Source organism: Aythya ferina, assembly GCF_964211825.1.
Source record: "Aythya ferina genome assembly, contig: HAP1_SCAFFOLD_37, whole genome shotgun sequence".
Lineage (NCBI taxonomy): Eukaryota > Metazoa > Chordata > Aves > Anseriformes > Anatidae > Aythya > Aythya ferina.
This window is the reverse complement of record NW_028181461.1, coordinates 137,856-207,785: the sequence shown is the minus strand read 5'-3', so window position 1 is coordinate 207,785 and position 69,930 is coordinate 137,856. Positions and strand designations below refer to the sequence as shown.

Below are 69,930 nucleotides of genomic sequence, written 5' to 3'. Positions count from 1 at the left end.
GGCTGTGCCAGGGGGAACAATGGCAAGGCCGGAGGATAAGGCAATGGCCCAGCTGAAGTGCATCTACACCAATGCACGCAGCATGGGTAACAAACAGGAGGAGCTGGAAGCCATCGTGCGGCAGGCAGGCTACGACTTGGTTGCCATCACGGAGACGTGGTGGGACCAGTCTCATGACTGGAGTGCTGCAATGCCTGGCTATAAGCTCTATAGAAGGGACAGGCAGCATAGAAGGGGTGGTGGTGTGGCTCTCTATATTAGAGAGTCTTTCGAGGTTGTAGAACTCGAGGTTGGGAATGACAAGGTCGAGTCCCTTTGGGTTAGGATCGGCAGGGACAACAAGGCTAGTGTCCTGGTCGGGGTCTGCTATAGACCGCCGAACCAGGATGAGGAGACGGATGAGGAATTCTACAGGCAGCTGACAGAGGTTGCAAAATCATCAGCTCTTGTACTCGTGGGGGACTTCAACTTCCCTGACATATCCTGGAAGCACAACACAGCCCTGAGAAAGCAGTCTAGGAGGTTTCTGGAGAGCGTGGAAGATAGCTTCCTGACGCAGCTGGTTAGTGAGCCTACCAGGGGTGGTGCCCCGCTAGACCTTCTCTTCACAAACAGAGAAGGACTGGTGGAGGACGTGATCGTCAGGAGCTGTCTCGGGCAGAGTGACCACGCAATGGTGGAGTTCACTATTCTTGGCGAGGCCAGGAAGGGGACCAGTAAAACCGCTGTATTGGACTTTCGGAGGGCTGACTTTGAACTGCTCAGGACACTGGTTGGTGGAGTCCCTTGGGAGGCGGTTCTGAAGGGCAGAGGGGTCCAGGAAGGCTGGGCGCTCTTCAAGAGGGAAGTCTTAATGGCGCAGGAACAGTCTGTTCCCACGTGCCCAAAGACGAGCTGGCGGGGAAGAAGACCGGCCTGGCTGAACAGAGAATTGTGGCTTGATCTTAGGAGGAAAAAGAGGGTTTATAAGCTTTGGAAAAGTGGGCAGGCCACTAAGGAGGACTTTAAAGAAGTAGCGAGGCTGTGCAGGGACAAAATTAGGAAGGCCAAAGCTCATCTGGAGCTCAATCTGGCTACTGCCGTTAAAGATAACAAAAAACTTTTCTATAAATACATCAACACAAAAAGGAGGACTAAGGAGAATCTCCATCCTTTACTGGATGCGGGGGGAAACTTAGTTACAAGAGATGAGGAAAAGGCGGAGGTGCTCAATGCCTTCTTCGCCTCAGTCTTTAGCGGCAATACAGGATGTTCTCTGGATACTCAGTACCCTGAGCTGGTGGAAGGGGATGGGGAGCAGGATGTGGCCCTCATTATCCATGAAGAACTGGTTGGTGACCTGCTACGGCACTTAGATGTGCACAAGTCGATGGGGCCAGATGGGATCCACCCAAGGGTACTGAGGGAACTGGCAGAGGAGCTGGCCAAGCCACTGTCCATCATTTATCAACAGTCCTGGCTATCGGGGGAGGTCCCAATCGACTGGCGGCTAGCAAACGTGACGCCCATCTACAAGAAGGGCCGGAGGGCAGACCCAGGAAACTACAGGCCTGTCAGTTTGACCTCAGTGCCAGGAAAGCTCATGGAGCAGATCCTCCTGAGAGTCATCATGCAGCACTTGAAGGGGAAGCAGGCGATCAGGCCCAGTCAGCATGGCTTTATGAAAGGCAGGTCATGCCTGACGAACCTGATCTCCTTCTATGACAGAGTGACGCGCTGGGTGGATGAGGGAAAGGCTGTGGATGTGGTCTACCTTGACTTCAGCAAGGCTTTTGACACCGTCTCCCACAGCATTCTCCTCAAGAAACTGGCTGCTCTTGGCTTGGACTGGCGCACGCTTCGTTGGGTTAGAAACTGGCTGGATAGCCGGGCCCAAAGAGTCGTGGTGAATGGAGCCAAGTCCAGTTGGAGGCCAGTCACTAGTGGCGTCCCCCAGGGCTCGGTGCTGGGGCCGGTCCTCTTTAATATCTTCATCGATGATCTGGACGAGGGCATCGAGTGCACCCTCAGTAAGTTCGCAGATGACACCAAGTTAGGTGCGTGTGTCGATCTGCTTGAGGGTAGGAAGGTTCTGCAGGAGGATCTGGATAGGCTGCACCGATGGGCTGAGGTCAACTGCATGAAGTTTAACAAGGCCAAGTGCCGGGTCCTGCACCTGGGGCGCAATAACCCCAAGCAGAGCTACAGGCTGGGAGAGGAATGGTTGGAAAGCTGCCAGGCAGAGAAGGACCTGGGAGTGATGGTGGATAGTCGGCTGAATATGAGCCAGCAGTGTGCTCAGGTGGCCAAGAAGGCCAACGGCATCCTGGCTTGTATTAGGAACAGCGTGACCAGCAGGGCTAGGGAGGTGATCGTCCCCCTGTACTCAGCTCTGGTGAGGCCGCACCTCGAGTACTGTGTTCAGTTTTGGGCCCCTCGCTACAAGAAGGACATCGAGGTGCTTGAGCGGGTGCAGAGAAGGGCGACGAAGCTGGTGAGGGGCCTGGAGAACAAGTCCTACGAGGAGCGGCTGAGGGAGCTGGGCTTGTTCAGCCTGGAGAAGAGGAGGCTCAGGGGCGACCTTATCGCTCTCTATAGGTACCTCAAGGGAGGCTGTAGCGAGGTGGGGGTTGGCCTGTTCTCCCACGTGCCTGGTGACAGGACGAGGGGGAATGGGTTTAAGTTGAGCCAGGGGAGTTTTAGGCTAGATGTTAGGAAGAACTTCTTCACTGAAAGGGTTGTGAGGCACTGGAACAGGCTGCCCAGGGAAGTGGTGGAGTCACCATCCCTGGAAGTCTTCAAAAGACGTTTAGATGTAGAGCTTAGGGATATGGTTTAGTGGAGGGCTGTTAGCGTTAGGTTGGAGGTTGGACTCGATGACCTTGAGGTCTCTTCCAACCTAGAAAATTCTGTGATTCTGTGATTCTGTGATATTCAGGTGGAGAACATTGCTCTGTGGAATTGCTCTCAATGGCTCTACGGCCAGTGACAAGTGGTGCCCCTCAGGGGTCCGTCTTGGGACCAGTACAGTTTAGTATTTTTATCAGTGACATAGATAGTGGGATCAAGTGCACTCTCAGCAAGTTTGCAGATGATACCAAGCTGAGTGTTGTAGTTGATACAACAGAAGGAAGGGATGCCATCCAAAACGACCTAGACAAGCTTGGGAAGTGGGCCCAATGTTAACATAATGAGGTTCAACAAGTCCAAGTGCAAGGTGCTGCACCTGGGTCAGGGCGATCCCATACATGGGTACAGATGGGGAGAACTCATTGAGAGAAGCCCTGCAGGGAAGGACTTGGGGGTTCTGGTGGACAGAAGGTATGACATAAGCCAGCAGTGTGCACTTGCAGCCCAGAAGGCCAACTGCACCCCGGGCTGCATCAGCAGAGGAGTAGCCAGCAGGTCAAGGGAGGTGATTGTGCCCCTCTGGTTGCCTTTGTAAGGCCTCATTTGGAGTGCAGGGTCCCCAGCACAAGAAGGATGTTTATCTATTAGAGTGTGTCCAGAGGTCCACAAAGTTGATCAGAGGGCTGCAGCACATCTCCTGTGAAGAAAGGCTGAGAGAGCTGGGGCTGTTCAGCCTGGAGAATAGAAGGGTCTGGAGTGACTTCATTGAAACATTTCAGTGCTTAAACGGGGGCTTATTAAAAAAATTAAAAAAAAAATAAAAAAATAAAAAAATGGAAAACAACTTTTTGCTCAGGCCATTAATGATAAAACAAAAGGAAACTGTGAGATATGTTCATCTGATTCGCGTCAATAGAGAGCAGTTCTGTCTGTCTCTGGGTCCTGCACTGGCAATTTAATTCTTCCACAGAAGTGGTTTCTTCCCTTTCCTCCCCGTGTCCAGTCTCCCCGTCATTATAGTCAAATTATCAAATCTTCAGAAATATTCCTCAAATCCATGAGCCTATTTGCTTTTGTTACTGATTCCGAACTCTGATTCCTAACAGTTACAGCTTTTTTGCCTCCTTTGTGATTGATTTAGCACTGCTATAGATGTGACTGGAGTGTCTCTGTGAATGGCCTGTGAGGAATGTTTTAACAATTCGTGAAGTGTCAATAGAGAGCTATTTGTATTTGTGTGTTCTTTCTTTGAAGTCTCTGATGTCTGGGGTTTTCAGAACAACTGCTAACAACTAGTAACTGTTATGGCTTCTGAATGGGACACTATGCAAGCCCCTGGTATCTGGCCAGGAGATTAAGGAGAAGAAAGAAGCTGAAGGACAGCTAGAAGACAAAACTTGCAGGGAACACTGTGTAAGCTTTTGACATGCTGCCAAGGAGTACAAAGGGGAAGGACAAGAAAAAAAACTGAGAGGAAGACTACGAGCCTTCAGCATGAAAGACCCCCGGAGACCCCCAGGGGGACCACCAGAGACTGATACGCATGCTCCAGTAGGAGGGTTTGGATTCCAGAAACTAATTATAATAACCCATTTTTTTTTTTAGTAGTAATGAATATGTATCAGCCTAGGAGCATAAAAATCAGCTACTTGATGTAACTGGTGTGCGTCTAGGTGGAGCAGAGACTCCTGACACACCCAGCACTGTTTGCTTACCTCTATTCTTTTAATAAATTGTAAACTTTGATTATAATCCTATTTTGGGACTGAGCAATTTATAACAGAAACAGTTTTAAACTAGGCCCCTCACTCTGCAGAGCATCACCAGCTCTGGGCCCTGCAGGGAGCACAGGGAGGGGACAGGAGTGGCATGTGAGGCCAGCATGAACACACTCCCCTAGGGAAAGCCTCTTTGAAGGCAAGGACAAGCTACAGGGAGCAATAAACGAGCAAGGAAACATTTCTTCTGGATGCATCAGCTGAAGGCAGGCTGCTCTGTCACTGGGACAGCAGCAGCCCGAAGAGCTCCAGGTGCAGGAGTCCTGTGCTGGGGAGAGGGGCTGGCACAGAAGGGATTCAGTCAGTCAGGGATAAGGATCTCTTGATAAGGATCTCCAAGCACTTGAGCTTGGAGCTGCTGTGCCCTTCAGAGGGTCTGTGGCTGTGCTTGAGCACTCAGAGCTCTGCAGCACCCCACGGCGGGCACTTCAGTGGCGCCAGCCCAGAGTGTGCTGCTGGTCTGGTTGGAGACAGGGGAGGGGCTGGGCAGGGTTTGGAAAAGCTGGGGAGGGGCTGGGCTGGGCTGGAAGTTGCCTGGCAGAGGAAAACTCAGATGTTGTCTGAGTTGTGTGGCCATGCCAGGTGAGGACTCACAGCAGGGGATTTGTGGTGCAGAGCCAGGGCTTGTGGACAGGAGTAACATGCAAGTACAGGAGGCAGGTGGCCAGTCTGGGCCATTGGTGGAATGATTAGCATGTGAAGATGGCCCAGCACACTCATTATCCCCAGACTCTGAGGATGGCTGTTCCTAGTACTGGCTGCTCACTCTGATTTATGGCTGAGGTTTGCTGCCAGCCCACCCCCATCCTCACCTTAAGCTCCCTGCCTGTGTTGGGGAAATGACAAGCTCTCTCCAACCTCTTCCCTGGTCCAGACCCCTTCAGACCTCAGAACAGGGATGTCTGTGGAACCCCCTGTGGGACATGGTCAGGGCATGGCAGGCACCAGGCGCATGGGGAAGGGGAAAGCCAAGGGCTGTAGTGGGAATCATTCTGGGGGACCACTGCCCACCCTGAATATACCCTTCCCTGTGCTGTGCCTGAACAATGGGACCATGTGTGGGGTAGAAGGGACAGGCTGGTGTAGGGACAGAGCCCAGACAGGGACCGTGAAGCCTCTGTTTCAGGAGGTGACTGCAAGGAAGGGCATAAAAAATGAATTAATGGATGATTCTTTTGTTATGCAGTTATGACTGGGGGAAAGGCAGTGTTCACCTGGAACTTGTAGCTGCGAGAAAAGTCAAGAGTAAAAATTCAAGTTTTAGTGACAGCATTAGAGCTCAAGGCTGGACAAGACAAAAGCAGGGCTGCTGCTGAAAGGAGGAGTGTGACTGCAGAACAGCAGACCCTGATGGGGCTGGAGGCACTCAGTGCCTTCTTTGCCTTAGTTTTCACTTCTCACTCCACAGGTCTTCAATCCTCTGTGCTTCAGAAGAGGGATCAAGGAAGAGAAGAGCAGGAATGGACAGGAATTTCATGAAATCCCACAGGACAAATGCCAGTTTCTGCCAGCTGGGGGCTGCCTGGTGGGGAGCAGCCCAGTGGGAAAGGTCTTGGTGGGCAGGGGGCTGTGCAGGGGACTGCACTGAGCCCTGGCTGCAAGGGAGGCCAGCAGCATCCTGGGTTGTGTGAGCAGGTCCCTGGCCATGAGATGGAGGCAGGGCATAATCCAGAATACTGCATCCAGATTTTAAATCCCAAACCCAGGGAAGATGTCACCATCTGGAGTGGGTTTGGGAAGGGCTGCCAGGATGGTTGGGGCCCAGAGCATTTCACCTGTGAGGAGAGGCTGGGAGAGCTGGGCTTGTCCAGCCTAGGGCAGGGAAGGCTGAAGGGGATCTCCTGCCAGAACCTATGAGGAGCTCATTGAAAGGGAGAGAAGCCACTGAAGTGTAAGAGACTGGGCTACCTATTATCTGACATTAGTGGAGGAAATGTAGTGAAGCCTCAGGCCATAGCAGGAGCTCCGCCTCACCTGAAGATGGCATGTGGCATGTAGTGGTGACTGAGCAGCATTGTGTGGGGCTCTGGGTGGCACCGATGGGGGACGGGGGATGTGCTGACCATGGAGGTACCAGATGGGAGCCTGCCCTGGGACATAACATCAGCCATCCTACCCTGCAACAGAGAACCACCAATCTGAAGGAACATAACATGTATGTGTTAACTGATTGGACTCTAGCAGAGGAAATTAAGCTTTTGTGGGTAGGAGAACCCAGGGAAAGCTTTGAGCACAGTCCCTCCTTGGAAGCACCCAGCTCAAGCTGATATATGGCTACCATTAAATTCTTGCTCTGTTAAATAAAAGTCAACTCTGAATGAATTTTGGATGCCTGGGAAGACCCATTCTTGCTAGGGGAAACAACGGGATCCCCTAACAATCCAAACCAATGAAGAGAGGTCAAGACCTCAGTGTGACTTGCTCTGTGCAGAGACTGAGGGGTGTCACGGGTAGTCCTGAGCAGAAAAAGTTGTGGTGGTACCAGGCCTTTTGCAAGACTCCTATCCATCTTTTTCTTTCAAGCTCTAGGTCTGTAGGTGTCAATTGATGTCAATTAGTATCAATTAAAATGAAACAAGAAAATGAAAGATTAAAATCTAAGAAAATATGTCCACACACTTTTCAGCTTCTACAATTCTTTCGGGGTTTGTTTTCTTTTGGTTTAATACAGTAGTCATTGAGGAGAGTCTGTGTCTATTAGCATTTTGTTTGTTCATTTGTTTCTTTCTCCCAGAACTGGGGTTCTCTGTAGGAGACAATTGTCTTCAGCTACAGGATCACAGACACCTAGGGAACTCCAGGCCTGCCAGCCTGACTTCGGTGCCAGGAAAGGTGAGGGAAGAGGCCATCTTGAAGGCAATCACGCAGCATGTGCAGGACAACCAGGGGATCAGGTCCAGTCAACATGGGCTCATGAAAGGCATGAACCTGCCTGACCCAACCTCATTTCCTTCTATGAACAAGTGACCCACCTGGTGGATGAGGGATAGGCTGTTGACATAGTTTACCTACACTTCAGTAAGGCCTTTAACACAGTCTCCCACAACATTCTCCTGGAGAAGCTGGCAGCCCCTGGTTGATGACACCAAGTTGGAGAGAAGTGTTGATCTGTCAGAGGGTATGAAGGCCCCTCAGAGTGACCTGGACAGGATGGATCAATGGGCAGAGGCCAATGGGATGAGGTTCAACTTGGCTAAGTGCATCCTCATACAACGCTACAGGCTTGTGGCAGAGTGTCTGGAAAGCTGTGCAAAGGAAAAAGATCTGGGAGTGCTGATTGATGCTCACCTGACCATGAGCCAGCTGTCTGCCCAGGTGGCCAAGAAGGCCAATGGCATCCTGCTTTGTGTCAGGAATAGTGCAGCCAGCAGGACCAGGGAGGTGATCATGCCCCTGTACTCTGCTCTGATGAGGCTGCACCTTGAGTACTGTGTTCAGTTTGGGGCCCCTCACTACAAGAAGGACATTGAGGCCCTGAAACATATCCAGAGAAGGGCTACAAAGCTGGTGAAGGGTCTGGAACACAATTCTAATGAGGAGAGGAGGCTCAGAAGAGGAGGCTCATGGGAGACCTGAGCTCTCTCCAGCTACCAAAAGGAAGTTATGGGGAGCTGGGGGTCAGCCTCTTCTCACAGATAACTACTGATAGGATTAGAGGGAATGGCCTCAGGTTGCTCCAGGGAGGTTTAGTTTGGAAATTAGAAGACATTTCTTCTCAGAAAGAGTAGTCAGGCATTGGAATGGGTTGCCCATGGAAGCGGTGTTGTCACCGTCCCTGGGGATTTTTAAGGAGAGTTTGGACCTGGCGTTTAGAGACATGATTTAGTGGGTGACATTGGTAGTAGGGGCATGGTTGGACCAGATGACCTTGGAGGTCTCTCCCACCCTAATGATTCTATGATTCTATTCTGCCCAGTTGCTGTATGAGCTTCAGAGAGTTAGAAACTTGCCCCATCTCCCAGAACTCTCATGAACTCCCTTACAGTATTTATCTTTCTATGTGGGAAAAGAATTTGCAGGTGGCTTTGTGCTGTTTCACACATCCCTGAATTAGAGATAATGAGGAAACAAGCAGTAGAAACAAAAACTTGAGCAAGGTCGAGATAAAGTAATTTGGCTACAGTGTTATAGAAGAGCTTGGCAGTGGCCAATTGCTGGCTGGCTCAAGGCACGTTGCTGAGGGTCTCTAACCAATTGTATGACAAATTTGGGCACGTGGACAGCGCACAGGGCTACAGGAAAAGTATATGTAGTAGTGAAAGAATGGCAATAAATGTCTCCTGTTCAAGAGTCATCAGGAGTCCTTGTCTTTCATCCCTTCATTTCTATGGTTTGTTTTTCTAAGACTTTTGTGCAGATAGCCCTAATGGAAAGTAGATCTCCTTAGATGCAGCATGGTCATGGCAGGCATTTTTTCTGCACTATGGGCCTGTGTCTTCTGCACTATGGTCCACCAACTCAAAGAGCATATACCTTCCTCCCTCTACGTGTATGAACCAGTACCTCAGCTGTTAGGAGTAAGCATGCCTCTGCACAAGAAAGGGGATATGGTCGGTCCACACAACATACCACTCTGTGGTTTTACCCATGTGACCATGGAGGGGACATGAGAAAATGGGATGGGAAATCTACTTCAACACTAGAGGCATGGGTATGTAAGTTACAAGGAAAAACAATTGTAAAAGGGGAGGGCAGGGGAGGGGGATCCTTCCAGGAAAATTGCTGCTCCAATTTCCATGAATACTCTGACCAGGACTAGAGGTGCTCTGCCTTGTTGTTCACATGGAGGAACAACTGAGTTTATTGGATTGTGTGGGTTCGATGGCCTAACACATCAGACCCACAGAAGTATAAGGCTCTTGTGGACACCAGCGCACAGTGTACTGTGATGACATCCAGCTATAAAGGAGCAGAACTCATTTTTATTTCTGGAGTGATAGGCAAATCCTGACAGTTAACTGTATTGGAGGCTGAAGCAGAGCTACATTAAGATGATGACATTAAACAGCTGTTTGCCTTGCCCAGTCTTTTGGAGGACCTTTCTGTTGTAGGGTTGCTGAGTGTCAAAGAGCAGCAGATGTTGATCACTACCCTAGTGGTGCACAGGGAGCAATATTGCACTAACTGGGACTCCCTGATTCACATTCATGAACTGGTTTATTGACTGGAGAGACAAGAAGTGATCAGCAAGACTTGCTCACACTTTATTAGTCACATATGGCTAGTGTGAATTCTTGACAAAAAGTGGAGAATAACAGTGGACTATCGTGGCCTGAATGAAATCATGCCACTACTGAGTGCTGCAGTGCTGGACATGGTAGAACTCCAATATGAACTAGAATCAAAGCCAGACAAGAGTTATGCCACAACTGATATCACTAATGTGTTTTTCTCAATCCCTTTAGCAGCAGAGTGCAGTTCACAATGACACAGGAAACAGGTGAATGCAGACAGGCACACTCAGCATTCACACAACCACAAACAGCACCAGCAGCATTATCCTGATTGCCACTCTGGCAGAGCAAGATGGAGGCCCATTAGTGGGAAATGCAAAGTGCTTGTGTGCACAAATGCATGTGCATGTGCATGTGTGCAAGGTAGATCCCTCCAGCAGCTGGGATCAGATACTCAGCTTGCCCAGGACAAGTTCCTGGCTCCCAGTCTGCCCAGATGAAGACAGTTGGACATATGAGCCCCCGTGGGCGCAGCCCCACTGTAGCTGCTGGCACACACCACCCCAATCTAACACACACTCACAAAGAAACAGGCACACACACATTAAGTCCACACACTCACATCTCTCCTTTTGCTGACTACAATGACACATGGGCCCTCTGATGCCCTGGTTCTAGTCCAGCTGCTGCACTTACCCCTATGTATGATCATTAGGTGACCTACAGCCCTTGGCAACAATCCCATTACTCCAAATGGTGATGCAAAGAGCTGTTGCCGGTGATGCATCTGAATGGGTTTCCACCTGGACACTGGGTTGACAGCCCTCCCAAGGCAGTCCTGGAAGGAGCTGGGACAAGATCTTGGTTCCACAGGAGCCTGTGACTTGGGTTCCCACCTGCCATTGTGCTTTGTGCTCTTCAGGGCTCATGGAGATGGGCTTTTGTTGAGCTGAGGGCTCTCCTGTGACGGGCCTGGAAGCAGCCAGGGCAGGGCATGAACTGAATTATTCATCCTGCCATCATTTCCTTGGGCCTTTGTTTTGTGTCCAGATGTGCTTCTTATCACACAGCCTACAATCCAGCAAGAACATAAACCCCTGGAAGCATCTGCATGTGGAGGTCACATATGTATGATGGTGGTATTACATAAGATATGACAGCAGAAAACTCAAATGGCTCTTCAGAAATGCGTCACGATTAGGGGAAAAGCTGTACTGTTGCACGGGCCATGGCTTCCTTTAGAGCCAGCATCACGGCCTTGTTTCTAAGACTGTAGATGAATGGGTTTAAGAATGGGTACAGGACAGTGTTCAGCAAAGCTACAATGCTGTTGGTCTCCAAAGAAACGTGATCTGAGGTGGGTGCGTAGAGAGCAATGCAGCTTCCATAGGCAATGGCCTATGAGGATGAAGCCTGTGAGGATGAATTCAGGAATGACAGTTCCATTGCCTATTCTCATGCGCAATTTCCATTCATCCTGCTGAGGTAGGAACATGGCAAAACCAAGTACAATAATTTCAGTACTGTAAATTAAGGCTAAAATTCATTATGGTCCCACCAGATCAATGGAAACGGATCTGTCACACAATCTCATCTGACCTTATTCTGCACTGAAATGCAGTTGTTTCCAAACAGTTGGTCTTTTCTCTTGCTATCAAATGTCCTCACCTAAATGCCTTACGTTTCTGAGAGGTGGAAAAATCTTGTCATTTTCAAAAGTTTAAGGACGGTCCTTAAAGTCCTTAACCAAAACAAAGCATTCTACCAGCTACTAGGAAGAAAATTAACTCCGTCCTAACTGAAACCAGGGCAGTCTGGAACAGGTTTCCAAGAGAAGCTGTGAATGTTTCATCATCAGAAATGTTGAAAATCAGGTTAACAGGGACATTCAGTAACCTGATGTAGTGAGAGATTTCCCTGATCATTGCAGGGGGACTGGAGTACATGATTTAGAGTCTTGTTCCAACCCAAATCAATCCAAGACTTTATCGGTCTTTGATTCAATGATTCAATGACTCTATAATGTTATGATCTGTATATAATGTTATGTATTCTCACTCTGACTCTAGGCAACTCCTGATCTATGTTTTTATACAACCTTTCATGTCTACTGCCGAAATACAATGCTGATAAGTATATCCCTTGTGGGAGGTGAGTCTCATTAGAAAAAAAATAGAGCTAGCATACAACTGAGCAGTGTGTTTCATTGATTATTAAGCTTTCTCATATTTATTTTAGTTTGTTCACAGTTAAGAATCATTCTTCTCTACCTGTGTGCAGGTTTTCTAAGGAAAGCAGGAGGGGTTGGGACAAAGGAACTACAAGCTGCAACTGCAGACTTCAGTGGAGAAGTCTGATGTCACGAGAAGTGATGCAAGTCCTAGGGGATCAATGAGAGAAATGGTGCAAGGTGGGAAGGTGAGGAGCAAGGTTGTCCTACAGGATCAGACTTTCACCTATCCAGACTTCCTTCAGAGAAACTCAGGTCTTTCTGTGTTCTAGTAAGTCCCAAGGGGTAGTTGCTGCCAGGTCCGTGAACTTCATCTCCTGAGAGGATACTGATGAAATCTCAGAAAACCAAAGTCAGAAGCCAAACCCCAAAGATCTTCAAAGCACTGACTGGTCCTGCTGAGGGCCAATACTGACAAAGTCCCAAGGACTCCTTAGAGCAGGTAGTTGAAGGCCATGATTACAGATAGGCCAAGGCCCTGTGCAGGTGGCTCTGAGGCTGAGAAACTACTGTTTGTTTGTGTTTTTTTTCATCAAGCAGAAAGGCCAAGATTTTCCGCCAGCACTGAACATAGGGAGCTCCTGTCCTCACATGGGGCTCCAGGCTGTTCCTCAGGCAGTGGGATGTGGGACATGCAGTGCCAAGTGAAAGACACTGGTGTGACACCTCCTGACCTCCATCAAGAGGTGCAAAGTGGAGGTAAGGTCCCATTGCTAAGAGGACAAAATGTCTCCTCCTAGGTATTGGTGGCAGGGAGACCTGAAAGAGCCAAGGGAACAAAGGCCTTGGTTTTCATGGATAAATCTAGCTTTGCCAGTGCCTTTGGCCATTTCCACCGCTGGCTGTCCTATGATGTCCCACACCTGTTCCCATTTCCCTTCAGGATGCAAGCACCTATCTTGCTTTCCTACCTTACACTAAGCTTGGCATTTCCATAGATTCATTGATATCTCTACCCTCCCTAGTTTTTCTCTCACATGTTGTTTCCAACTATCAAGAAAAGCTCCACCATCTTTTAAACGACCCTTCATAAAGGCATGCTAAATTGTCCTTCTTGTTTCCTGTCATTTGACTAAAGGGAAGGAACTTCACCTTGATCTTCCAGGCCACGTGTCTGCTGCTGGCCTTTCAACTCTTCAGACAGACACAACCAAGACACATGCTTGCTGCTCTCTTTTGCAGCCATGTACTCAGGCAGAAGAGACTTAACAATCCACAGCCAAGCCCAATTCTGCATGGGCCTTTCAGGTACTTGGGCAGAGGGCATAACGCAAACACCATGCCAGCCAGGTGCCTTCTGCTGGCCTGTGACAGACACTGGGAGGAGATGTGAGCCTAAAAGCCCATCTGCCAGCCTGGAGGCAAGGGTTGACCTGGCAGCTACTCCAGAAAGATGGGACCTCCCAGTGCCTTGCCCAGCCATCCTCCTGCTGCTGGCCTCTCAGCTCCAGAGGCAGAAGTGAGCTCACAGTCTCCACCAAAGCCAATTGCTTCTTCCTGGATTCAGAGTTTCTTAAGCACAATAAACACCTTATAAGAACATACAAACATGGTACCTTCCTTGGCTCCCAACCTGCACCAGATAAAAGTAAAGTTGTTTTCATGCTACAAGACTATGCATCTCTTAATGGCCTTTCGGCTTCTCTGTCAGAGTTTAAGAAGCATTTGGACTGTGCGCCTAGTCACATGGTCTGAATTTTTGGGTTGACCTATGTGGTGCCAGGAATTGGACTCGATGATCCTTGTGGGTCCCTTCCAACTCGGGATATTCTATGATTCTATGATTCTAAAAGAGTGTTCTGCAACTTCCATTTGGTACTAGAGCAGGAATAACCTCAAAATAAATAATCATGCTATCTTCATGTCAGTGCATTATGAGTTCCTTCTGCCCAGCTAAAATGACAAATGCATACAGCAGCCATGTGCCTGAAGATGGCCTGTCAGGTCCTCATGCACAAGTGCCCTGACACCCACCTTCACAGCCATGGGCCTCCTGTTGCCTCCTGAGATCCTGAGGCACAGCTGACCTCAGCAGAGCATCCCCACCCATCTCCTCCTTGAGCCGTATGTCCTCATAACTTGAACCTCTCTCACTTCAGAATCTTTCCCTTTTGTTAGCCAAGCCCCTCTGTTCTCCCCCAAATCTCCAACCTTTATTCACCCAGCCTTCCCCTGACCTCCCCATATCTGTCACCCTGTTGGAGGCAGCTTCTGAAGGCCTTTAGGACCTCAGAGGCTTAGCCTCCCTGCTGTTGGCCAGCCAGCTGGTGGGACAGAAGTGACCTCACAGCCAGCATCCACAGAGCCACAAGGAGGTGTTGTGCTCAGGAGGCCTCTTCCCAGCCCACCCAGGAGCACTGGGTGCAGGGTGTGTAGGTCACGTCAACGATGGCCCCCCGTGGTCATGCGGCTCAGTACAAAGCAGACGTGCAGTCAGAGGGGCGTCAGGGGGATAGGAGCCTAGCCTTTGACTGTGAGGCTGAAGGAGCAGCCCCTGCCTGGCACAATCAGGGTGCAGGAGTCTGGGAGGCACCGCAGGGCCATGCCTGGGCATGGGGCCAGGAGGAAACCACCGTCTTCCTTCCCAGGGCGCCATGTCACGTGGGCTGCGGTTTGTGCACCTGCAGTGGCAGGCAGGCTCCAGCTCACCAGAGGCCGTGGGGAATAACGGCCCCTGGGTGACACGCTGAGAGCCAGGGAGACGCCTGAGGCTCTGGGCTGCAGCTCTGCTGCCAGGGCAGGCCCTGGACCAGCTCTGGCTGCTGCCGGGACCCCACAGGAGGTTCCCTGGGGAGGGACGGGACAGCCAACGCTCCCGGCATGGGGCTCTGGCCCTGCCCAAGGGCCTTTCCCAGCTGCTGCTGCCAGCACAGCGGGGGCTGTAGCAGGGGCAGGGGCTGGTCCCTTCCCAGACTGATACAATCCTGCTGCAGGACCAGACCCATGTATACCATTGTGCAAAGATGGCCAGGATATTGCACCTTGGGCACTTGGATGCACCCAGCATAGGAGATGCTCCGTGCTTGTGATCCTCACAGTGTGCTGCAAGGGGTGTCAGAGCCATCTGCCCCCACACCCAGCCCTACCCCACGATGACTTCCCACCGCAGTGACGTGAGACCCGCAGCAGAGCCGTCCCTCATATATGGTCATGAAGAGCGCTGGAGAAGTTCATTGGAGAGCTGGGTTGCGTCGGAGAGGAGATAGGTGTTGATAACGTCTAAAAAGGTGCCTGCTGCTTCGATTGGCTCCTCTTGCAGCTGGGACTGCATCTGCACAGATATAGTGCCCTCCCATCATCTCCATTGCCTCGTGGGTCCCCAGGAACTCCAGCAGCAGGGCCGTGCTGTCAGGGCAGGAGCCTCAGGATGGGGACAGAGGGATTCCTGTCCCCTCGGGTGCTGTGTCTGCTCCTCTGGGTGCAGCTGTGCAGAGGTAAGTGCCAGCTCCCTTGTCCCACAGCCTGGGACCAATGGGCAGCAGTGGAGTCATTGAGATCCCTTTGGGAGTGGTGTTGCTTTCCAGGCGCTACTGAAATGAGAAGCAGAAGGTTCTTGGTATCTCAGCCATGTGCTTTAACCTGTACCTGTCTGAGTGGGAGAGGATAATCCATTTGCACAACTCCCGTGATTATTGCAGCCCATGTCTGGCTACAATTTTAGACACCTTGTCCTTGGGTACTCTTTTGGGGCCCCTTGTTCCCCAGTGTTGTGTCACTGGATCTGGAGGAGGCCCAGACAGTGACAGTGGAAGCTCAGTGATCTCCATTGCACAGACAATGCCTGGGGTGTCCTGGAGGGGTTGTGTGCTGCTCCTTCCCCTGGGATCTGTGGATTCACAAGAGAGCAGGTTGTTCCCCATAGAGAGAAGGGGACTGAGGCATCTGCACACAGAGGTGACAGACAGGTTTCCTTCCTGGGGGCTCTGGACTAGCACACGGGCTAAGCTGACAGCAAGGATGAGGAAGGGCCATGGGGGAGATCTTTCTGGTAAGCTCAGTGTCCCCTGTGCACACAGGAGGTCCTGAGGCTGGTGGTGGGTTTCATAGAATTGTAGGGGTTGAAAGGGACCTCAAGACTCCCTGGTTTGGGAGGTGTCTGGGGCAGGTGATAGACAGAGGGAGGTGAGGGCCTAGGGAGATGGGACTGTTCAGGAGGTTCTGGGCTGGGGAGGAGCAGGAGCCCTGTGAAGGGCAGGGGGTGGTGTACAGGTGGGCAGGGGCAGGGGCCCACTGGGGTAGGAGTAGGTGCCGAGGGCTGTGGGGCAGAAAATGTCCCAGGAGTCCTGGAGCTGTGTATCCTCATCCCAGCATAGCCCATGGGGAGAGGAGGGACACTCCACTACCCCTGGGACAACCCATGGGGACAAGACTCCCACCCTTGTTACTCTGCCTGGGCAGGGGGTACTCACAGACCCACAGTGTGGGGCTCGAAGCTCTCCTGACCCTTCCCTGTGTGTGTTTGAAGGGGCTGCAGAGGTGAGGCTGGCAGATGGCGGCAGGCGCTGTGCTGGGAGAGTGGAGGTGAAACTGCAGGACCAGTGGGGGACTGTGTGTAGTTACTCCTGGGACATGGCTGATGCTGCAGTGGTTTGTAGACAGCTGGGCTGTGGAGTTGCTCTTGAAGCTCCTCAGTATGGATACTTTGGGCCAGGGTCTGGCCCCATTTGGATGGATGTTGTTGACTGTAATGGCACCGAGTTTGCCCTGTCAGACTGCACACATGAAGGGCCAGAAGAAGTTTACTGCTTACCCAGTGAGAACGCTGGAGTGATGTGTTCAGGTAAGGGTTGACCCCCCTTCCCTTACCTCTGGGTCCAGGACAGTTGTAAGGGACCAGTCTGTGCCCTCAGGAAGCAACAGGTGGACACCAGAGCACGAGTCAACATTGCTAGTTCTGCTGTCAAGCAGGGACTGTGATTGCTGCTGTCCCCTATTAGTGGGAAAGCCCAGTGGAAGCCCACGTTGGGTGCCTGCAGACTGAATGGCCACCAAGGTGGGTAAGCACAGCTTGGGCCTGTGCCTGGAGCTGGGAGATGAATCCCCTCACCCTGTACTGGAGTGGCTGCTAGTTCACAGCTTTCTTCTGCTCACCCAGGACCTGTCTGGCAGGGACCAAGACCAGGTCCCCACAGCAGAGCCACATGAGTGTGACTCACATGGCCATGGCCACCCACAGCTTCAAGGACGGCTGTGAGAGTGCTGGGGACCTTTGAGACATGACATAGCAAACATGAGTCCATCAGTTGAAGCCAGGACCCCTTCGGAACAAGTTTTTTTCTGTCAGATCCAAGGGGTTCCTCAGCCTGGCCTGAGCCCAGAGCAGGCTGCAGCAGCCCCCAGGCCTGGGCCTTTTTTCCTGGGCCCATGTCCTCAAGGTGCTGCAGTACTGGGGCCAGGGTCAGGCAGCCCAGGGGCTCCAGGCAGCAGAAGTTTGTCTGAGTGGTGCCTATGGCTAGGGGCTGGGAGAGAGGGCAGCCCATGGGGGCTGGAGTGATTTCTGAGGAGCAGCAGAGGGGCCCTGACCTCTTTGTGCCATCAGCACAACCTGAGAGCTGCTGTGCTGGCCGTGGGGCTCTGCATGTGGCCACCTTAGGGATGAGGTGGGAGGTGGACACGGAAGTGCCAGAGGGATCTGGGAACTCACAGATCTCCTTGGTTGCTCCAGGATTTGTCCGGCTGGTCGGAGGAAAAAGCCCCTGCTCAGGAAGTGTGGAGGTCTACGACAGGAACCAGTGGAAAGCTGTCTGTCACTCCCACTTTGGTGCCAAAGCTGCCGAGGTGGTGTGCAGGGAGCTGCAGTGTGGCACAGCCCTGTCTGTCCATGGGGCAGCTCACGTGGGAGAAGGGGCCGGTCCTGTCTGGGACAGGGAGCTGCAGTGTGTGGGGAATGAATCCATCCTCTCCTCCTGCCCCACGCAGGCCTCCAGACACCAGCCCTGCACCCATGGCATTGGCACTCATGTCACCTGCACATGTAAGGACTTGGGGTGAAACGGTGCCCACGAGGGCTGTGCTGGGGGCAGAAGAGGTGGGGTGAGGTGGTGGTCTGCAGCCCTAAAATGAGAGTGCTGCAGGAGGAGAAAGGCACGCTGTCCCTTCAGCCTCTCCTGCAGCTCCTGGGGGAACAAGAGCACAAATGTGGCCTCTCTCACCCTCCTTTGTCCTTGAGTACACAGGGTTCAGGCTGGTGAACGGCAGCACAGCGTGTGAGGGCAGGGTGGAGGTCGACGTGCTGGGGACGTGGGGGACCCTGTGTGCCTCCCGCTGGGACCTCTCGGACGCCCACGTTCTCTGTCGGCACCTCGGCTGTGGCTTTGCTGAGTCCATTCCTGGAGGAGGGCATTTTGGGAGAGGAACCGGCCCCGTCTGGAGAGACTCGTTCCACTCTGACGGGACTGAAGCCCACCTGGGGCAGTGCCCGGTGACTGCCCTGGGGGCCTCGCCGTGCTCCCAGGAGAACGCTGCTGCTGTCATTTGCTCAGGTGAGTGCTGGGCAGTGCTGCAAAGTCCATTTGCCCCTGGTGTGTGACACGGCCACCCACAGCTGGGGACCCCACGGCAGCACCAGGCTGAATTTCTCCTCTCACCAGGCCCAGCTCACCACATGTCTGTACGGTTGGTGGGTGGAGGGAGCCGGTGCGATGGGCGCGTGGAGGTCTTCCAGCACGGGACGTGGGGCAGAGTCCTGGATGAGCAGTGGGACATGCAGGAGGCCAGCGTGGTGTGCCGGCAGCTGCAGTGCGGAGAGGCAGAGGCAGCCTACACCCCCGTGAGGGCCAAGCGAGGACGAGGCCCTGTGGGGCTGCGTGGGGTGCGGTGTGCAGGGCACAAGGCTGACCTGAGCCTCTGCAACACCTCCCTGCCTGAAAGCCACCCGGCAGCAGGGATTATGGAGGATGTGGGGTCCGTGTGCCGGGGTGAGTGGTGCTGCACGTCCCCCGGGTGTGGGGCTGGGAGGGCAGCCAGCCCCTGACGGCCGGGGTTCTCCCCACTGCAGGGAGCCGACAGGTCCGGTTGGTGGACGGGGCCGGGCGCTGTGCCGGGAGAGTGGAGAACTACTACCAGGGACGCTGGGGCACCGTCTGCGACGACGCCTGGGACCTGGCCGACGCCGCCGTTGTTTGCCGCCAGCTGGGCTGCGGAGGGGCCCTGGAGGCAGCCGGCTCTGCTCGGTTTGGGGAGGGCTCCAGGCAGATCTGGCTGGATGGCATCAACTGCTCCGGGGCCGAAGCTGCTCTCTGGGACTGCCCTGCCGAGGCCTGGGGGCAGCACGACTGCAGGCACAAAGAGGACGCAGGAGTCATCTGCTCAGGTCTGTGCTGGATGCGGGGCTGGGAGCAGGGATGGGGAGGCCAGGGTGAGGGTAGAGCTGGGCATGGCCGAAGCTGTCCCTGGGTGCATTGGAGGCCCTGCCACCTGAGCTCATTCTGGGGACACCTGCACCCAGACCCTGGGGTTCCAGGGAGCACATCCACCCTGACGGTGAGCAGGGAGGGCAGGGTGCACCTCAGAGACCTCTCTGTTCCCAGGTGCAACAGGGATTTGCTGGCTGTGCCTCCACCTACCTGAGGGCCCAGGGTGCAGACAAGCCTCTGTTCCTCCAGCCCCGGACCAGCCTGTTCCTCCTGGGGCCATTTCTCCTTCCAGAGTTCATGGCCCTGAGGCTGCAGAACAGCGACGGCTGCTCCGGGCGCCTGCAGGTTTTCTACAACGGGACGTGGGGCAGCGTTTGCTCCAACTCGATGACTGCTGAGACAGCGTCACTGGTGTGCAAGCAACTCAGCTGCGGGGACAGAGGGTACCTGAAAACAACCTCAAGGTATGCCAAGCTGTCTAGAACCTCGTGGCTGGATCATGTGGAGTGTGGGAAGAGCAACAGCTCCTTCTGGCAGTGTCCCTCTGCTCCCTGGCATCCGCAGTCGTGTGATGACCGCCGAGAAGAGGCCCACATAACCTGCAATGGTAAATCTGATCCATCAAGGCAGATGAGCTCCCCACTGGGTGTGCTCAAATGCAGAGAAGGAACCAGGAGGGGCTTTGACTTCCTGCATTAGACCCTGTTGCTGCTGGTGGCACAAAGGTGACTTCAGCTCTCAGAGCCACCCATGTCCACCAGCAGCAGTCAACAGCCGGGCTGCCAGCAGCTCCCTGGGGTATGTAGAGGCAACTCCAGGCAAGGGCTCAGAGGAGACCATGCAGGGCTTTCAGGAGTCCCCCCTCCTGGGACAGCCTCCTGCTGCTCTGTGAATCAGAGACCTTGTGGGGCCAAGCACTTGGGTCCCCCCTGCAGTGCCGTGTGTGTCCCCTGGATGAACAGGGTTCTGCTGCTGCCCTGACCCAGGCAGCATGGGGACGTGTGAGCAGAGGTCAGCTCTGCTCTCTTCTGCACAACCCCTAGAGCAGCCCTTTTCAGCCCAACTTCTCTTTCCTTTGGGACATGGACAGAAAGGCCGCAGGTGGCTGCATGCCCCAACTCCACCAGCTGCACAGGTAGGGAGCTGCCCCTGCACGTGCCCCCCTCACCTGGCAGGGCTCTCCCAGCTGTCCTGGTGCCATGGGAGGTCTCTGCCTCCCCAGACAGGGAGAAGATCCGTGCTGTGGGAGGCAAGGACGGCTGCTCGGGCAGAGTGGAGATCTGGCACCGTGGCACCTGGGGGACACTGTGTGACAATGCCTGGGACATGCGGGATGCCGAGGTGGTGTGCAGGCAGCTGGGCTGTGGCCCCGCGGTCTATGCCCTGGGCCAGGCTGCTGCTGGAGAGGGGACGGGCCCCATGTGGCTGATGGAGTGCAGGGGGACGGAGCTGTCTCTGCAGGACTGCTGGGCCCAGCCAGGGGACAGCGGTGCCTGCCAGCATAAGGCAGATGCGGCTGTGCATTGCTCAGGTGAGCAGTGGGGCTGGGAGACATGGCTGGGGGCTTGGCAAGGAGCTGGCTTGGGTGTCTGCCCTGCTGGATCCTGGCATGGCCCCGCTGCTGGTCTGAGCAAGGGTGTTTCTGCAGAGTGGGGGGCTGGTGTTGGGTGGGGAGCAGCCTCTGTGGGGCTGGATGTGCCAGCACATCCCCTGGGCTGCCTGCACTGTCCTGTGAGCAGCCCAGAGCAGTGGTGCTGGGCCCTGTCCCTGCCACCCTGCCCAGCCCCACAGGAGGGACAATTCAGGTGGCAAATTTTGGGGTCATTTGCCAGAGAGGCTGCCTGGTGCCACAGCCCCAGCCTCTCAGCCCAGCTCTCCTTCTGCTCCCCTGCAGCTGCACCCAAGACAGCAACATCCCCCCCACAAGCAGGTAAGCTGTCCTTCCCCTGGGGCTGGGTCTGTCCATGTTCACGCTGTGACCCATAGCCAAGGGAAGGGGCTCCCTGTTGGGCTGTGAGACTCCCAGAAAACCAAAGCAGCTGGGAGAAGTCTGTGATGTACCCAGCAGGGTGGGACCTGCGCCATCACCCAGCCCTGTGCCCCCCAGCCCCTGCTGCCTTGTGTGGTCAGGAGTGACATGTCCTGCCTCCAACCTCTCCCTTGTCTGATGCTGCCTCTGCCATGTTCCTGCCCATGCAGATCCCCCACGGAGCCGTCCGACCACCAGCAGTGAGAGACTCTCAATGCCTGTTGTCATCTGCATCATCCTGGGGACCCTCCTCTGCCTGCTCCTGGCCCTCCTGGCTGGGCAGGTGCGAAGCGCCAGGGCTCAGCGCAGAGGTGGGTCCTTCCCCAGTGGTCCTGGGGGGGAGATGCCTCCTGGCAGGGCTGGGCGTGCTGGGGGTGTTGGTGTTCTGGGGCACAGAAACAGAGCTGTGTGCTGCCTCCTGCCCCATGTGCTGCCCCACTGCCTGACAGACCATGGGGCACCAACATCAAGGGGAGGAGAGAGCCCAGACCCTGGGGCATCAGTTCTGGGGTGAGAAGAGAAATGTGAGAGCTGGGCTGGGTGAGATGAGGAGGATGCACTGCTGGCAGTGCTCTGGGCAGGTCTGGCAGGAGGAGCATGGGGCAGTGGAGTCCATCACCGTGGTGTCAGCCACCCCCCAGCAGAGCACGGGCTGTGCTATTGATGTGTGGGGCAGAGATGGAGCAGCTCCATGGGAAGAGGAAATGATGGTATTGGTGCAGGGTCTGCATTGGGACATGACCAAGGGAAAAAAGGGGCACAAGGGCTGTCTCCAGAGGGATGGTGCGAGGCTGACTATGTCCCAGACCATCTCCATGGGGATGCTGCCCTCCCTGGGGATGTGGCCTCAGTGCCAACACAACACAGTGGTGCTGTACTGTGGGGACAGCCCTGTGCTGGCCTAGGGAATGGGGCTGAGGGAACCCAGTGGGGTCCTGTCCCTCTCTGCCTATCCCCAGACCTGCCCTGCCTCTGTCCCCAGGCTCTGGGAGAGCTGGGGAGCCCTTCCCTGAGGCCGTGTATGAGGAGATCGCTTACAGCCTGGCGTGGGAGAAGCAGGTGAGGTTCAGTCTCTCAGGTGGGTATATGTATCTGGAGGAGCACTTTCTCCCTGCCCCAGACCAGGGCTGTGCCCTGCGGTTCCTGCCCATGGTCCCCAATATCGCTGGGCTGTGGGGATTTTGGGAGAGCATCCAGGTGCTGGCCCCCACAGAGGAGCTTCCTCCACACCAGCTCTGCTCATCCCAGAGGGGACAGCCCCTCTCTGCTTGTCCCTGCACCTTATTGAGAGACAAGTGCTAAGCAAAGGGCTGTCCCAGGGCAGCTCTGGGAACCTCTCTGGAAGTGCCTTGTCCCAAGGGAACTGGTCTCTTCTCCATGCACCCCCAGCTCTGTGGGTGCCCATCCCCAGCAGTGCTGACCACCAGTCAGGGCAGCAGGGCTCATCCCACAGCACCCACTGCAGCTCTCTGCAGCCTCCTTTTCAGAGGGGTCCCTGACCCAGCTGCAGCCCTACCCCAGGCACATGAGGAGGAGGATGATCTGGGGCCACACCCAGGGATAAGAGGTGTGGAGGGGAGGAAGGGCTCCATTTCTCCTCCCTGCAGACAGACCAGATGGACAGCAGTGCCACCGAGTGTTATCATCAGAGCTGGAAGCATGAAGGCTCTGCTGTGACCCTGACACCAGCAGCATGTCAGCCCTGTGTCCCCACACACCCTCCCATCCTCTGCTCTGCAGAACATCTCTTCTCATTGCCACCACCTTCCCTCTCCTTTCAGATGTCCCTGTCCTGCCCGGATGTGACCCAGCAGATGGCTATGATGATGCTGGGGAGGTTTCTGACCCTGGGGAGGATCCTGTCCCTGGGCAGGGGGACTGGGAAGTGCCCAGGACACCAGAGGAAGGAGCTGGGCCCAGGGATGCAGTCACAGGTGAGAGGGCAATGCAGCACTGCCACTTCCTAGGTGCCAACCCCAGGCCTAGGAGAATCCATGGCATATTGAAAGCCTGACCATCCATGGAGAACCTGTCCTTGGAGATTTTGTGGGGGCTGGGAGAATGGGCCGAGTGTCTCAGGCTGGTGAGGACGAGGAAGGTGATAAACAGCCCCGAGGGGCACCCCACAGGCCCCACCACAGCAGCCTGCCTTGATGCTTACAGGGGGAAGCCTGCGCTCCCAGAGAAGTGCTGGGGTCCCTGGAGCTGAGGGAGACACCTTGTCACCTTTCCTGGGCACCACGGGCTATGACGATGTTGAAGAGGTGTCTCTGGCGTGTCCCCACAAGGACACGCAGGATGTGACACCACAGCTGCGTGCACAAGAGTTCCAGAGCCCCAGGCCAGCAGAGCCCAGCCCTGCTGAGCAGCTGGGTGCAGCTGGGAGGGAGGAGAGCTCAGTGCCACTGGGAGAGCCGTGAGTGCCAGGGAACGGTCTTCCTTTTCCAGCAGTCAGCAGACACACATGGGTATTCCCTCTCTTGGTATTCCCCTCTTTTTATGCTGTGAGTCAGTATTTCTTCATATTAAAACCCTCTGGGGGCTTTCCCTAGAACCCTTGCTTCCCTGCCCAGGTGTTGGGGTGTCTCCCTGAGGCTGATGGAGATGCACTGGTGGGGAAGGGGCACATCTTGGGGCCAGCAGGATCAGGGTCTGGCTATGGGGTTGCCAGAACCCCTTGTCCTTGGACACTATTCCTTCTGACAGACATTTCCATCCTGCCAGCCACAGGCAGTTTCCAACCAAAGTGGCTCTGTGTGAAACCCCATAATGGGGGGCACCTTCTGCTCAGCACCCATGGGCACAGAAACCTCTCCTGCAGGAGCTGAGTGGGGAGAAGGCTTGGACCTTTGGGCAGGACATGGTGTTCAAACTGCTCTTCCTGCTTCTGCTATTGGGTTCCCACCACCCTCCAGCTTTTCCCCAGCAGCCTCCTCTGCTGCAGCCTGGGAGTTGCTTTTGATAGTGGAGTGGTAGGCTGCAGGGAGTGCTGGATGGTCTGGAACACCTATTTGATCTGTTTCGGTGAGCTGTCCTGGCTATGTCAGGGACACCTTCCTCTAAATCAGGCTGCTCAAAGCCCCATCCCACCTGGCTTTGAACACTTCCAGCGATGGGGCACTACCCCATAACTTCTCTGGACAACCTGTTCCAGTGACTCACCACCCTCAGAGTAATGAATTTCTTTTGAATACCTAACCTAAATCTATCCTTTTTCAGTTTAAAGCCATTACTCTTTGTTCTGTCACAATATTCCCTTATAAATTTCTCTCCAGCTTTCCTGTAGGCCCCTTTTAGCTACTGGAAGGTTGCTGTAAGATCTGCCAGAGCCTTCTCTTCTCAGTTTTCCAATTCTCCCCAGCCTCTTTTCATATGATGGGTGCCCCTCTGACCATTTTTGTGGCCCTCCTCTGGATTTGCTCCAACAGGTCCATGTTCTTCTTCTGAAGCCCCAGAGCTGAACGCAGTACATTAAGTGGGGTCTCAAAGGAGCAGAAGAAAGAGTGAGAATCACTTCCTCTGACCCATTGTTTGTAGTTCTCTTGATGCAGCCTGGAATTTTGCATTCAGGGCTGCAAGTGCATATTGCCATCTCATGTTGACTTTTTTCAACTACCAACACCCCCAGAACCCTCTCCACACAGCTGCTCTCAGTGCATTCTCCATCCAGGTTGTATTTATGCGCAGCATTGTTACAGCCCATGTGTGGGACTATGCACTCGGTCTTGTTGAACTTCATGAGGTTCTCACAGGCCCAGCTCTCCAGCCTGTCAGTGCCCCTCTGGAGACATCCCTTCCCTCCAGTGTGTCAACCTCACCACACATCTTGGTGTCATTGGCAAACTTGCTGAGGCTACATTTGATCCCACTGTCAATGTCACCAACAAAGATGTTAAACAGTTTGGGTCCCAATACTAGCCCCTGAAGAACACTGCTCTCTACTGATCTCCACTTGGACACTGAGCCATTGACCACAACTCTTTGAGTGCAACCTTCCAGACAATTCCTCATATCCACAGAGTGGTCCATCTGTCAGATCCTTGTCTCTCCAATTTAGAGACAAGGATGTCACGTGGGATGTGTCAAATGCTTTGCATAATTCCAAGATATGAAGTACATTGCTCTTCCTTTATACACAAACACTGTAATCCCACTCCAGAAGGCCACCAGATATGTCAGGAACTATCTGTCCTTAATGAAGCCATGTTGGCTGTTGCTATTCACCTCTTTGTTTTTCATGCACCTTAGCAGAGTTTCCAGGAGGATCTGTTCCATGATCTTGCTAGGCACTGAGGTGGGACTGGCTGGCCTGTGGTTCCCTGGGCATGCATTTTTTTCCCTTTTTAAAAGTGGGGATTATGTTTTACCTTTTCCAGTCAGTAGCAACTTCACCAGCCATTTATGACTTATCAACTATGATGAATAATGGCTTTGCAAATTAATCTGCCAGTTTCCACAGGACTCTGGGATTCATCTCACCTGATTCTATGGATTTGTGCCCCTTCAGATTCCTTAGATGCTCTTGAACCTGATCTACAGTTGGTGGTTCATCATTCTAATGAGGCATGCGGATGCATGCTTCAATGTCTCTGTATTCCTCCCAGGTTACTTGCCCTTGCTTCCACTCTCTGTAGGCTCCTTTTGGCTTCCTTTTTGTGTTTGAGTTTGAGCAGCATCTCCTTGTTCAGCCATGCAGGCTTTCTGGCCTTTTCACCTGACTTCCTCTTTGCTTGGATGCATCACTCCTGAGCTTGGAGGAGGTGATCAGACTTGGTGGAGGGGACTTCACTAGATGATTTTTCAAGGTCCCTTCCAATCCCTATCATTGTGTGAGTCTCTCATTCTATGAACTTTGAAGAATAGCCAGCTTTCCTGGCACTGGATAGTTCAGAGTAAATGAACTCCATCCAAATGAACTCCAAACGAACTGAGATCAACCAGGCCCAGTATACTGGACAAAACCTTTGTAGTTGGAAAGGATGGTTGAAATAGACAGCCTGATCCTTCAGGGATGATGGGTCTGGAGCAAGGCAGTGGGTGTCCCTGTCTCAGTCCAAGAACACGTAAGGCAAGGAGAGAAGACTTGAGATGCACCCAGAGGAGCACAGCTGGAGATGGGGAGTAAAAAGCCTCAGCTCTTCTGAGACAGCGGGGTCTTGTTGGAGTCTGAAGGGAGCAGAGAAATTCACACGTCCTTCCAAACAGGATTCCTCTTTCCAGCATGGGAGGTGCACAGGGGGTCTCTTCTGTTAGCCAAGGGCAGCAAGTGTCCATGACTCCTCCCAGCACTGTTCGACTTCTATTGCAGGAGAAGCATTTCTCTGCCTCTGCCCTAGCTGGAAAGGCAGGACAGAGAGGCACAGTGGACTTTTTTTTTTTTCTTGCTGCTGCTGCTAAGGACAAGAGATATGCATCCCGATCTATCTTGGGAGCCTCACACTGAAATGCAGATGAACAGGGTCCATGTCACACTGAAATGTAGGTCCATATCCAAACTTGATAGGTGAACTTCTCAATTTGGTGTTGACATTCAAGGAAGAGGCTGCTTTTTAGTCAGTAGCTAGTAAGGAAGTGAACATCAGCTGTCACAGTCCATGTCTTTTCTACCTCCTGCTGCCATTTCCTGAAGGCGGCAGTCACCCTGAAGGCCTATGCCATGCTTTTCTGATCCATGAAAAGGCTTCAGATAACCAAAGACATCATAAATGGACACAGAAAATAATGTCCAGGCTATACCATCTATTTTTATTCACAGACTCTCATCTGCATGGTATCTCTCCTCCAGAGCTGGACCTCCACCATGGGTTGCATCAGCTCAGTACTTTGCAAACTTGTTTGTACATGTTACACCTGGACCATTTACCAAGGTGGGGTTGGAGAGAAGTTCCTTTTTTCTTCATGCCTCCGACCTGAATGTATCCTCTGGAGAAAATCTCAGCTGGTGAGCTACAGGCCTAAGCAAATTTTTATCTCTCCAGAAACCTTCAGAGAAATATCCCCATTGGTGTTCATCCAGCAAAGATCTGCATGGGTTGTGTTTGTTGAAACTTGAGAAGCAGACAGTCCTAAACTTGTGATCTCTGGTGGGCTAAAGCAGCCCTGTGTTTGAATTGTCCTCTATGTTGAGAAGGAATGCTGCCAGCTGCCACTGAGCAACCCAGGTTCTTTGCAAGGAAGCATATATGTATTTATACATAAAAAGGATCTACTAGATTATGTTCTATTCGTTGATATTCCTCATCAGACAAGGGAAGAGCTACCAATGTCATCTACGTGGACTTCTGTAAGGCTTTGGTATGGTCTGCAACATTTCACTCACTAAACTAGAGGAATATGGGTTTGCTGGAATGACTGGTAGGTGGAGAAAATAATTGCCTAGATGGTCATGTCCAAAGAGTTATATCCAAACAGGAATAAACAAACAGGAAATGTGTAAGGAGTGATATTCCTCAGAAGTCTGTGCTGGGACCTATACTGTTAATATCTTCATTAACAAAATGGAGAGTGATATTGAGTACACCCTAAGGTAGTTTGCTGGTAAACTTGGTATGCTAGTGGGAGGAGATGTCATCCAAAAAGGCCTGGGCAGACTTGAGAGGTATAACAAAGTCAAACTTCTTGAGGTTCAACAAGGAGAAGTGTAAGGTGCTGCACCCAGATCAGTGAAAATCTAAATATCAATATAGATTTGGGGATGAATGGATTGAAAGCAGCCTTACAGAGAACAGCTTGGGATTATTGGTGTTTGAAGAATTGGATTTGAGCTGGCAGGGTGCACTTGCAGCTGAGAAAGCCAATAATATCCTGGGCTTCATGGAAAAAAGAGAGAACAGCAGGTTAAGGGAGGTGATTGCCCCCTCTACTCTACTCTTCTGGGATCCCACCTACAGTACTGCATCCAGTTTTGGGGCACCCAGTGCAAGAGAGATATAGACCTATTCGAGTGGCTACAGTGGAGGGCAGTGATCAGAGCTCTGCTACAAAGAAAGGCTGAAAGTGGTGGGGTTGATCAACCTGGAGAAGAGAAGGTCCAGAGAGACCTTATTGCTACCTTTCAATACTTCAAGGGGGCTTAAAAGAATGAGATTTTATTTTATTTTATTTTATTTTATTTTATTTTATTTTATTTTATTTTATTTTATTTTTAATCAGGGCCTGTAGTGACAGGAAAAGGGGTCATGCTTTTGAACTGATAAGGTGTAGATTTAGACTGGACATGAAAAAGAAAGATTTTAGGATGAGAGTACTGTGACACTGGAAGAGGTTCCCAGAGAAGTTGTGAATGCCCAATTGTTGGAAGTGTTAGAAGTCAGGTTGGAAAGACCTTTCATCAACCTGATGTAGTGAGAGATGTCCCTGCACATGGCAGAGGGATTGGACGAGATGATCCTAGAGCCCTGTTCCAGACCAAATAATTTATAGATTGTATCAATATTTGATTGCAAGATTATCTGACTATCATGCTATGATCAAGTTGCTGTTTTAAGCTTCAGGGAGTTCAAAGATTCATGTTGCTTTATGTATTCCAATACTGTCTTTATGGAGCTTTTTAACTGAGTTTTTAGATAAACTTTCATGTCTACTGACTGAAAAAAGTGATGTAAGACTCTCCCTTGTGGACTGTGAGTTTTGGATAAAGCCTGGACCTAACATACACTTAAGGAACAAGCTTTATTGATTATTGAGCTTTATCATACTTTAGTTTCGTTTGTTTGCAAGTAAGAATTATCCTTCTCTACCTGTGTGCAGCCTGTTCTCTAAGGAAAGCAGGAGGGAGTTGGGACAAAGGAACTACAGGGTGCAACTGCAGACTTCAGTGGAGAAGTCTGATGTCAGGAGAAGTGACGCAAGTCCTAAGGGGCCAATGATAGAAATGGTGTGAACCTGGGAGGTGAGGAGCAAAGATGTCCATAGAGGGTCAGGCTTCTCCTACCTGTCCAGACCTCCTTAAGAGAATCTCATGGCTTTCTGTATTCTAATAAGCCCCAAGGTGCCAAGTTCATCAACTTAATCTCCTGAGAGAAGACTGATGAAATCTCTCAGAAAGACAAAGTTAGAAGCCAAACCCTAAAGACTTCAGTGCTTCAAAGCACTGATTGGTCCCACTGACGTCCATTACTGTCCAAGCCCCAAGGACTCCTTAGAACAGGTAATTGGAGGCTATGATTGCAGGTAAGCCAAGGTAAAGGTGGCTCTGAGGTTGAGAAAATCCTGTGTTTGTTTCATCAAGCAGAAAATACAAGCCCTGCTGCCAGCTCTGGACAGATAGTTCCTGTCCCTCATGTGGGGCTCCAGGCTCTTCTACAGGCAGTGGGATGTGGGGTATTCAGTGCCAAGTGAAAGACAGTGGTGTGACATCTCCTGGTCTCCCTTGGGAGGTGTACCCCTCTCCTCTTCAGAACCTTCCCTTTCTGATAGCCAGACCCCTCTAATCTCCACCAAATCTCCCACCTCTATTCACCTAGCTTTCCACTGTCCTCCCGAAATGTGTCAGCCTGTCTGGGGTAGCTTTCTGATGGCCTTTATGACCTCAGAGGCTCTGCTTCCATGCTGTTGGCCAGCCAGGGGCTGAGATAGAAGCGACCTAACAGCCAGCATCCACAGGGCTACAAGGAGCTGTTGTGCTCATGAGGCCTCTTCCCAGCCCAGTGAGGGGGCTGTGCTGTGCAGAGCCATGGGGGCACTCAGCAGGTCCGTGCTAGTCAGGCTTGGAAGGCAGAACCAGCTGGTGGGGGGCACTGCCACTGACTGCCTCCCACACAAGTGGTTCTTTGGCCATGGAGGGTACACAGAGATAGCCAGCCTCCTTCAGAGTCAGAGGCTCATGGAATAGCCTGAGATGGAAGGGGCCCACAAGGATCATTGAGTCATACCAATTTCCAATGTTGAGAGATGGGGTGGTTCACTGTATTCAGTGTATAAAATTTCACCAGAGGTATAACAACTAATTCAACAGACAGATTTTCCTATACCTGCTATGTTACTTGGAGTTGCAGAGCTCTCCTTTCCCTGTTTCCACTTTATTTCTGGGTCACTTTATAACCTTGGACACACTCAGGCTCTACGGGCTCCTAACTCTATTGACTTCCTGGCACACATTAACCGGAGACCATCCCCTGGTCTCTCCTGACAACTCCTGCTACCCTCCAGAAAGACAGTTGCCTGCTATCAGCCCTGATATATGCTGTGGATACAGGCCAGTGAAGTCACCATCTTTATGGGTGCTGGGCACCAACAGGCAACACTAGAATCAACTCTCTCCACCTAAAAGTTTATCCTGGGACTCTGATCTCATTTGCTTGAGTCCACAAAGAAACAAGCAAAGCAAGGAGCCTCATTAGAGTCTATTCCTTTGCAATATCCATGACAGCAGCTCTGGGAGAAGAGCTGAGCCTTCAGACACTGCCCTCAGCAGATCCCCTTTTAAGCTGGAGATGCTGGTGTGGAGCCAGCTCTGTTACAGAAGTGCCCCTGGCCTGTCCCTGCCTGTGGACACAGGACTGCCCCACAGCAGCACGGTGAGCAAGGGACAAGAACAATCAGATGTCACAGCAACACAAGAGCTCTGAAGGAGAGCATGGGAGGTGAAAGAGAGAAGATAAGGAAGACCAAGCCCTGGGGCTCACTGGCAGTGCTGCTGTGCCAGGATTCTTTCCCCCAACACCTCTGCACACAGCCTAGTGCCCCTGCAGCTCCACCATAGGTCTTAGAGAAAGTATCTCAGACAAGCACATCACGGCAGGATCCTTTTTTATTTAAATACACAGAAAGCCTTTCCCTTACAAAGACTGGAGTCACACGAGACAGGTACATACAAAGAAGGAAGGAGAAGTACAATGACTTATTTTTTTTTCTGTGGAAAAAGCTATGAGAAGTAAAGCAAAGAAATAATAACAATACTTTAAAAAAAAAAAAAAAAAAAAAAAAGTGTCTGTTCTGAAATACATTAGGAAGATAAGCAGTTTATTCTTTCTGGAAAAGCTCCAGTCATTACTTTCCACACTGCATCCTTCAGCTCCTGGTTCCTCATGCTGTAGATGAGGGGGTTCACTGCTGGAGGCAACACAGAGTACAGAACTGCCAGAAAAAGATTCAGGGATGAAGAGGACATGGAGGGGGGCTTCATATAAGAAAATGTGCCAGTACTTATGAACAGCGAAACAACAGCCAGGTGAGGGAGGCACGTGGAAAAGGCTTTGTGCCGGCCCTGCTCAGAAGGCATCCTCAGCACAACTCTGAAGATCTGCACATAGGACAGCACAAGGAAAACAAAACACCCAAATGCTAAACAGATACTAAATACAAGAAGCCCAACTTCTCTGAGGTATACATCTGAGCAGGAGAGCTGGAGGATCCGGGGAATTTCACAGAAGAACTGGTCTAGGGCATTGCCTTGGCAGAGGGGGAGGGAAAAGGTATTGGCAGTGTGCAGTACTGCATAGAGAAAAGTGCTGCCCCATGTAACCACTGCCATGTTTACACAAGTTCTGTTGGCCATTATTGTCCTGTAATGCAGGGGTTTGCAGATGGCAATGTAGCGGTCATAGGCCATGATGGTGAGAAGATAAAACTCTGCTGAGATGAAAAAGAAAAAGAAAAAGACCTGAGCAGTACATTCCAAGTAAGAAATGGCCCTGGTGTCCCACAGGGAATTGGCCATGGCTTTGGGAACAGTGGTAGTAATAGTGCCCAGGTCAAGGAGGGCAAGGTTGAGGAGGAAGAAGTACATGGGGGTGTGGAGGCGGTGGTCGCAGGCTATGGCTGTGAGGATGAGGCCGTTGCCCAGGAGGGCAGCCAGGTAGATGCCCAGGAAGAGCCCGAAGTGCAGGAGCTGCAGCTCGCGTGTGTCTGCGAATGGCAGGAGGAGGAACTCAGTGGGGAAGCTCCTGTTGGACATTTGCTGCCTCAGGGCATGCTTGGCTCTCCATGGAGGAAAAGACAATGACAAGTTAGGCAGATTTCCCTGAGAAAAATGTACTCTTTCTCTCACAGAACTCACCATTCCCTGAGATGAAGGAGTAATGACCTCATTCTCCAACCGTCCCAACCAAATGACAGTGTCTTGACTTTTTCAAATGGAGCTTGGGCACCTTGTTCCCAAGAAGACACCCTCAGGGCAGGGCACCAGCAATCTGTGTGAGAACAGAAGCTTACACACACCTGCACCCCAGACAAAGAAAGTAGGAAAACCACACACAGGTGGAGAAATAAGAAAGAATACCACAATGCTCTAACTAGCTGACAGAGGGAAAGGCATATGGGTATGCAGGGAAGCCTTTACCTTATCGAGCTTACATGCCACCTATGGAAGTGTCATTGCAGGGCAGGTACTTTTAGCCTCACCTTTCTGTCAACTTGTAGGACACAGGCTCCTCTCCAATTTTGGAGATCCAGCTGAGGAAGAGGTGGCTCATGCCCTAAAGCCCCTGAGGACAGAGTCTGTGGTGGGTGGCAGAGGAGAGCAGGGGGTTGCTGCAGAGAAGGTGCCTGCACTGCAGGCCTGACAGGGAGTGCCTGAATCCCCCTCCTTTGGCGTTTCAGGCAAAGGAGTCTCTGCCTCCCTGCCCAGGTCTCTGCTGCCTGGAGCCATCCCTGCTGGCAGCTGCTTCCCTGTCACCACAACTCCTTCCTGCCATTGCTCACAGACCACATCCCACTTGCTGTGTGCTCATCTTTGCCCTGCATATACCTCCTGTCCCAGGGCAGTTTTCAGGAATATTTGCATAAGAAAACTCAAAAAAATGAACAATTCTCTTCAAGGATCTTTTACTCTCACCTTACTCATGAAGATTTCCTGCTGACTTTTCTTTGGTGTGCTGTGAAGCTCTGAGCACCCTGTCCCAGGCAGCAGCCTCTGGGCAGCAGGACCCTGCCCTGCCCTGCTCTGCCCTGCTCTGCTGGGTGGGTTCTCTCCACCTGCAGCTTCTCCCCACAGCACCCTGGGCAGCTCCCTGCGCAGGTTGAGTGCTGAGCCTGGCAGGTAGCAGAGGCCCTGCCCTGGCACACAGCCCCTGGGGCACAGCAGGGACCTTGCTCCACACCACAGTCCTGGGCACCCCTGCCTGCACCCCAGCTGCACAGCCTGTAGCCGACCCCATGAGGAGGAACCCTCATGTCCTGTCCCTCTGACAGCTTTGGCAGGTAATCCCTGCTCTGGAGTTTGTCATTCTCCTCTTATACAAAGAAACACTGGGAGTCCTCCTGAAAAATGCCATAGGCTGTGGGATGTGCCAGCAAATCTGGAGATGACACCAGGAACAACAGCTGCGTTGCCCTGCAGCCACAGACTTACCCTGTTCAGGGCTGTGAAGATTTCTTCCGCAGTGAGCTCTCAGCATCCCCCCTCCACACTGCCTTTAACATCTCCCTCCCTTCTCTCAGCCACCCTTGTCCCCAGGGTGCCCCCAGCCCTGCTGTGCTGTGCAGAGGAGCTGCTCCTGGACAGAGCTGTCTCTCTGCAGTGCTGCCCGCTTGCCAGGAGCTCCCATTGGGCCCAGGAGCCCAGCTCAGCTCAGCAGCACAGGGAGCTCTTCCCCTGGGCGTCCAGAGGAATCAACTTTGAAACAGGCTGAATCAGTCACTCGTGCTCCCTCCCTCTACTCAGTAAGAAAACTCATTTCTAGCACTGTTGTTCCTCATATCTGAAAAAGTATGAGGTCCAAGAATCACCTTCTGTGTCCTCATTTCAGGGAGGACACCCATGCAATGCCATCAGAGATCTCCCTGCAGCCTTTCTATGGGAAGCCAAGCCCACCTCTCTATGGGCCTATCAGGTACTTGAGAAGAGGGCATCACACAAGAACCATGCCAGCCAGGTGGAGGCCTCTGGAGGCCTCTTCTCAGTATCCTCAGGAGCACTGGGTGCAGGGGATGCCCTGCACCCTCCCTCAGGTACTCTCCCTAACCAGCTCAAGCTTTAGAAGGCCTCCCACATGTCTGGACTCACATTTCCCTGTGGAATCTTGACCTCCTCCAGAGAATCCTGTAGGAAATGGCCACCTCCATGTGGTCATTAACAAGACCTTAATGTATATTTTAGAAAAATTTTGAGAACTCTGAATAGAAGATCTCTCTGTGGTGTCATGACGTGGCATTGTTTTATGCAGTTCGTTTCCTAGGGGATATTACCCTCAAAGGGAAGGGAGATGAAGATCAATTTCAGCCTTGGCAGTCACGATCCTGAAAGGCTGGATTTGTAGGTATCAAAAGGAGTAAGAAAAGAGACAGAAGACAGCAGATGGCAGACCTCAGAGGGGCATATTTGTGCCTTTTCAGGGGGCTGTTAGAGGGGATCTCATAGCAGCCCTGGAAGGCAGAAAAGCTCATTGCCAGAGGGGCTGCTTCCAAGCATTCGGAGAGGGCAATAAGCTTCACTATCTTTGAAAGGTCATGAAGGTGGAGCGGACTCCCTGAGGACACCAGTGCTTTCAAGTCCACATCCTTTTTCTGTTGTGGAGCCCAGAACTGTGTACAGTAAACAAGGGGAGGCCAGACCAATGCTAAATATAGAAGAAGATTCACCTCTTTTGACCATTTGACTGTGCTGTGTTTAATGCATCCCAAGATGTGGTTTGCCTTCTCTGCTACCAAGGCGCCCTGCTGGCTGATAATGAGCCTGCTATCATCCAGTGCCCCCAGATCCCTTTCTGCTGAGCTGTTCTCTAATCACCTGTCTCCCAGACTGTGCTGGACCTGTGTCCATCATTACTTCATCCTAGGTGCAGAATCTGACATTGTCTCTCTGGTTGTCTTTGTCATTGTCTTTGGTTGAACTTCATGCCATTGCCAATCACCCAATGCTCCGCTCTATCTTGATCAATCTGCAAGGCCTCTCATCCCTTCAGGAAGTCAGCAGAACCTCCCAGTTCAGTGCCATCTTCAAACTTGCTGAGGATGCATTCCACTCCTGCATCCAGATGATGACTAAAACTGTTTCAGCAGGATTGTAACTGCAGAAAAATCCCAAGTGGTCTTTAGCTTACATTGGACAAAACAGAAGCCATCAGCAAAGCAGACCAATGACACCCTGGGCAGTATGAGTTGTACAAGTGATGATCTCTCTGTGCAAAAGACACTTTTTGCCCAAGACAGTTGCAGCTCACAGCTGTGGTATCTCAAGGCAACAATGACATCCACAGAAATATGAATCATCTAGGTTTGGAGTATGTAGCGTAACCTTAAAAATAATGCAGGAGGAATGTCATCCTTGGCAAAGATCACACCTTAGCAGAATGTCCTCCTCTCCAGCTGCCCAGCCTCCAACCACAGCCTCCTCACTGGAAAGAACAGCAGAAAAAGCAGAAAAGTCCTTCACTCAGTGGAAGTACCAATCAGCAACAACTAAGACATCAGTGTTTTATCAGCATTATTCTAATCCTAAATCCAAAACACAGCACCATACCAGCTTCTATGAAGAAAATTTGCACTATCCAGCCCCAACAAGGACACCAGAGTGAGCTGCCAGTTAAGAAACTGCCTTCGTGTTCTCTATGTAAAGCAAGTGTGAACTGAGGCAAACGGGGCTGAACTGTCCAGCTACAGAATTCAGTGGAGAAAACTCTGAGTTCTACCTGGTGGCTGAAAGTGTAGGTAGGTGAAGAGAGAAATGGGAGAGATGGAGGACAGTGATGAAGACTGCCCACAGAGTGTTTGACTTCAGGGGTCTGTATATCCATATGTATTCAGACTCCACTCAGAGATGCCCATGTCAACATGGATTGGAGATTGTTGATACCACTTAAATCTGTGAGCAGAAAATAAAATAAAATTGGGAACACAAGAAATCCATTCTTGTTTTTCATTCTTATTGAAATCTTCTCCCTTTGACTACATACCTGAAATCTCTCTAATCAAATAATCGAAGATAAAGGGAATTATGCATGGAGACTTGGCACATTTTAGGGAGTTTTGCACGTTGAAAAAGCCCTCTGGTGTCAAGTTCCTGAAATGTAGCTACTGAAAGACCAAACAAGCCTTCGAAGAAGTAAAAGACAGGAGCAAACCTTCAAGTTTCTGAGGCTGTTGGTGGACCACACTGAGAACCATGACTGAAGAATAAGAAAAATGACCAGACAAGGTGCCTCTCCTTGGGGTCACTGCACATGCACATCCTCCTTCTGCTGCTGCCTCAGCATCACACCTCCACCTATTTCACTTCAACATGAACCCCTGCTCTCCCCAGTATCTCAGCTCTACTTGTTTTTAAAACACTCACTGCTACACAATCACTCTGCTCTCCCTGCACTCCCCTGAGGCTCACAAACCCTGCCCTCTTCCCCTGTAGTAACAGGCCAGGATTTCAGGAAGTTCATGCGTCCTCCAGGCTCATGGACATTTCCTAGGGTCCATCCAAGTGTGGAGTGTTAATGGAGGGGAAGAGAGCCAGGCCAGCTCATGGGGCATGGCTGAGCACAGCTAGCCACAGCAATGGGCATTCCTCATCTCCTAAGCTGAAGCACACACACAAGATAGAAACATCTCTGTCATCATTAACTTGTGTTGCAGGGGCCTTCCTTTCTCCCACATTCACAGGAAAAACATTACCTTCCATCCACAGACACCAACTGCTTTCCATGCCAGAGCCCACACATGCTTGTAAGGACTTCCCAGACCGTCACTCATCTTCATGTTTCTCACTGCTATCCCCTGAACCTGTCTCCCAGCTCTACACACTGCAAATCATACCCTCTCAGGGCCCTCTGCACAAGAGACTTTTAGCTTCCTATCTCTTCCTGGTGCTCATTACAATCTTCCTGGTTCCCACTAGAGGTCCTGGTGAGACTGCTTTTCTACACCATGGCCTTTCTGACAAGTTTTTGTGACATTTTGGTGGGTTTATCTGATCACAGAGAAGGTGGTAACAGAAAAGCACACAAGAGATCACAACAGATGCTGAGACAAGTGCCGGTAAGACCTTTATGACCTTATCATAGGCCTGTGGCTTTAGAGCAAGGAGTCTCTCCTGAGAAGTGGATCCATCCCCTGCCATTCACTGCAGAGGGAAATCAACAGAGTCTATGCCACCTGAAGAGATGAAGGGCGACCTCTGCAAAAGCACCCTTCATCAGGTAGATACGTACTTAGAGATAGGGCTTCATGTCTCACATTGCAACCACTCATTTAATTGGCATTGCTCTGAGTGGATACCACAGAGGTAGTCTGCTTCATTGCAGGTGTTTAAATGTAGGAGATTCATGCTTTTATTCTGTAGGTATTGAGACTTTTAGGGAAATCAGAAAGACACATGAAGGATGATTGAAGGATTCTTGACAGAAGCCTCACCAGGTTTACATCTCAAGAAATGAGATGCCTGAGGGCAAGAGAAGGAAGCTTTGGGCACTGTCGTGGGATTTGGGAAGCTGAAGCATGTTCCCCTCTCCCCAGTACCCTTCCCTCCTCAGTGAGCTGTGTGAGAAACTCTGCCAACAAGTTCTGGACTCACAGGTGTGTCAGGGAGCTTGTGTCACACAGTGCTGTCCTGCCAGCTCAGGGTTGGAGCCTCCACTCAAGTCCAAACCATTTCAATTCACTCTACCCCCAGCTTCCCTCAGACACTGGCTAGTGTGTGACTCGACTGTCCTGGCTCTCCAGACAGCATGGGCAACAGTTTGATGCTTGAACTGGAACTTTTCCCCTTGCAGGGAATGTGAATTCAACATGCTCAAACCAGGAGGTCCAGAAAAACCAGCTTCCCATGTGGCCACTTAACAAATACGTCCCAGAGGCTGTGGGACTTACTTTTACTAACAGAGCAGTTGTGAATCAAGACAATACAGCCTCACCTGTTGTTCACCCTCTCTTTATACCTAGGCTCTCAGCATTTATGTAGTTCATCTGCTTTGACATTTTTAAATGGTATTTGGAAAATTATCTCAGAGTGTTTATGATTTCCTTCTTAACCTCAAAAAATATTCAGAATTGAAGTGTGATTCTACATATGGAGCAGTTTTGTACAATGTCTTCTCTAAGAGGGAAATATCTAAAACCACATTTGGAAGCAGCTGAAACCATGGGAGATGACAGTGTTGCTTCAGACAATATTTGTCATGGGTACATACCAAAAGGTTTTGAAGGTGAATAGGCAGGAAAAGAAAACAAAACCAGGAAAACTGCCCATGAAAATTGATCTCTCCAGAAGGAGGATGGAGCTGTACATAACATGAGGTGATACAAGTGGAATCAGCACATAGAGAAGACTTCTGTAGGTAAGGCTTTTCAAGTGATTAGGCTGACTTTTTATAGGTGAAGTACACAAGATTGGGCAGCATAGTGAAATGATATTAAAAGCTATCGTGGGCTAAAAGAGCACGAATGAGAGAAGTTTGGAGAGATTTGACTTGCAGAGGTTTGTGGTCGTCCTTTCAAGATTTGAGCTTGTTAAGCCTTGGAGTCAAGGCAAAATAAGGAAGTTCTCCAGAATGTTTTTGGAATTAGAGGCAGAGTCACTAAAAACAGGAAATATACTAGGTTATAAAGGAATTACTCCTTCTTCTTGATGATGATGAAGTAAAGCTCTTTAATTTCCTTCCCAACAGTGATTCTTAACTGATAAACTACCTATAGGTTCTCCTTATTTAGCCACTGGCTGTATTTAGACTCTGTTCTTTTTCTCTTACTGCCAACTCTTTGTTGACCTGTAAAGGTTACACTTCTAGAAAGTGTTGCTCCTAAATTCTTCCCGATCCACATATTTTTTCCATTTTGTGGGGAAGAGATGCAGGTGTAACATGAAGGTTGTTTATTATTTAGCCAAAGGACCCGGACAGGTTCCAGATTTGCACAAAACCACAAAGGAAGGCAACACTTTTATGTGGTGTACAGGGACACAACACCAATGTCCACGTTCCCAATACTTGAACACCTAACTGCATCAGAGAGCCTTGAAGCTCAGAGCTCCTTCATCTGCCTTACATTTCAAAATGTAACATGAAACTAACCAAGCCCCAAAGGGTGTTTAGATTCTCTTCACAGCCCAAAGATCTACATGGATCAGGAGACAAGTAAGGACACCTACAGAAGAATCACACTCCTCTGAACATAAAGTTTAGGTCCTCCCTGCAATCTCAGGCGGTATGGCATCCTGACTGCTGTGTTCATGGAAGTCATCAAATGCCTTGTCTCCACTTGTGTAATGGTGGCTTTGATGTCTGTCTCATCTCCAGACCGTCCATGAGTCAGCTGTCCTTGTCCTGCTCACTCCCAAAATCTTGTGTATCCCCAACCTCCTTGCTGTCAGGGCAACCAGAGAAGCAGAAAAGTCTTTGACTCTGTGTAAGCACTGCTCATCATCAACCAAAGCACTTGTGCATTATCACCACTATTTTCATCAAAAATCCAAGACAAGGAATTACTTGACCTCCTACCAAAAAATTATTATTATTATTATTATTATTATTATTAATAATAATAATAATAATAATAATAATAATAAACTCTATCCCAGCCAAAGCCAGGACACCAGAGTGAAGTTCCCAGGAGACGGTTTGCAGATGTTGCCTCTGCCAGACCATTTGCCCATGAAGAAGATTTGGGTCTCACCAGCTTTCCACTTGGGGGCAGCCTGCCTTTGTCCTGCCCAGTGGCTTCCCTGCAGCACACTAAAGAGGCCCAGTTTCCTCAGCCTCTCCACACAGCTCACTACGTTTGGGTCCCTGGCCCCATCAGTAAGGACATTCCCATCATGACCTTTCTGCTCTGTGTCTGTTGATGATCTGGTATCCACCCATCACTGAATCCCAGCCACATGAGCTGTCCAACATGCCTCAGCTGTGCTGTTCCCTTCAGTTGCATGAAGTGATGGCACATGAGGTTCCATCTGCTTTCTGCACCAGACTGAGGACATCAGTGCATGTTGGGGTTGCAGCAGCTCAGCTGTGGCACCAGGCTGAGAGCAGACTTGCAGGAGGAAAACCTGTAAGCAAGTGACCAAGAGGTCTGGTGTACAAAGACTGCTTCAGAGCAGAGACATGCTGGAGTGGATGGCAGTTGGCAATGTAAAGAGGTGCCCATGAAAAGAGCAAGTCCTGCTCTCCCTAAGGCCAGAGAAACAGGACTGGGTTGTGCAGTCTGAGCAGGAGGGGGCTTTGCCATGTTTGGTGTCTCTGCAGCTACTCACAGCCCATGGTGGTGAAGCCAATCTGAGGAGGGAAGAGGTAGTGTTGAAAAAATCCTTGCTTGTAGGCTGCTTGTGATACTTGCAAGCTGTGAACATCATTGGCTAGATCCATGATTATATGGATGGTCATGTAACGGGGAGAAAAGAAGTAGTAGGGCTGGAGAAAGAAGGTACATGAGTGGAGAACCCTGTGTGATGCACTTGATATTTGTTCATCTACTGGCTAGAGAAAGGCTAGACCTTTGGTCACCGCACTGGTGGGATTCAGTCACTGGCACAAAGGCATCAAATCTGTCTGAGATGCCCTGGGTAGCATCATCTATGGTTTTTATGTGTCCTCTTTAATATCTTCATCGATGATCTGGACGAGGGCATTGAGTGCACCCTCAGTAAGTTTGCAGATGACACCAAACTATGCGCGTGTGTCAATCTGCTTGAGGGTAGGAAGGCTCTGCAGGAGGATCTGGATAGGCTGCACCGATGGGCTGAGGTCAACTGCATGAAGTTTAACAAGGCCAAATGCGGGGTCCTGCACCTGGGGCGCAATAACCCCAAGCAGAGCTACAGGCTGGGAGATGAGTGGTTGGAGAGCTGCCAGGCAGAGAAGGACCTGGGAGTGATGGTGGATAGTCGGCTGAATATGAGCCAGCAGTGTGCTCAGGTGGCAAAGAAGGCCAACAGCATCCTTGCTTGCATAAGAAACAGTGTGGCCAGCAGGGCTAGGGAGGTGATCATCCCCCTGTACTCAGCTCTGGTGAGGCCGCAACTCGAGTACTGTGTTCAGTTTTGGGCCCCTCGCTACAAGAAGGACATTGAGGTGCTTGAGCGGGTGCAGAGAAGGGCAACGAAGCTGGTGAGGGGTCTGGAGAACAAGTCCTACGAGGAGCGGCTGAGGGAGCTGGGCTTGTTCAGCCCGGAGAAAAGGAGGCTCAGGGGCAACCTTATTGCTCTTTACAGATACCTTAAAGAAGGCTGTAGCGAGGTAGGGGTTGGTCTATTCTCCCACGTGCCTGGTGACAGGACGAGGGGGAATGGGCTTAAGTTGCGCCAGGGGAGTTTTAGGCTGGATGTTAGGAAGAATTTCTTTACTGAAAGGGTTGTGAGGCATTGGAACAGGCTGCCCAGGGAAGTGGTGGAGTCACCATCCCTGGAAGTCTTTAAAAGACGTTTAGATGTAGAGCTTAGGGATATGGTTTAGTGGGGACTGTTAGTGTTAGGTCAGAGGTTGGACTCGATGATCTTGAGGTCTCTTCCAACCTAGAAATTCTGTGATTCTGTGATTCTGTGATCTCCACCGAGGCAAGAGGACTGCCAACTCCCATGGGTTTGTGTCAGGCATGGAAGGAGATTGGCCCCCTATCAGCCCAGCCCTGCAAGCTCAGAAACAGATGCCTCAATTGACTCAGAAGAATCACTTCCCTCAGCCCACATAGGTTTAATCCCTGCCTGCTCCGTTCTGGGTGTCCTGCTTCAAAAGGGCCATGGATATTGCCAGGCAACATAGAAATCAACCAGCATGGCCACCTGCCTCTGGGCACCAAAACCAAGAGTGTGGGGGAGCAGGTGGTGTCTTCCTAGGTCCTGTTGGGGAAGGGGAAGGAGAGAAAAGGGGAGGACAGATCCTGCAGGCCACCAACTGGTTGTGCCACTGGTGTCGGCAGAGGGTTTCATTTCCTGTGAAAACATTTCCTTCCCGTGCATATAAACAAGTGCTTGGAAAAGAGGGGTTGCACCCTGCCTGTCACTTTGTGGGTGTCCAGTCTCATAATGGGGCAAGAATAGATGATTGCCATGCCAAACTCTTCTTTTGAATGAAGGAAAAAGACACCACTGGCAGAGCGGTGTCTCCCTAGTTGAGAAAAGAAAAATCAGTGACTGCTTCAGTCTGTTTCAAAGACAAATCCCCTGGAGGTCCAGGGACTTGTCAAGAGGTCCCTGTGCTGATGAGCTGGGCTGGGCTCCTGGGCCCAAGGGGAGCTCCTGGCAAGCACGCAGCACTGCAGAGAGACAGCTCTGCCCAGGAGCAGCTCCTCTGCACAGCGCAGCAGGGCTGGGGGCACTGCCTGCAGGGGACAAGGGCAGCTGAGAGAAGGGAGGGAGATGTTAAAGGCAGTGTGAAGGGGGGGAGGCTGAGAGCTCACAGTGGGAGAAATCTTCACAGCCTGGAACAGGGTAAGTCTTTGGCTGCAGGGCAGTGCAGCTGTTGTGCAGCCTCTGCCCTCAGGGGCTTTAGGGCATAAGCCACCTACTCCTCAGCTGGAACCTCCAGAATAGGAGAGGAGCCTGTGTCCTGAAATAGGATACACAACAAAGAGGCTAAGAGCACCCTGCTGTGTCATTTCTGTAGGTGGCATGCAAGCTTCATAAAGTAAAGGCTTCCCTGCATGCTCATCTGCCTTTCCCTCTGGAAGCATTGGTTGGAACATTGTGGTGTTCTTTCTTATTTCTCCACCCATGTGTGGTTCTCCTCTCTTTGTCTAGGGTACAGATCAGTGTAAGTTTCTGTTTTGAACTGGACTGCTGGTGAAAAAATGCCCAAATGCCATTTTAAACTGTCGGGCACACTGTCATTCAGTTGGGAGGGTGGTTGAATTAGATGACTCATTCTTCATTCAGCACAGGGATTTAAAATTTCTGTGAGGGAGGAGTTGGTTTTGCTCAGAGAAGTCTGCCTAACTTGTCATTTTTTCTTCTCCTAGAGCAGATCTACATGCCCAGAAGCAGAAAATGTCCAACAGGAGCTTCCCCACTGAGTTCCTCCTCCTGCCATTCGCAGACACACGCGAGCTGCAGCTCCTGCACTTCGCGCTCTTCCTGGGCATCTACCTGGCTGCCCTCCTGGGCAACGGCCTCATCCTCACAGCCATAGCCTGCGACCACCGTCTCCACACTCCCATGTACTTCTTCCTCCTCAACCTTGCCCTCCTCGACCTGGGCACTATTACCACCACTGTTCCCAAAGCCATGGCCAACTCCCTTTGCGACACCAGGGCCATTTCTTATGCAGGTTGTGCTACTCAGGTCTTTATGTTTGTTGCCTTTGTAACAGCAGAGTTTTATCTTCTCACCTTCATGGCCTATGACCGCTATGTTGCCATCTGCAAACCCCTGCACTATGGGACAATAATGGCCAACAGAAGTTGCATTACCATGGCAGCAGTTGCCTGGGGTGCTGGTGTTCTCAGTGCTGTGCTGCACACTGCCAATACCTTTTCCCTCCCCCTCTGCCAATGCAATGCTCTGGACCAGTTCTTCTGTGAACTTCCCCAGATCCTCAAGCTCTCCTGCTCAGATGCCTACCTCAGGGAACTTGGGTTCATCATATTTTGCTTTTGTTCAGGTATTGGGTATTTTATTTTCATTGTTCTGTCCTATGTGCAGATCTTCAGGGCTGTGCTGAGGATCCCCTCAAAGCAGGGCCGGCACAAAACTTTTTCCACATGCCTTCCTCACTTGGCCGTTGTTTCCCTGTTTCTTAGTACTGTCATGTTTACTTACCTGAAGCCCTCCTCTGTCTCTTCTCCATCCATTGACCTTTTGCTGGCAGTTCTATACTCAGTAGTGCCTCCAGCAGTGAACCCCCTCATCTACAGTATGAAGAACAAGGAGCTCAAGGATGTTGTTAGGAAACTGGTTTTAGAGATGATTTTCACTGCTTGTAAGTTACCCTTCACTCTCCACAAATGAATGCCAGTGCATCCCATTCTGGGTTTTTGATTGTTTCTTACCATTGTTTTTATTGATTTTTTAATTCTTGGTTTTATTTTGACTGCTTTTTTTTCTTGCATTCTTACATAAAAATTTGTATTCCTTCCACTGGTATGAATGAATGAAACTGCTCTGTCTCATATGGAGGCTGTACAGTGAGTCAGTGCAGATTTCTGTGATAAAATGGGATCATCATCAAAGCCTGGGATTTCCTTCCCAAACCAGTGCCAAGAATAGGCCCAAAGAATTGGTCCCCAGAAGGGTCTGTTTCTCCTTGGGTTCAGAAAGGAATGGCTCATTGTTGCATTGTGACCTGTCAGAGACCTAGGGCTAGATTTAAGACTCACCCATAGATGTCTGCTGACAGTGGAGGTAGAGAATGGTCACTGCATTACATAGGTAGGGCTGTTCCCACATGTGATCCATAGATGATGTCCTTCAGGAGGGGAGTCTGGAGCTGCCTGCAGAGACCAGGGTACCTCCAAGGACAGCAGAACCTGGCATTGGCATTGACTGGAGCCCCTCCAAAAGTGAGAGATCTCTCACTGTGGGCTCAGCCACAGGGAAAGAACTAAAGCCAGGTGTTCACAGGGAAGCTGTGACTCTGTAGTCTCGGAGAAGAGAGTGGACACCCAGCATGCAGAAAGGAAGCTGGGGAGTGATTCATTTCCCCCTTCGTGAAGTACTTCTGCCTGGTCCAGCCCAGTGATCCGGACCTGGCTGAGTCTGCTTCAAATTCTTTAGCTTATAACATTCCTAGTTGATTCAAAGTTTTCATGAAATACTTACACATTTCTACTTGGTGCTTGATTCAGTTACACTTCCAGGTTTTATAATAATCTAGTCCTTTCTTACAGCACCAAAAGGCACAGTGTGCTAAAACACTAGTTAAGAATACTAGTAAAAGCAAGATCAGTATTCCTACAAATAATTTCTTAAGCCAAAAGAAGTTGAGTAACCAAGAGGTCAGTTTGCTTGATAATTCTTGGAAATCCCATGAGGTATCACCTTTAGTGACTTTATGCAATATCTTGGCTTGTTCCCAAATCTCCTGTAAATCTGTGGCAGCTCTTCCACTTTGATATGCATACATACAGCAGCTAGTATTTATTACTGTACATACACCTCCTTGGGAGACTAATAAAAGGTCTAGTGCCATTCTGTTTTGCAATACTACTTCTGAGAAACTGGACACTTCTGTTTGGATTGCCTGGATGGCATCTAAAGTTTTGTTTTCAATGCCTTGTATTACAGCCAAAATGTTTACTATTACTTTTTCTAATTTGCTCACCCCTAACCAAGGAAGAAACCACCTGACAAAGCTATGAAAAGCATGTTGTCTCTCTATTAAAGGGTTCATCCTTTGAATCTGTATGAGGGGCAATCTAAGCCATCCTCCTTGAGAGTGGAGGGAGGTATGTATTGACATATTGTGGACTACTGAGCCTAAGGTGTAGGTTCCTCTCCAGTTTTCAGGTACCATTTCATAGGTTATGTCATTACTCAACCAGTACTACCCATGCCCTTCTGGTACCAGCCAGGCAGTAGTAACATTAGGGTTTAAAGAGGTTCCGATACCTAAAGTCTGATTACAAGTAGTGTGGCTCCCTACATATGTATTCCTATCACAGTCTACCTTTCCGGTACCCTTTGGGGGATTACATCTTTGAACACATGTACAATAGAGAGTGCCAATTTCAGGACTAGTAATTTCCAGTTTTTGATTCCTATCTGTATCTCCTAGCCAGGCCCATCCAAAACTGGTGTAAATTCCTCTTTAGGTATTGGCATTCCAATCAAATAAATTGCCTTCCCCCTATGTTCAGGTATTTTCGTACATATCCAACAATTGGTCTTGTTTAAAATCAGGGAGATATTCCATGTTAACATATACTGTGTATTAAGATTCCATGTAGCTGCAATATTTATAACACTAATAGTTATTACTTGAAACATTTCAGCATCTGTGTAATTGTAGTTTCAGAAGTCAAGTCTCTTCTGAGGTCTACTGTCCATCAGGAGCCCTTTTCACCCATCTGTAATAAATCCAGGCAGGTCGTTTTCCAATCTTGATTGCAATGAAGGTGGTGAGGAGTATCTGGAATAGTCCATCCCACTTTTCTTCAAGTGGCTCACCTGAAAAATTCTTTACATAAATCGAGTCTCCAGGCTTAGAAGGGTGAATGGGGTGATTTAATCCCCTTGCTCTAGTGCCTAAAATGTTCTTATTAATTTATTCCAGTTGCTTGCTTGAAACTATAATATGCTGTCGTAAATATTGGTTTCCTACTTGTGTTAGACCTTCTCCTTTGTATGGCATTTGGTAAGGTAAGGCCTACCATACAATATTTCAAAGGGGCTTATTTTTTCCTTGGTCCTAGGCCTAATTCTAGTTCTAAGAAGTTCCAAGGGTAGTTCCTGATACCAATACATAATTGGTTTCTTGACAGATTTTACCAATCTGTTATTTTATCAAATGGTTCATTTTTTCCACTTGGCCACTCACCTGTGGCCTATGCAGAGTGTGTAGTTGCCAATCAATCCCCAGCACTTTGTCAACTCGTTGGGTTAGTTCTGCAGTGAAGTGTGGTCCCCTGTCAGATGACATTACTGATGGTACACAAAATTTTGGTATAATTTTATTCAGCAATACTTTGGACATTTCTCTAGCTTTGTTAGTTCTACATGGAAATGCGCCTGGCCATCTGGAAAAAGTGTTAGGACCAATAGGTATCTAAACCCATCTTTTATTGGGGGTTCAGAAAATAAATTTGCCACTGTTCCCCAAGAACATTTATCTTCCCTATTGTTCCCGCTTGGGGTTTGATTCCCATCTGTGGGTTATTTTTAAGGCATGTGACACACTGTTTTGATACCTATCAGACAATGGTATACAAATTACCTCCTACCCATTTTCTACTTAGAAACTGATATAATGCTTCAGCTCCCCAATGTGTTTTGTTATGTTCTTCAATTACCATCTAATATAATAGGTTGGAGGATATCACGGTTCTCCCAGCCTTCATTTGTGCAAAACCTGTAAGTAATATTGTTCCATTTACATCTTCAATTAATTACTTGTTGGCCTTATAATGTTCTATTTCATTCTCTAATGCTTTTGTTAATGCCAGGTTTTGTTCCCGGTACTAGTGCCAAAATTTGACTCTCAGATCTGCTGCTGCTTTGGCCTCTGCATCAGCCAATCTACTTCCTCTTTGTAGATACTACATTGGTTAGTATCCTGTGTTTGATGTCCTTTACAGCACATCTTGTAGGGGTGTATCCTTTAAGTCTGGTCAGCTGGAGTATACCATTTCCATGGTCTTGATGCAATCATGAATGGGTGATTTGGAGACTCTGTTACTGAGGAAAGAGGCTGGATTCACAATATTAGTGAATACAGTCTTTACATCATCAGGATGTTAGGATGGACTGGTATTTCATAAGTCTCAAAGGGGAAAGCCAATGGTTTCCCTTTTGTTCTAGTACCGTTGACACAGTGTGTGATACTTAAACAGTCATCTTCTGGCCCAAAGTGAACTTTTGGGCTTCTTGGATATTTAGGATAGCTGCGGCCACTGCCTGCAAACATCCTGGCAACCCTTTGCTTACCTCGTTCAGCTGTTTGGAGAAATACATTACTGTTATTTTGTAGGGACATAAACATTGGGTAAGCACCCCCAGTGCCATTCCCTGGTTTTCATGTGAGAGCAACCAAAAAGGTTTAGACACATCCAGCATCCCCAGTGCTGGTGCACAAATCAGTTCCTTTTTTTGGTCCTCAAAGGCCTTACAGGTTTCAGGGACTCAAACTAGCTGGACAGAACTTTCTTTTATCTACTCGTATAATGGCTTACTTATGGTTTAGCTATCATAGTTATAAATCCAAAATTGACAGCAACCTGTCATTCCCCCAAGTTCTTTTACCATTGTGGGTAATGGAGTTCAGCAAATTGCCTCCTTCTGCTCAGGTCCAAGCTCTCACTGTCCACCAGATAATTCGTAGCCTAGATAGGTGACTCATTGCTGTATCAGCTGGGCTTTCTGTTGAGAAACTTGATATCCAATTAATCCAAGAAAATTTGATAAACTAGTTATCCATTCTACACATTTTTTTCTTCTTCAATAGCTATCAAGTTGTCTATGCATTGCAACAGTGTACCTTTTCCTGAAGGTGTTTTCCAAGCTTCAAAATCATGGGCTAGCTGATTCCTGAATATGGTTGGATTGTTCTTGAACCCCTGTGGTAACACAGTCCAAGTAAGCTGAGTTTTTTGTCCTGTGTTGGGATTTTCCCATTCAAAGGCAAAGAGTTTCTGGCTTTCAGTTGCCACGGGCGAGCAGAAAAAGGCATCCATTAAATCTAGTACTGTGAACCAAATTTGTCTGTTTTCTAATTTTGTCAAAAGGTTATAGGGGTTGGCTACTACAGGGTATAAATCTTTTTTGATCCTATTGATGGCCATTAAGTCCTGAACTATACGATAGGTTTCATCTACCTTTCTAAGTGGGAGGATAGGAGTATTATATTCTGACTCACATTCTACTAACAGTCCATATTTAAGAAAGTTATTGGTTATTCATTCCATTCCCCTTCTGTCTTCCACCTTCAGCAGGTATTGCTTTTGGCATACCCTGGGAGCATTTTCCTTTAAATCAACTTTTACAGTTACTGAATTCCTTTGCTCTCACAGGTATTCCTGTAGCCCAAACTCCCAGATACACTTGGTTCATAATTACATTCATTTAGGGAGTCCTGTCTGGAGCTTTCTCTGGACTCACCAGGACTTGAGTTTAATATGTTCATCATTCTTGATCTTAATTTCCATTTTCCCTTGTTCTAAAGAAATTTTTGCGTCCAATTTTTCCAGCAAGTCTCTTCCTAACAAGGGCCTTGGTGAATAGATGAGTATAAAAATCAATGTATTCCAATCATTTTTCCCAATTTAAATTTTAAGAGTTGCAAAACAAATGCCTTTTCCTGACAGCCAGTTGCTTCTATTACATTTACAGACTCAGTGCTTTCCAGAATCAATTTTGGTTTAACACGGAGAAAGCAGCCCCTGTAACCAATAAAAAAATCATGCCTCTCTCTTCATTCCCTAACTTTATTTCAACCAGTGGATCTACTAGGGTAGATGCCCCATGTCCCTGTCATCCCTGTTCTTGAGGGTGACTGTTGCAAGCTTATCCTGTAACCTAGGGCTGTCTTTTTCCAATGTCCTTCCTTTTTGCAGTATGCACACTGGTTTTGTCCTAATTTTCCTCTAAACCCTCCCAAAGTCCTTTCTTTACCTTTTTCAACTCCCCCTTGTTCCCCCCCCAGCTTCTCTCTTTCTGTTCTAGTGCAGCCACACTTGCCATGGCTATCACCTTAGATAATTTCTTCTCCTTCATGTCTTCCCTATTCCTAAATACTTTCCACACTACATTCAATAATCTTTGTGAGTCTCTCAAGTCTGACCCCTCCTTTTTTTGTAATTTCTTTCTGATATCAGGGGCCGATTGCCCTAGAACAAGGCCAGCGAATTGCCTCTGTCCGTCTGTCCATCTAGCCAGGCCTAGATTGGTATATTTTCTCATTGCATTTCGAAGTTGGTCCAAAAACCCTATAGGGGTTTATTTTGTACCCTGTTGGATACTATACAGGGTTGAATAACTTATAACCATATCCAGCTCAGGATATTTTATGATTCTATCCACTACCCAGCTCCAGTTGCAGCATCTGTTGCACCATCTACAAGAAGGGCCAGAGGATAGACCTGGGGAACTATAGGCCTGTTAGTTTGACCACACTGCCAGGGAAGCTCATGGAACACATTATCCTGAATGTCATCACACGGCACTTGCAAGGCAACCAGGCAATCAGACCCAGTCAGCATGGGTTTATGAAAGGAAAGTCCTGCTTGACGAACCTGATCTCCTTCTATGATAAAGTGACACGCCAGGTGGATGAGGAAAAGGCTGTGGATGTGGTCTACCTTGACTTCAGTAAGGTTTTTGACACCCTTTCCCACATCATTCTCCTCAAGAGACTGGCTGCTTGTGGCTTGGACTGGTATACGCTTCATTGGGTTAGAAACTGACTGGATAGTTGGGCCCAAAGAGTCATGGTGAATGGAGTCAAATCCAGTTGGAGGCCAGTCACTAGTGGTTTCCCCCAGGGCTCAGTAGTGGAGCCAGTCCTCTTTAATATCGTTATCGACAATCTGGATGAGGGGATCGAGTGCACCCTCAGTAAGTTTGCAGATGACACCAAGTTAGGTGTGTGTCTATCTGCTCGAGGGTAGGAAGGCTCTGCAGGAGGATCTTGAAAGGCTGGACCGATGGGCTGAGGCCAACTGTATGAAGTTAGGGTGGTGATCGGCGGACCAGAGTCTGGTTGGAGACCTGTGACTAGCGGTGTTCCCCAGGGGTCGGTGCTGGGTCCAGTCTTGTTCAACATCTTTATCAACGACCTTGATGAGGGAATAGTGTCTGCCCTCAGCAAGTGCGCCGATGATACAAAGCTGGGAGGAGTGGCTGACATGCCAGAAGGCTGTGCTGCCATTCAGCGAGACCTGGACAGGCTGGAGAGATGGACAGGAAGAAACCAAATGAGATTTAAAAAGAGCAAGTGTAGAGTCCTGCACCTGGAAAGGAACAACCCGAAGTATCAGTACAGGCTGGGGGATGACCTACTGGAGAGCAGCTCTGAGGAGAAGGACCTAGGGTCCTGGTGGACGACAGGTTGACCATGAGCCAGCAGTGTGCCCTTGTGGCTAAGACAGCTAATGGGATCCTGGCGTGCATCAAAAAGAGTGTGGCCAGCAGGTCAAGGGAGGTGATCCTCCCCCTCTATTCTGCCCTAGTCAGGCCTCACCTGGAGTACTGTGTCCAGTTCTGGGCTCCCCGGTACGAGAAAGACAGGGATCTCCTGGAAAGAGTCCAGTGGAGGGCCACAAAGTTGATAAGGGGCCTGGAGCATCTTCCCTATGAAGAAAGACTGAGAGACCTGTGTCTGTTCAGCCTGGAAAAGAGAAGACTTAGAGAGGATCTCCTCAGTGTATATAAATACACTGTTATATAAATACACTGGGGACTGTTAGCGTTAGGTCAGAGGTTGGACTCGATGATCTTGAGGTCTCTTCCAACCTAGAAATTCTGTGATTCTGTGATTCTGTGAAATATCTGAGGAGTGGGGGACAGAAGGATGTAGCCAACCTCTTCTCAGTGGTTTGTGGGGATAGAACAAGGGGCAATGGCTGCAAGTTAGAGCACAGGAAGTTCTGCACTGACATGTGAAAGAACTTCTTCATGGTAAGAATGACGGAGCATTGGAACAGGCTGCCTAGGGAGGTTGTGGAGTCTCCTTCTCTGGAGATTTTCAAGGCCCGTCTGGATGCCTACCTGGGCAGCCTGCTCTGAGGAACTTGCTTTGGCAGGGGGGTTGGACCCGATGATCTTTCGAGGTCCCTCTTCCAACCCCTACAGTTCTGTGAAGTTCAACAAGGCCAAGTGCCAGGTCCTGCACCTGGGGCACAACAACCCCAAGCAAAGCTACAGGCTGGGAGATGAGTGGCTGGAAAGCTGCCTGGCAGAGGAGCACCTGGGAGTATTGGTTGATAGTCGGCTGAATATGAGCCAGCAGTGTGCTCAGGTGGCCAAGAAGGCCAACAGCATCCTGGCTTGCATAAGAAGCAGTGTGGCCAGAAAGTCTAGGGAAGTGATTGTCCCCCTGTACTCAGCTCTGGTGAGGCTGCATCTCAAGTACTGTGTTCAGTTTTGGGCCCCTTACTACAAGAAGGACATGGAGGTGCTTGAGAGAGTCCAGAGAAGGGAAATGAAGCTAGGTGAGCGGTCTGGAGAAAAAGTCTTATGAGGAGCGGCTGAGGGAGCTGGGAGAAAAGGAGGCTCAGGGCGACCTTATTGCTCTCTACAGGTACCTTAAAGGAGGTTGAAGCAATGTGGAGGTTGGTCTATTCTCCTGTGTGCCTGACGACAGGACATGGGGGAATGGGCTAAAGTTGTGCCAGGGGAGGTTTAGGTTGGACATTAGGAAAAACTTATTTACCAAAAGGGTTATTGGGTATTGGAATGGGCTGCCCAGGGAAGTGGTTGAGTCACCATCCCTGGAGGTCTTTGAAAGACATTTAGATGTAGAGCTTAGTGATATGGTTTAGAGTTAGGTCAGAGATTGGACTAGGTGATCTTAGAGGTCTCTTCCAACCTAGACAATTCCATGTGATTCTGTGTGATCTATATAGCATCTACAGCTCTCATGGACCTGCTCCTGACCTGCTGGCTGTTCTGACAGCAATGACCTCACAAACACACAAGCTTTTGGCCTGATCCTGACCTACCAGCTCCTCAGGCACCAGTGAACTCACAACCAACACAACATATTTGCCTGTTCTTGGACTGTCATCTACTCAGGTACCAGTGGCCTCACAAACACCTACCCATGCCATGTGCCTTCCCCTGACCTATCAGCTATTCACCAGTGATCTCACAGGTACTTGAACAATCCATGAGCCGTCCCCTGGCCTACTGGCTTATCAGGCATCAGGGTCCTCACAGCATCTAGCACAAGCCATGTTTGCTTTTGGCATGTCTGTTACTCAGGCACCACTGACATCACAAGACATTCACATGGGCCATGGGCCTGCTCCTGACCTATCTACTCACACTACAGTGTCCTCACAAGTGCCTACACAATCCATGGCCCTTCAGGAATGAGTGACCTGAAAAAGCAAAGACATAAGTCCTGGGCCTGCTCCAGAACTTATGTCTGTGCTTTTCAGGTCACTCATCTATTACTCATCTATCAAATTCTCAGCTGACAGTGACCTCATAAATATATAGAATCTAGTGGAAGGCTTCCCTTTCCATAGCAGGGGGGTGTGGACTGCATAGTCATTAGGGTTCAGACAACCCAAACCATTCCATGATTCTGTGATTCTCTGATATCCATGCAGCTGACACATGTTTGCCATGGAAGGACTCAGGCTCCAATGGCCACCCAAAAATTCATAGAGCCACACACCTGCTCCTGGCTTATCAGCTACTCAGACAAGAGTGGCATCACAAGTACTTTCCCAATGCATGGGTCTCCTTCCTCCCAGTCATCTTCTTAGGCACCAGTGACCTCACAAGCTCTTACAAGAGCTGTGGGCCTGCTGCTGGTCTGTCAGTTCCACAGGCACCACTGACCTGATCATCACATAGACACCTATTTGCTACCTGCTCACCTATGAATGAGTGTGACGCACTGGTAGAGGGATGCCAGAGGTTTCTGTAGGATTTCAGGAGTAATCAAGCATGGGGTGCCATCACTGATGTGATATAAGCTCCAAAAGACAAGCCATGTGGTTATTCCTGGCCCACTAGCTTCTCAGACACCAGGGTCCTCACAATGTCTAGCATAGGCCATCCTTGCTCTTGGTCTGTCAGCTACACAGGCATCACTGGCATCACTGGAACTTGCACCTGCCATGGGCCTGCTCCCAGCCTATCAGATGTTCAGCTGTCAGAGACCTCATAAGCATATATGATCCATTGGAAGATGTCCCTGCTCACAATTGGGGTGGGGTAGGGGGCTGGGCTGGAACTACATGATGTTTAAGGTCCCTTCCAACACAAAACAGTCTATGATTCTGTGCTGTGTACAAGAGAACAGTCACTTTGCCAGTTCTTCTGGCCACCCTAGTTCTGATGCAGGCCAAGATTCCATTGGCATTCTTGGCCACCTGGGTACACCATCACTAGCTCATGTTCAGCTGGCTGTCAGCTAGCACCTCCAGGTGCTTTTCTGCTGGGCAGCTTTCCAGCCACTCTTTCCCAAGCCTATATCACTGCATGGGTTTGTTATGACCTTGGAAGTCAGTTTATGAATAATATCAGGAATGGTACCTCCTTCTCCTTCTTATCCAAAGGGCTACTTGCAACAGTTTTTGAGCATTTTGAATATCCATGTGTAACCAACATACTCCCATTGCTAAGTCTGCATAATGTGTTTCTTCTTTTCACTAAGATTAATCAATTTGTTAAGAACAGGAATTTCGCCTGAGACAGTGTGGTGGCAGGTAGCAAGGTGTGTGGAAGGATATGGGCAGGTACCTGTCACAGGTGTCTCCAGTAATAGTTTTGAACTTCACCTCTGAGCAAGAGTGAAATCCTAAAAAACTGATAAAATGTTTGAAAGTTGCATGCCCTGACCCTGGCAATGCTGGAGAACTACAGCTTGCAGCACTGTGCTGGGTTCTGGCCTATCACAGAATCACACAGAATGACAGAATTGAAGGGGTTGGAAGGGACCTCAAAAGATCATCGGGTCCAACCCCCCTGCCAAAGCAGGTTCCTTAGAGCAGGCTGCCCAGGTAGGCATCCAGACGGGCCTTGAGTATCTCCAAAGAAGGAGACTTCACAACCTCCCTAGGCAGCCTGTTCCAGTGCCCTGTCACCCTCACCATGAAGAAATTCTTTCGCATGTTGGTGCAGAACTGCCTGTGCTCTATCTTGTGACCATTACTCCTTGTCCTATCCCCACAAACCACTGAAAGGAGGTTGGCCAAATCCCTCTGTCTCCCACACCTCGGGTATTTATACACATTGATGAGATCTCCTCTCAGTCTTCTCTTCTCCAGGCTGAACAGACACAGGTCTCTCAGTCTTTCTTCATAGGGAAGATGCTCCAGGCCCCTTATCAACTTTGTGGCCCTCCGCTGGACTCTTTCCAGGAGATCCCTGTCTTTCTCGTACCGGGGAGCCCAGAACTGGACACAGTACTCCAGGTGAGGCCTGACCAAGGCAGAATAGAGGGGGAGGACCACCTCCCTTGACCTGCTACCTATCAAAAAGTAATTAATGCTGCTCAGCACCCTCAAGGAAAGGAGGAAGTCTGTGAATCTGATGACCAGATAACACACACTATGGGTAACCCAAAGGACCAACCAACTATGTTATCAGTCATCCCCATAGTCAAGAAAAAATAATGGAAATGGAAGTCAGCTCATTTAGAAAGGGAAGAAGCTACTCCTAAGAAAGAGGAAGAAGGGAAAAAGGAAGCCAACTCTAAAGCAGAGTCATCACAACAACAATAGGAAGAAGAGACAGAAATCATAAATAAGTCTGAAACCACCCGATCCCTATCCCTGAGTGAGCTTCAAGATATATGAAAGAATTTCAGTCAACATTCAGGTGAGCACATCTTCACCTGGCTGTTTCAATGCTGGGACATTGGGGCCAATAGCCAAGAACTAGAAGGCAAGGAAGCTAAGCAGCTGGGATCCCTCTCTAGAGAAAGGGGCATTGACAAAGAACCTGGGAGAGAGGCACAAGTTCTCAGCCTCTGGAGGTGACTCCTGTCAGGTATGAAAGTATCCCTACAAGGAAGGTATTGTATATCAAATAGGCAAGTAGAGCACCATGGAGAAAGGTTTCTAGCATCTGAGGGAATTAGCTGTGCTGGAGATGGTTTATAGTGATTTGGACAATGACCAGACACCTAAAGATCCTGATGAAGTCCAGTGCATGACACCCATGTGGTGTAAGTTTGTGTGGGGTGCACTATTATCACATGCCAACACTCTAGCAGTGATGAATAGGACAGATGGGATGGGTGTGAATGTGGACACAATGAATGCTGTGTCCAGCCAGCTTCAGCAATATGAAGAAAATCTCTCTGCCTCACTACAGACCCTTATCTAGTCTATGGAGAAACTATCCCAAAGGGTCCACCACCTTGAAGAACATACATCTCCCTCCTCACACAGATGGAGTAGTATTTCAGCCATTAAGAATCAGCATTTTCCTGCTTGAGAGAGGGAGTACCCAGAATGCACACCACATGGCACTTTGAGGTTTTGTCTGTGTGACCACAGAGAAGATATGAGGAAGTGGGATGATGAACCCACCTTGACCCTAGCAGTTCAAGTACGTGAAGTGCAAGGAAATACAACAGCAAAAAGGGGTTGTTCTAGGAAAACTGCTGCTCTGGTTTCTGTTGGGCAGTTTCCCAAAGTGAGTAGAAAGGCTGATGTTACTTTTGACCCTGATGGAGGGACCTCTGCTTCACATTTTCAAGAATTAATTGATAGATACTCCAACCAGGACTAGAGGGGCCCTGATTCTGTCCAGGTAGAGGAGACAATCAGACAATTAATTGGACTGTGTGGCTTGGAACATGGCTTGGAACATCAGAGCCACAAGAATACAGAGCTCTAGTGGACACCGGCGCACAGCGTACCCTAATGTCATCAGGCTAACAAGGGGCAGAACTCATCTGTGTCTCTGGAGTGACAGGGGGATCTCAACATCTAACTGTTGATTACAGGCTGAAGTGAGCCTAACTTGGAATGAGTGGCAAAAGCACCCTATTGTGACTGGCCCAGACACTCTGTGCATCCTTGGCATGGGATGAGGGAGGGTATTTCAAAGAGAGTCTGAGGAGAGGATATTTCAAGGACCCAAAAGGGTTCAGGTGGGCTTTTGGCATAGCTGTTTTGAGCACAGAGAAGACTAAGCAGATGTCTACCCTGTGTGGTCTCTCAGAGGACCCTTATGTTGTAGGATTGCTGAGGGTCGAAGAAGAGCAGGTACCAATTGCTACCACAGTGGTGCACTGGCAGCAATATACCAAACGAGACTCTATGATTCCCATCCATGAGTTGGTTCATCATCTGGAGAGCCAAGGAGTGATCAGCAAGACTTGTTCACCTCCCCTGGTGCAGCTTGAGGCCATTCCCTCTAGTCCTATCACTAGTTATCTGAGAGAAGACGCCAACACCCAGCTCCCCACAACTTCTTTTCAGTTAGTTGTAGAGAGCAATAAGGTTTCCCCTCAGCCTCCTCTGCTCCAGACTAAACAACCCCAGTTCCCTCAGCCGCTTCCCATAGGACTTGTGTTCCAGACCCTTCAGCTTCATATCCCTTTTTTGGACATGCTCCAGGGTCTCAATGTCCTTATTGTAGTAAGGGACCCAAAACTGAACACAGCACTCAAGGTGCAACCATACCAGAGCTGAGTACAGGGAGACAATCACCTCCCTGGTTCTGATGGTTACACTAGTCCTGATACAAGCCAGGATGCCATTGGCCTTCTTGATCACCTGGGCACACTGCCAGCTCCTGTTCAGGTGAGCATCAATCAGCACCCCCAAATCCTTTTCCTCTGCACAGCTTTCCAACCACTCCACCCCAAGCCTGTAGCATTTCATAGGGTTGTTGTAGCCAAAGTGCAGGACCCACCACTTAGCCATGTTGAACCTCATCCCATTGGCCTCTGCCTATTGACCCATCCCGTCCAGGTCCCTCTACAGGACCTTCTTACCCTCCAGCAGATTGACACTTCCCCCCAACTTGATGTTGTCTGCAAACTTACTGAAGGTGCACTCAATTCCCTCATCCAAATCATCAATGAAGATATTAAAGGGGATGTCCAGGTGGAGCAGCAGGTCTCTGTTTTCACCTGAACTGGAGGTTGGGTCTTCTGCTTTCCATCCCAGATGTCCAGGTCAGGAGGCTGAGTACCCCATGGATCTGGCTAATAAAGACAGATGTAAAGAAAGCATTAAGAACCTCAGCCTTTTCCTTATCCTCAGTAGTCATGTTCCCCGCTGCTTCCAGTAAAGAATGGAGATTCTCCTTGGCCTCCTGTTGCAGTTAATAGATTTATAAAAATATTTTTTGTTATCCTTAACCATAGAGGCTGGATTGAGCCTTTGCTGGGCTTTGTCTTTCCTGATTTTTTTCTCTGCATATGCTTGTAACTTCTTTGTACTCTCCCCGAGTTGCCTGCCTCTTCTTCCACATAAACTCTCTTTTTCTCCCTGACACTCAGCAAAAGTTCCCAGCTCATCTATTCTGGTCTTCTTCCTTTGTGTCTCATCTTACAGCAGACGAGGACAGTCTGTTCCTGTGACTTCCTTCTTGAAGAGCATCTGGCTTTTCTGGACCCTTCTGCGCATCAAGACTGACTCCCAAGGGACCCTCCCTACCAGGGTTCTGAACAGTTCAAAGTCTGCCCTCTGGAAGTCCAAGGTAGAAGTTTTACTGACCCCCTTCCTGACTTCATCAAGAACAGTGAACGCTACCATTCCATGGTCACTCTGCCCAAGACAGCTCCCTACCACCATATCTCCCACCAGTCCTTCTCTGTTCATGAACAGCAGGTCTAGCAGGACACCCCCCTGGCAGGCTCACTAACCAGCTGAGTCAGGAAGCTATCTTCCACACACTCCAGGAACCTTCTAGACTGCTTCCTCAGGGCTGTATTGTATTTGCAGGATATGTCTGGAAAGTTAAAGTCCCCCATGAGAATAAACACTGGTGACTGAGTGACTTCTTCCAGCTGCTTACAGAACACCTCATCTGTCTCTTCATCCTGGTTTGGCGATCTGTAACGTATCCCCACCAGGATGTGTGCCTTGTTAGCCAACCCCCTGATCCTTATCCACAGGGATTCTACCTTGTCATTCCCAACCCTGAGTTCCACAGCACTGAAACACTCTCTAAGAGCTATGCTACCTCCCTCCTTAGTTGCCTGTTCCTTCTGAAGAGCTTGTAGCCATGCATTGCAGCACTCCAGTCATGGGAGTGGTCACACCACATTTCAATGATAGTCATGGTTTGCCTGCCACACAATGGCTTCTGTCTCCTCCTGTTTGTTGCCCATGTTGTGTGCGTTGGTGGTGTTGGCATCTGGCATCTAAACACCACACAGCCATTTGCTCACCCTACCCTCTCCTTCTTTGGGATGGGGGAGAGAATCAGAAGAAATGAATCCTGTGGGTTAAGATAAAGACAGTTTATTAGGACGGAAAATGGGGGTTGTAGTCAGTCTATAGCAAGGCCCTTACCTAACATGGGGCAGCTTCTCGATTCTTCTCACAGAAGCCACCCCTATGGCCCCCTGCTACTAAAACCTTGCCATGTAAACTCACGACAGGATGTCAAGTTTGCTTAGTTAATCTCTGACCCAATCCTCTTTGACCAAGGGAAAGTACTCCTTTCTCTGGACTTACTCTGTTGTCTCCAGGGTCTGAGATTCTTGAGGACTTATTTAACAGTAAATACTGGAGCAAAAAAGGCACTCAGCAACTCTGCCTTCTCCATATCCTTTGTCACCAGGGCTACTGCCCTATTCAGCAGTGAGCCAACATTTTCTCCAGTCTTCCCTTTTCTACAAATGTATTTGAAGAAGCCCTTCTTGTTGACCTTGACTTTCCTTGTCAGATATAATTCCAAATGGGCCTTGGCCTTCCTTGTTACATCCCTGCGTACTCTGAAAGTGTCCCTATATTCCTCCCAAATGGTCCATCCCTTTTTCCACATGCTGTAAACTTTCTTCTTCTGTCTGAGTTTGCCAGGAGCTCCCTGCTCATCCATGCAGGTCTCCTGCCTCCTTCTTGCTCATAGGGAGCAAGAGCCCCCTCTGCAGAGCGAAGGGGCTGTGGTGCACGGGGCCATGGGAGCACTGCAGGGCCGTGCTGGTCAGGCTGGGAAGGCAGAGCCAGCTCGGGAGGGGCACTGCCACTGACTGCCTCCCACACAAGTGATTCTTTGGCCATGGAGGGTGCACGCAGATAGCTGGCCTTCTTCAGAGTCAGAGACTCATGGAATAGCCCTAAGTGGAAATGATGCACAAGGATCTTTGGGACATTTCCAGTGTTGTTGGACATTCTGTAGTGATTCACTCTATCCAGCCTATCCACTCCTCACAGCAACACAAGGGCTCTGAAGGAGAGTGTGGGAGGTTAAAGGGAGAGCAGCTTTGGCAAGATCAAGCCCTGGGGCTCAACGGCAGTGCTGCTGTGTCAGGACTCTTCTCCTCTCCACCTCTGCACACAGCCAAGTGCTCCTGCAGCTCCACCACATGTCTCCGAGGAAGGATCTCAGGCAAGCATGTCCCTTCAGGGTCCTTTTTTATTTAAATACAGAGAGAGCCTGGGTCCTTGTTTACACCAAGTCACATGCAAGATGTTGATACTGAAATTGAGAAGGATAAAATATGGCTTTTCTTTTTGGACAATAATTTCACAAGTAGTGCAAAGAAACACTAAAAATATTTACAAACTAACAACCACACAAATCAATATCTGGGTCTATTATGGTTACATTATGAGTGATATGCAGGAGAAGAGAGGCAGTTTATTGCTTTTGAAATACATTCAGTCATGAGGTTCCACACTGCACCTTTCAGTTCCTGGTTTCTCATGCTGTAGATGAGAGGGTTCACTGCTGGAGGCACCACTGAGTACAGAACTGCCAGCAAATGATTCAGGGATGAAACAGACATTAAAGGGGGCTTCAGATAGGCAAAAAAGGAAGTGCTGCTGAACAGGGATACCACAGCCAGGTGAGGGAGGCACATGGAAAAGGCTTTGTGCCGGCCTTGATGGGAGGGAATCCTCAGCACGGCCCTGAAGATCTGCACATAGGACAGCACAAGGAAAACAAAACATGCAAGAAGTAAATATGCTGTAGCCACAATAAACCCAACTTCTCTCAGGTAGGCATCTGAGCAGGAGAGCTTGAGGATCTGGGGAATTTCACAGAAGAACTGGTCCAGCGCATTGCCTTGGCAGAGGGGGAGGGAAAAGGTATTGGCAGTGTGCAGGACAGCATAGAGAAAGCCACTGCCCCAGGCAGCTGCTACCATGTTGACACAAGTTCTGTTGGCCATTATTGTCCCATAGTGCAGGGATTTGCAGATGGCAATGTACCTGTCATAAGCCATGATGGTGAGAATAGAAAACTCTGCTGTGACAAAGACAGCAAAGAAAAAAACCTGGGTAACACAACCTTTGTAGGAAATCGCCGTGGTGTTCCAGAGGGAATTGGCCATGGCTTTGGGAACTGTGGTGGTAATAGTGCCCAGGTCAATGAGAGAGAGGTTGAGGAGGAAGAAGTACATGGGGGTGTGGAGACGGTGGTCACAGGCTACAGCAGTGAGGATGAGGCCGTTACCCAGGAGGGCAGCCAGGTAAATGCCCAGGAAGAGCCCAAAGTGCAGAAGCTGCAGCTCACGTGTGTCTGCAAATGGCAGCAGGAGGAGGAACTCTGTGGGAAAGCTGCTGTTAGACATTTGCCACCTCAGGGCATGTTTACCTGTCCATGGAGGAAAAGACAAAGACAAGATATATATAATTCTCTGAACAAAACCTCTACCATGTTTCACTGAATCCTCCTCAAGAAGAATCACAGCTCTTCCTATAAGACATGCTCCTACCTCAAGCTATCAGTTTTGCTTCAGAACAGCATGCAGAAACTAGGCAGAACCTCTGTAGCTCAGCAGGAGTCAGTACTGCCTTACAGTATCTGGTGAAGAGCACTGGGAATGCATCTCAGTAGACCAGTGGCCAGAGGCATCTCCCTGTTTGCAGGTTCTGAGCAGGATGCCCAACAGTTCCACAAGAAACAATGAAGGTGGTGTTGGTGCTGTCTCTAGGCTGAGGGCTGTGAAGGGAAATTAAGAGGTTCCTCACAGACTTACAGATACCTTTCAGTGTAATGCCTGTGAGTCCCTTCTACAAGTCTGACAACTCCATTGTCATCCCCCTAACTGCCCTTCATGATAGGAAAGTGAATGTGAAGACTATAGAGAGTGCCTTCCCTTCATGTAACCCCTGCCTTGGTCTTCCCTGTCAAGGACCTACCCCAGAGATGCCCTGGGGGAGCTATGGAGCTGTGAGCAGCCTGGCCCAGGCAGCAGCCTCTTGGTAGCAGCAGTACCGTGCCTTTCTGGAAGGGTTGTCACAGTGCCCTGTGATGAATTTACTCAAGTGGGCATCTGAGCCCTGCCACAACCACTGTCTCACTCCCCTACCTCAAAGGGAAAGGGTGAAAAAAATTGTTTTGGAGAATTAGAAAGCAGGTATTCTTTATTAACAGTACTAGGTATGTGGTGGATAATTCCACCAAACATGTACATCTAAGCAAGACAATGAGTACATATTTGTGGTATGGTGATATATATATTGATGCAATTTTCAAGAAAGGTCAGGATTTATGTTAATGGCTTCTCAGAAATAATTATCATACTGTCCCTCCTACTGTCCCACATGCACAGTACCCTCTGGTGGTCGCACTTTTGGGTCTTTCTGATGAAGGCTTGTAGTATTCTTCACCTTGGATTTTTCTCCTTTTCATTTTTGTGCATTCTCTGTCATTGTTTACCATTTCTGCAGTTTTGCTTTTTTACAAACTCGGCTAATTTAATTGTTTAAGCTCATCTTTGGGAACTGTGTTCCTTCTTCAGCCTCAACGTTGTGGCTACAGCCAAGACTTACCATGCAAGGTCTGATACAACAATTCAGCAATTCCAGCAAACCCTTCAGTTTATTATGTTACATATTTCGTGGATTATACTTTTTGTTTCAGTCCCCCCTTTTCTATACCCTGTGCAAATTCTTTTGCACCTAGTTCAGAACTTTTCTATAAGTTCTCTATCCTCATTTAAATTATGCCATTTCTATCAAGAGATTTAGTAAAATATCTTCCAGTTTCTACTCAATGTCTAATCCTATTTCTTTTCCATTCCTCCTAGTTCAGGGTTATCCACTAAACTACACCACAAACTACATTGTAACAATGAACAAGTAAGCAATATCAACAATCTCAGTATTATAAATGCTGTAAACAGTTGTCTTAGCCAAGCAAAGTTTGGGAGCTGGGAAGTTAACTTTTTCCATACTTCTTTGAAACCCCAAGAGATATCATACTGGGTTACTAAATGCAATGCTATAATTTGGTTAATCATTATGTGTCAATTTTCTTTAATTCATTAATCCTGATGTATATAAGAGTATTAACTACTATTAATAACTGTACACATACCTTCTTCCTTGCTGAATTTCTTTGCAACATTTCATAACCTTGATATTTGTTAGTCAGGCAGACTCACCCATATTTGCATTATTAGACTGACAATTGTACTTTTACGGCATCCTAAAAAGCAACAAACTACAATAATTACAAACAGGATTATAACTGTGCCTTGCGAAAGCGAGGTGAACCATGTGGAGAGAGAATCCAAGTCTTCATAATATTATTGGTCCACTAGTTGCCATTGGATTCTCCCTCTTGCCCAGTCAGTTCTATATACCATTTTACTTCACCTATATATTCCCATTTTCCATACTGGGGCTCTTCCTATGGACATGGAATTTCATAGCTCTATGGGGTGAGAGGTTTGGTAACATTACCTTTACTAGGGTTTATTGTTCCATTCTCAACCACACAGTTAAGGAAATAATTCCCTTCTAGGCCAGTCCACTTCAAAGAAATGATGTTGTGCCTGAGTACATGACTGTAGAACAGCAGGAATGTGACTTTGTTTTATCTAGCTGAAGAGCTGAAAGGCCAGCAGGAAGGCCACATGGCTTGTAAGATCATGGTGAGATTCTTTCTGCCTGGTCAACTGACAGAACACAGGAAGGCTAATGTGTGTGGATGCTTTTGTCAGAGGTGGTTTCAGAGATGATGGAACTTTTCTTTAACATGGAAAAGAAAATGCAAGCGAAAACCTGCTTCAAATTGGGGCTTGGGTGCTGGAAACAGGGCATAAGTGGTAGGATGTCACTGAAAGTGTATCACAGAATCATAGAATCATCTACGTTGGAAGAGACCTCTGACCTAACACTAACCAGTCCTCCACTAAACCATAGTGTAGTGCTGTAGTGTCAGATGTCATCTGGAAAGAATCTATTATCAGTCCATAAGCTTGTGTTTCAGGCCACAGCTGGAAAGGGTACAGGTATCAGTGAAGGTATGGAAATGCCAAGGTGAGAGTAGGGTGGGTAAACAAGATGGCTGTTTGCAGGCTGCAGGGAAACAGTCTGTGAACAGCATAGGACAGCTGGTGTTGGAGATGGACAAGGGCACTGGCAAGGCTAGATTTCGCCAAGATAACCAAGGGCTTGTCCCTTTGGCTACGGCAGGTCTCTTTGCCACCAAGCCCTATCAGGAGACATGTTGTCCTCTTAGCACTGGGGTTTTATACCCTCTTTACACTTTCTGAGGAAGGCCAGGAGATGTAACACCACTGTCTTTCACTTGGCGCTGCATCCCCCACATCCCACTGCCTGAGGAAGAGCCCAGGACTGCCTGTTAGGGACATGAGCTCTTTGCCAAGAGCTGGCAGCAGGGCTTGCATTTTCTGCTTGATGAAGCAAAGCCAGGATTTTCTCAGAGCCACCTGCAGAGTGCCTTGGCCTACCTGTAATCATGGCCTCCAGTCATGGCTCTAAGGAGTCCATGGGGCTTTGTCAGTAATGGCCTTCAGTGGGACCAATCAGTGTCTTAAAGAACTTTGTAGTTTTGCTTTTGACTTTGTCTTTCTGAGAGATTTCATCAGTCTTCTCTCAGGAGATTAAGTTCACAGACATAGCACAAACTACTCCTTGGGGCTTATTAGAATACAGAAAGCCATGAGTGTCTCTTAAGGAGGTCTGGACAGGTAGGAGAAGCCTGACCCTCTATGGACATCTTTGCTCCTCACCTCCCAGGCTCACACCATTTCTATCATTGGCCCCTTAGGACTTGCGTCACTTCTCCTGACATCAGACTTCTCCACTGAAGTCTGCAGTTGCACCCTGTAGTTCCTTTGTCCCAACTCCCTCCTGCTTTCCTTAGAGAACAGGCTGCACACAAGTAGAGAAGGATAATTCTTAATTGCAAGCAAACTAAAATAAAGTATGATAAAGCTCAATAATCAATAAAGCACATTCCTTAAGTGCATACTAGGCCCAGGTTGTACCCAATGAATCTCACCTCCCACAGAGTATAATCATATTTTTGTTTAGTCAATATACATGAAAGGTTATATAAAATCAAATTTTTGGCTAAAGATATTGTTAACCTACATAAACCAAGGGAAATCTTTGAACTCCTTGAAGCTCAAAGCAGCAACCAGATCATAGAATCAGAGAATCAAAGAGTGAAAGAAACTTGGAATAATTTGGGCTGAAACAAAACTCTAAGGTCATCTAGTCTCATCCCTCTGCCATGGGCAAGGGCATCTCTCACTACATCAGGTTGTTCAAAGCCCCTTGCAACCCAGCTTGGAACATTTACAACGTTGGGGCATCCACAACTGCTCTGGGAAACCTTTTCTAATGGCTCGCTATTCTCATTGTAAAAAATTTCTTCCTTACATACAATCAGCCCTTTCTGTTCAAAAGCATGACTCCTTGTCTGGTCACTACAGGCCTTTATAAGAAATCTTTTTCTTTCCCATTTAAATACTAAAAGGCAGCAATAAGGCAGCAGTAAGGCCTCCCTCATGCCTTCTCTTTCAAGGTTAAAAAAAAAAAAAAAAAAAAAACAAAAAAAAAAAAACAACCTCTCAGCTTTTATTTGCATGGGAACTATTTCATCCCTCTGATCATGTTCATGGTCTTCCTCTGGAGCAACTCTAACAAGTGGGGCCAGGGGATCCCAGAACTGGATGCAGCTCTGTCGGTGGGATCTCACTAGGACAGAGACAAGGAAAGGAATTGCCTCCCTCAACCCGCTGGGCTCTCTTTTTTTCATGCAGCCCAGGACACAGTTGGCTTTCTGGGCTGCAAGTGCACACTACCAGCTGATAGCCAAATCTTCATCTTTTGAAGTACAGGTTCTTCTCAGCATCAGAACCAGTGCCATAAAGAAGGCACGAAAGGTGTTAGTCATTGCAGACTCCTCTCTGAGAGGCACTGAGGTTCCCATTGGCCATCCAGACAATCTCTCCAGAGAGGTTTTCCGCCTGTCTGGGGCTCATACTCATGACATTATGAAGAGGCTACCAAGTCTGGTGAGTACAAAAGACTATCACACCTTTGTACTTTTTCACATAGGGTCAAAGAATGCTGCAACAAGGAGACTCCAAAATATCAAAAAGAACTTTATGTCCTTTGGAAAGATGCTGAAAGGATCAAGAGCACAAGTAGTGTCCTTCTCTATACTCCCAGTTGGTGACTGGGACCCAAGAAGGTGAGGAATGGACAAAATGAATGACTGGCTGCAGGGCCGATGCCATGCCCAAGGTTTTGGCTTCTATGATCTTGGATGCGCTTTTGAGCATCCAGGCATGCTGACACCACATGGGGTGCAGCTGACCAGTTGGGGCAAGAGTATTCTGGGCAGTAAGCTGGCTGGGCTTATCAAAAGGGCTTTAAATTAGATGTGGTGAGGGAAGGGGATGCACCTGTGAGTGAAGAAATACTTTGCTGCATACCTCACCTTCCCAGGTGACCCTGTGCAACAGGTATGAAGCTATGGAACTGGATGGGCAAGGAAAAGACAATGTAGATCATGGTCCATCCATGCTGGAGGAGTTGTCCTAGGCAAGTTGAGCTATACCCCGCATCACAACAAGCCCCACCAAGAAAAAAAAAAAAAAAAAAAAAAAAAAAAGTCATAGGGAACTCCCTTCTAAAGGGAACGGAGGGCCCAATTTGTCATCCAGACATAACCAATAATGAAGTCTGCTGTCTCCCTGAGGCATGGGTAAGAGATGTCGCTCAGAAAGTCACTTACCTGGTACACGCTTCTGTTTATTACCCTTTATTGTTTTTCAAGTTAGCAGTGATGAGATGGCAAAGAGAAGCCCAAGAGCAATCAAAAGGGACTTTAGGGCTTTGGGGTGATCAGGTGCACAGGTACTGTTTTAATCCATCCTGACAGTAGCAGGGATCAATATTGAAAGAAAGAGGTGAAACCAACTGATCAATATGTGGCTCCAAGCCTGGCACCACTGACACAGTTTCAGGATTCTTGATCATGGGAAAGTCTACATGACACCGAGCCTACTGACTCCTGATGGGGAGCACCTTTCTATGAGCGGGGAAAAGATTTTTGCCAAGGAGTTAGCAGGGCTGATTGACAGGTCTTTAAACTAGATTTGAAGGGGGAAAGGGACAGAAACAGGCATACCAGAGATAAGCTATAGGACTGCGTGCCAATTTTGAGAAACTGCATGCTGTGGAGGCCCTTCAGTCTGCCCCACAAGGGGCTGAGATGAATGAAAGATATCTCAAGTGTTTCCATACATACACACACAACATGAAAGAGAAACATTTCAGCTCCCTGAAATGCTTTTATACTAATGAGCATACTATGGGAAACAAACAGGAAGAACTGGAGATCTGCATGCGGTCGCAAGGCTATGATTTCATTGCAGTCACAGAGACATGGTGGGGTAGCTCACATGACTGCAATGCTGTCATGTAAGGCTACGTGCTTGTTAGAAAAGACCAGCCAGGAAGTGGTAGAGTAGCTCTTTATGTGAGAGAGCAACAGGAATGCATGGAGCTCTGCCCAGGGGTGGATGAAGAGCGAGTTGAGAGCTTATGGGTAAAGATTAAAGGGTAGGCTACCATGGCTGACAGTGGTGTGAGTGTTTGCTATAGGCCACCTGTTCAGAAAGAGGAGGTAAATGAAGCCTTCTTCAGACAGCTGAAAGTGGCCTCTGAGTCACAAGCCCTGGTTCTCATGGGGGATTTCAACCACCCTGGTATCTGCTGGGAAGACCACACAGCTAGGCACGAACAGTCCAGGAGGTTCCTGCAGTGCATTGATGACAACTTTATGACACAGGTGGTGGAGAAGCCAACAAGGAGATGTGTGCTACTGGACCTTGTAGTAACAAATGAGAAAGAACTAGTTGAAGATGTGAGGGTCGGGGGCAGCCCTGGCTGCAGTGACCATAATGTGGTGGAGCTCAGGATCTTGTGAGGAGGAAGCAGGGCAAAAAGTGGGTTTGTGACCCTGGACTTCAGGAGAGCAAACTTTGGCCTCTTCAGGGATCTACTTGGAAGAATTCCATAGGTTAGTGCCCTGGGCAGAAGGGCATTCCAAGACAGCTGGTCAGTATTCAAGCTGCCCAGGTGTGGAAACAAAGTCGTAACATTTGTCACAGACTGATCCTGACTGCACTGAAAAGGGGGAAGCTCCTGAACACCTGCAATACGTTGGTGATATTATTCTGTGGGGTGTCAAAGCAGAAGTATTTAAAAAAAATGATCCAAACCCTTCTGAAAACAGTTTTGCTATTAAAAAGAAATAAAATAAAATAATAAAATAAAATAAAATAAAATAAAATAAAATAAAATAAAATAAAATAAAATAAAATAAAATAAAATAAAATAAAATAAAATAAAATAAAATAAAATAAAACAAAAAGGTCAAAGGACCTGTACAGGAGATCCAGCTTATTATACTTTTGGAGTGGTTTTGTGTGTGTGTGCCAGGTGGATCCCTCCAGCAGCTGGGCTCATACACTCAGCCTGCCCTGGACAAGTCCCTGGCTCCCATTCTCCCTACTTGAGGGCACATGAATATGAGCCACCATGGCTGCAGCACCACTCCAGCTGCTGGCACAGACCACTGCACTCTTACACACACACACACACAGACACACACACACAAGTCTACTAAGTCCACACACTCCTGTCTCTCTCCTGTTGCTGACACCAATGACACATGGGCCCTCTGACCCTCCTGGTTCTAGTCTAGTTGCTGCACTCACCACCATGTACAACTACCATGTGTCCTACAGCCCATGGCAGCAATCCCCTCAGTCCAAATAATGATGCAGAGAGCTGCTCACATTGACTCATCTTGATGGGTTTCCTGCCTGGACGCTGGGGTGATGGTCCAGGGCAAAGCAGTCCTGGAAGGAGCTGGAACAAGATCTTGCTTCTGCAGGATCCTGTGACTTGGGTTCCCACCTGCCATTGTGCTTTGTGCTCTTCTGGGCTACTGGAGATGGACCATTGATGAGCTGGGGGCTCTCCTGTGATGGGCCTGGGAGTAACCAAAGCAGGGCATGCACTGAGTCACTTGTCCTGCCATCGCTTGCATGGGCCTTCATTTTGTGTCCAGATGTACTTCTTATTACACAGCCTAACCCAATCCATCAAGAACATAAATCTCTGGAGGCATCTGCATGTGGAGGTCATATAATATGGAGGTGGTATTACATAAAATACAACAGCAGAGAACTCAAATTGCTCTTGAGAAATGCATCATGATTAACTACGCTGTTGCACAGGCCATGGCTTCCCTCAGGGCCAGCATCACAGCCTTTTTTCTAAGACTGTAGATGAATGGGTTTAAGAATGAGTACAGGACAGTGTTCAGTGAAGCTATAATTCTGTTGGTCTCCAAAGAAACATTCTGAGGAGGGTATGTAGAGAGCAATGCAGCTTCCATAGGCAGTGGACAAGGTGCTGAGATGGGAAGAACATGTAGAAAAAGCTTTTTCCTCTCAGAGGCTGCTGGTATTTGTAGAATACAGAAGACACACATGTAAGATGCCAGAGTTAAACACAAGGAAGACAGCATGATAAACAATAAGAAAACCAGGTCTATTTTCCAAAGGCTGGCATCAGGGCAGGACAGTCGGAATAAGGGAGAGTTGTCACAAAAAAAAATAATAATAATAAAATAATAAAAATAAATAAAAATAAAAAAGCTGTATCTTTTTGAACCACAGAAAGTGAGAAAGTGAGCTTTGAGAGCAGCATCAGGTGGTAACTTGGGAGTGTGAAGCCCATGACCCAAACAGCAGCAACCAGCTGGATGCAGATCCAATGCTTCATGATGGAAGCATAGCACAGAGGCTGGCAGATGGCAACGTAATGGTCAAAGGACATGGTAACAAGGAGAACAAACTCTGCAGCACCCAGGGCAAAATAGAAAAAAGGCTGGGCAAAGCAGCCGCCTACTGAGATTGTTCTCCTGCCAGAGCTC

General features: G+C 49.1%; 5 protein-coding genes and 1 pseudogene across 6 annotated transcripts in view; 3 read left to right on the top strand and 3 right to left on the bottom strand.

The window, feature by feature from the left end:
- Window positions 1-17,606: 17,606 nt before the first annotated feature.
- On the top strand, window positions 17,607-20,065 carry LOC311428279 (scavenger receptor cysteine-rich type 1 protein M130-like; the record flags this gene model as incomplete). Its single annotated transcript, XM_084539806.1, has 5 exons — window positions 17,607-17,985; window positions 18,188-18,493; window positions 18,608-18,928; window positions 19,009-19,323; window positions 19,659-20,065. 5 exons carry the CDS (start codon window positions 17,607-17,609, stop codon window positions 20,063-20,065), a joined length of 1,728 nt encoding a protein of 575 aa, XP_084395932.1.
- Window positions 20,066-21,263: 1,198 nt separating this feature from the next.
- On the top strand, window positions 21,264-25,313 carry LOC311428278 (antigen WC1.1-like; the record flags this gene model as incomplete). The annotated part of the gene is made up of 6 exons (XM_084539805.1): window positions 21,264-21,296; window positions 21,566-21,706; window positions 22,378-22,473; window positions 23,177-23,329; window positions 23,559-23,695; window positions 25,200-25,313. The coding sequence occupies exons 2-6, from the start codon at window positions 21,610-21,612 to the stop codon at window positions 25,311-25,313; spliced, it is 597 nt and encodes a 198-aa protein (XP_084395931.1). The 5' UTR covers window positions 21,264-21,296; window positions 21,566-21,609.
- A 6,028-nt stretch (window positions 25,314-31,341) lies between these two features.
- On the bottom strand, window positions 31,342-32,292 carry LOC311428277 (olfactory receptor 14I1-like; the record flags this gene model as incomplete). The annotated part of the gene is made up of 1 exon (XM_084539804.1): window positions 31,342-32,292. The coding sequence occupies one exon, from the start codon at window positions 32,290-32,292 to the stop codon at window positions 31,342-31,344; it is 951 nt and encodes a 316-aa protein (XP_084395930.1).
- Window positions 32,293-43,236: 10,944 nt separating this feature from the next.
- On the top strand, window positions 43,237-58,762 carry LOC311428276 (olfactory receptor 14C36-like; the record flags this gene model as incomplete). Its single annotated transcript, XM_084539803.1, has 3 exons — window positions 43,237-44,167; window positions 58,037-58,236; window positions 58,655-58,762. 3 exons carry the CDS (start codon window positions 43,237-43,239, stop codon window positions 58,760-58,762), a joined length of 1,239 nt encoding a protein of 412 aa, XP_084395929.1.
- A 1,551-nt stretch (window positions 58,763-60,313) lies between these two features.
- Window positions 60,314-61,282, bottom strand: LOC311428275 (olfactory receptor 14A16-like; the record flags this gene model as incomplete). Its single annotated transcript, XM_084539802.1, has 1 exon — window positions 60,314-61,282. The coding sequence occupies one exon, from the start codon at window positions 61,280-61,282 to the stop codon at window positions 60,314-60,316; it is 969 nt and encodes a 322-aa protein (XP_084395928.1).
- A 7,931-nt stretch (window positions 61,283-69,213) lies between these two features.
- LOC311428274 (olfactory receptor 6E1-like) overlaps window positions 69,214-69,930 on the bottom strand; it is a 971-nt pseudogene continuing 254 nt past the window's right edge. Inside the window, exon 1 of the transcript in view lies at window positions 69,214-69,930. This exon is cut by the window's right edge and continues 254 nt beyond it. The product of the transcript in view is annotated as an olfactory receptor 6E1-like (transcript).